At 32.5% G+C, this 72,089-nt stretch overlaps 1 protein-coding gene across 1 annotated transcript; it reads left to right on the forward strand.

Annotated features, from left to right (window-relative positions):
- Window positions 1–6,298: 6,298 nt before the first annotated feature.
- On the forward strand, window positions 6,299–48,575 carry LOC108904735 (doublesex- and mab-3-related transcription factor A2-like). Its single transcript, XM_018707392.1, has 4 exons — window positions 6,299–6,480; window positions 9,516–9,793; window positions 43,798–44,212; window positions 48,269–48,575. The coding sequence occupies exons 1-4, from the start codon at window positions 6,299–6,301 to the stop codon at window positions 48,573–48,575; spliced, it is 1,182 nt and encodes a 393-aa protein (XP_018562908.1).
- The last annotated feature ends 23,514 nt before the right edge of the window (window positions 48,576–72,089 follow it).

The following is a 72,089-nucleotide window of genomic DNA, read 5'->3' on the forward strand; positions in this document are numbered from 1 at the left end:
TTTTTATTAAAAATTGAAAAATATACCTATCTATTTCTATGAAAAGATAGTTCATATTTTTTAGAGTAGATAGAAAAAAAAATATAAATTTCAATCACTTTTCTGCTTGTTATGATTTTTTAAATTTCTGAAATCATCCCTTAACTTCTAATCTCCCTAACTCTGTTAATTGTAATAGTACAAGAAAAATTCAATAGACCATTTCTATGTAGAATTTTATGCTCTATAACTTTTATAGGATTTTTTTTCTAGCTCTTACCCCTTTTGAGTAATCATGAAAAACCCCTTTATTTTATCTCTGTTCGCCCCTGGCCGAAGGTTGAAAAAAAATTACTGTCACTTATTATTATTCTATATCTTAAACTAACTTATATCAAAAATTGAGGCAAGTTGAACAATATTGCGATTTAAAGGCCCATTTAATTGGACTACTTTCTTCTTGTCTTACAACGAATCAGATCTAACGTTTGGTTGTGGATTAAACTCATTAAGGACCAGTATTTTTGAGTGTCAGTTGGTTAACTAAATGAATGATTAGACTATGAGTAATATGTGTGAAATTAATCACAGTCTAAACATCTGATTAGTTAACTAAGTCTTAACCGCCACTCAAAGTACTGTCTCTGACATGTAGGTCAGTAGTCCATTCCGACAGAAAACAAACACGAATTAATCAATCCCCGAGACTTACCTGTACACCATGCACACAGCACCGATGCCCTCTTATCACCACCACCATCAAACCGGGGGTAAAGAACCCCTTAAGCCTGCGTGGGAGCTGCGGTCTCCTAGGCGATGCTACATACCCCCCCAGCCTCTACGAGTTATGTAACATTATTGTGATACAAGTGGCCCGATATTTAATCTTCCAAATCTAGATATCGGAGGCAAGGTTGCCATTGTTCGTAGGAGGGTTGTCTCTCGCCGGCAGGTATTTAGCGACAGTTCCCAAAGTGAGGTTGAATGGAGATGTCGGGCTGATAAGGTTATGTTTGCGTTTGTTGGTTTTGGATGCTCATCAGAGAGGACACCTGTTGAAACGGGACTGCTTGTTACAATTCGTGTGTTTGTTTGTTCTCTCCAGGGCAGGGTTCGGTTTGTTATGATTTCTTTGCTGTCATAGAAGTACCTACAGCCACAGGTTAAAACATGGTGAAGAAAAGCTCGGATCATTAATAAAATAATTTATTAATTAAGCACTAAATTATTTTGAAAAAAATTAACTATTTGCTGAAATTTTTTGATTTTTTGTTTGTGACGTAATCAATTTTTATTTAATTAGGTATTTCTACCACACTGAAAAAAAAAAGATATTTCAAATAAACAACCCCTCACGCCAAAAGGTAAATAAATAAAATAAGAATAACTATCACATTTGATTTTTAGATTTTCAGTCGTTATAATTAAAAGTTTTGGAAACAAAAATAGAATGTTTTCGAAATATTAACTTGCATTGCAATACACCGAAAATGTGAACAATTATCTGTTTTTCTTAGTGTGTCATATTTCTGGTTAAGCAAAACTATAGCTATAACATATATAAGCTATAACATAAGCTATAACATTATATATAAGCTATATAAGCTATAACATTAAATATAAGCTATATAAGCTAAGCTATATAAGCTATAAGCTATATAGGCTATATAAGCTATATAAACTATAAGCTATATAAGCTATATAAGCTATATAAGCTAAGCTATATAAGCTATAACATTAAATCAACCCCTTGACCAATCCTTGTGGCTTAAAAGTTTATTTACTTTAAATTTATTTATTTTTTTTTTCAGCATGAGCACTCGTTGCTTGGATGATTAAATAAAAAAAATATATAAAATGTCACAAATAAATAATTGCAGGCAAAATACAGTCAATATAGCAACATTTCTACTATGTAACAAGTATCTGTGTTTATGTCGTATTTTAAATCTAGACTTTAATAAACATTCGTATAATTATTTTTTCTTGCAAACAAAAAAAAATCATGTTAAATGGAATAAACTTTACACAGTTAACAATACAGTTTTGTTGTTGAAATTGACATTATATATTTTTTAATGCCACTAAACAGGAGGTTTCGATGAGAGTATTATGTGGTATAGCTACAACATAATTCAAGAAGATCGATCAACTAGAACTAGAATCATCTTTTTCATGATTATTTTTCTAAAAGATTTTGATCATATTATAATTTAAAATTAGATAAATACATACTTACCCCAAACAGATTTTACTAGAAGCGTACCAACCGACAATCGAGACACCCATGAGAAACTTGAATAATACATTTTAACATGACAGAACATGCTACTTTAAGACAATTTATTATTTTCATCTAGGTATTGAGAATAAATACATTTTGTGTATTTACAAAAGTGTACAAGTTTGTGAATCACCCTATATACATGGTGGTCCCGAGGTAATGGGCCAAAATTCATGGGTAAATTCCCCAAGCAAATATATTGCGATTTAGCCGAACTTACCTTAGTCCAAAAGTTGATAGTTAAAGAGATACAGGATGTTAAATGTAAAATATTATTATTAATTTTTTTCATTTATTCCGTAACAAATGCAAATATCCAAATAAAATTTTGGGGTTTGGGATTCTTTAGGTAGATGAATTGAATCATAGAGGGCGCTAGCTGCAATAGATAATATTTATTCAATCACTTCTTACAAATGACAAATGAAGAAACATATAAGTCAGATAACACATGACAAGTACACTAGAAGGACAAAATAAATGTAGAGAAGGTGTGGTTTATAATTATTTATCAAATTATGAACAGAGCGTAATAGCAATTTTATTTGGTATATAAACTAAAATAAATTAAATATTTCTTTAACTATCAACTTTTGGACTAAGGTAAGTTCAGCTAAATCGCAATATTTTTACTTCGGGAATCTACCTATAAATTTTGGTTCATTAGCTCGGGACCACCCTGTATATTTCAAAACATCCCTTAAAGGGCTTATTTTTATTTATTTATTTATTTATTTATTTACTATATCCAACAGGCCTAATTACAGAATAAGGATAGCAAACTATAATATTAAAAAGAGAAAACAAAATCCAGCTAAAAAACACAAAAACAAACAAATATATAACAAGAGAAATGGCTATAAATTGCAAACATTGTTAATACATATAATAAAGTCATATAAATAAAATAAAACGAGGTCAAATCTACTTATATAAACTTAAAGAAGGTACATTATATAAACTCTTTATCTGAGTTATAGATGAACAAAATATATCTAACCGTGATTTATTTTTGGAAATAAGAGTGTCAAAATTTAAAAAAGAGCGTGCATCATTAGAATCAGTAGAATATGCAGAAAACAAATCGGATATAAATTATAAATTTCTCTAAACGTATCCTATTTACAGTTGATCTATACCAAAAGAATAAAAGCTTTTTTAAAAAGTCGAGAAATAAATGCGCTTAAAATTAAATTCCCTTTTCAAAAATAACAAAAACACCGTTTTTACAGTGGGTAATTTTTTAGGAAAATGTGAACAGCATACCTTATAACTACGCCACTGGCTTGTTTCAGTACCTTTTTGTTTCACTTTCAATACCATTTTATTCATGTATTGTGCACACAAAATTTCATTTCAATATCCAGTTGTTCAGGACATATTTAGAAATACAAAATTTCTTTTTCAATACGAACTATTCTTAAATTTGGAAAGGGAAGCTGATCCTTTTTTTTGACACGTTATATTGTTACATCCTCCATGTAGGTATACCTTCATTTTGAAACCACTTATCTGTTTCAAAAAATCCTTACTTATGTCTGTGTTAAATTAAATTGAGAGATTAGTATGTTGAATCCAGATTTATTTGCCCATTATAAGATATTTCTTTTTATAATTTATCTACATGTTTATCTTCAAAGACATGATCAAACACTTTCCTTTTAACGTTTAGTTAAATTAAATTTAAACCTTCATAAGTTATTTCTGATTAAATATTTGTTTAACATAAAATATAATCTCATGAAAAATTGCATTAAATAAAAAATATCATGTCCTTGCATACATCCAGTCAAATATTAAGAAGGTATCTATCAATTTGGTAATTAAATTGTTAATATGTATGATTTAAAAAGAGAATATCGAATTACTGGTATTTTTGGAAATATTTGCATATTAAGGGTAAATGTTGTTTCAATTTACTTCTATTTTCTAACTTAGGTTTAAAAATAGTGAATATAACACTAAACATACTCTATTACTGGATAATTATTACCTACATGCCACAGCATAGTAAAAAATTAGGGTTGCCAACAATATCGATTTAAGCTGAAGACATCGGCCTTCCGATTTCAAATAAAATTATTCCTCTTCAGTAAAAATTATAGTCATGGACAAAAAGTGTGTATAATTTCGTTTCACGACAAAAATATAAGAATGGACGTTTTTGAATTATTATGCTCAGATTGACAATTAAAAATATACCTATGGCTATTAAAAACTTCAGAATAAAAATCATTAATAATAAGTGCACAGTGATCAAATTTAGATAATAGGAATATATTTTCCAACTTTTCCAAGTAGTAGTAATTTTGAATTCAAGTTCTAAATACATGTTTATGTTATAATGAAAATACGATTATTTATAGGTAGAGTTTTATGTATGAAAGTATATTATATGATGTTACTAATTTGTTTCATAGTTCTCGTTTTTTTTCTTTATTTATTAGGTACTTCACCACCTGTGAAAAATAATAATCGCAAAAGAGACCGTAATTGCTTGAATTATTACTTCAAAAATAATTTAATACCTATTATGACACTTATATTCATAATTTCCAATACACAGTACGATATATTACTACCTATCCTAGCGGTGCGCAACATGAACTCATTTTTGTAAAGCTTTGGTGTTTAATATTGGAAGACAAAAAATTGCGAACGAGACGAAGAGGAACGAAGAAAGCGAGAGAAGTCCAACTCCTGAAACTAAGCTGCTCCTGTATACCTGGTGTCCCTAAATTAATGCAACAAAATTTGGTCACAGATTGTTAAAACAAATTTAGGGAACCCATATAGTTAAAGCTCTCTGAAATTCGCCGGATCACATTTTGCTATTTTTCTCGAAAACATTTTCGAAAAAAGGTACTACGGGACAAAAAAGATTCTAAATTCAATAGCTTTCTAGCGATTTTTAAGAAATTCAAATATGCGACCTAATTTTTTTTTACTGCAAAGACAAGGGGGCCCACGAAAAAGCGTTCCCCACCAAAAAGCGGGGCAGATTCCACATGTCATAAAACCCCTGTGTAGCAAATTTAGTGATTCTCGTACAACAGGGTTCTGAGATATACAAACAACAATATATTCTTAGGAGGGGCCACTCGGCAAAAATAAAAAATACGGGTCCCCGAAATTTGTCTTAAGAATCTGCGACTAAATTTTGTTGCATTAATTTCGGGACACCCGGTATAAAAAACTGTGGTATGTTCATACATCTCTTAATAATCAGAAACTAGAGCTACACATCAAATTTGAATGAAATCACTTCATCTGTTCATCGCAAATTATCTTTAACACCCTACATCTCGAAATGACGACATGTTTATTGAACTTTCATTGCTAATTTATAATATAAAATTCTCCTTTAAGTTTGGCCAAGTATTTAAGTTACACCCTGTATTTCAACCTCTCGACTTTGCTTCGCGCGAAATTATTTGAAATAATTTCCTCAGGTAAGTATCGACTCGTTAGCAGCCCTACAAAGATAGATAATTACCAAATTGATCCAACAAAGCGTCCATAAAAAAAACGTTAAATAAGATGACTCCCTTGAAAGCCCGATTTAAAAAAACGGCCCAACAATAGCAAATCCGGCAATACACATCCACAACGAAATAATATAGTATCGCACTCAAAGACCAAACAATGGCACATCGAGAGAAACTAGAGCGTTTGTAGGACCCTCTCCTTCGGCCTACCCATTATAATACCCGTAATATATTTACTATTGAATTCTAGTTTGTATTCCTATTCTGCACCCCATTATAACAGGCGGCACATAATACACTAAATATCCATATGCGGGGTGGTGGGCGGACGTGCCCGTGACGTCACCGACGGGGGGCGGGGCCGGGCGAACGCCGCTCCCCGATTGGCCCATGTATCTCTCTGGCCCAGCCAACTGTTGGGGTACAGTAACTACCACCGGATACGGTATCGCGAGACAGTAACTGTCAACCTCGCGCCGCCGGACGTGCTGTACGGATTTTGACGTGTCGGTGCCTGTTTGCCCCTGTGAGAGATGCACTAGTCGCGATGAGTCTACCCGGTAGTGGCGTGGACATGTCGGCGCTGATGTCGCAGCACCCCGTGTTGGGCGCCATCCCTCCGGCCTTCTTCCTCAGGGCGTCGGAAAGGTACCAGCGGACGCCGAAGTGTGCGAGATGCCGCAACCACGGCGTGGTGTCGGCCCTGAAAGGACACAAGAGATACTGCAGGTAAGGCCCAAAATTTTCTCTAAATTTCCTTCGGCTTCTAGAGATCATAAATACACAGTAGCGTTGACTTAAGAAACTATTTTATTAGTCCAGGTCTCAGTCTCATCCTGATGATGCTAACTTGAACGCTGAAACGTGCGTCATATATTACTTTGATGTAGCTATACTGCAAATGCCCAACATAACTTAAATTCGTACTTATATTCTAAGAGAAGACAGTTCTATTAAATAATATTAAATTTTGATGATTAGCTGATTTATTGTTTAATTCCATAACACGTCAAAATTATTGTAGAGTGCCACAAGAACATTTCGTAAGCCTGTTATGATTTTAAATGACCGATATCACTAAAATCTCTGGTGTACCACAAGAAAGGTACCTCGGCCCTCTATAGTTTTGCGTTGCTCATTAACGTATGTAATGTATTCCTATTTTTTCACCAAAAACATAAAATTTTTATTTAAACTAATTCTTCAATATAACTCTTGATAACAATTGTAGAGTGCTACAAGGATATATTCTGAGCCTCAGAGTTATCGGCTCTGATAAACCACAAGAGGTACTGCAAGTAACATCCACATTTTTTCTGTAGATATCCATTGTCTTTGTATTGAGTTTTCACCTATCAAATTACAAAGAATTCTTCTACAGAACACTAGGACTACTATTGCCTTGTGGGATATTTTAACTCCAGGTTTAATCACATCTTAAATCATAACTGAACTTCTACGTTGAAATGTGGATGTAACTTTATTCCGCAATTATAAGTTACTCGTATTCCAAGTGAAAACAAAGTTTCATACAGAAATGTGAAATTTTAGTAATACTCTGACTTATTCTCAAATTTCATGTCTCTCAAACAATGAATTGTAAAGCGCCATAAGGACATTTTCTATCATACTATTGTTTTAAACTAATTATTCCACAATGAAATCTGGAGTGCCACAAGGAAAGCGCCTAAGCCCCTTAGTGTTTTTCATTGCCCATTAATGAACCCACTAATGTTTCTTGATACGGCAATGCGCTAAAAATTAGTTATTTCAAACTAATATTCCAAATGAAGATATTTTACTTAAAAAAAATGTGATATTTTAACTATAAATTAATTCTGTAACTCAAGAAAATAATAATCGAGTGCTACATACAAATTTTATTGTGTTTTAGTCCAGTCTGGTGTAGTTTTAAAGAAGTGATTCTACTAGGAATTCCAGAATGACACAATGACGGTACCGAAGTCACTTATTGATTTCATTATACAGTAATAATCTCATTAAACGTCTTAAACTTGCTATTGCCATATATTTAGTACATATTACGTCAAAACCTGAAGAATTCTCTTAACATTGACTTGCGAGACTGATTACCAACCCAGATTTAATCGCATCTCGATGATGCTAATATGAACGTTGAAATACGCATAGTGCAATGTTTTAAGGAAGCAATACTGCAAAGGCTCAACTGAACGTTATTTTATACTTACATTCCAAACAGACACTTGTATTTAAAATTATGGTAAAAATTTATATATTTTTCTATTGCAACTCGTGAAAACATTTGGTGCCACATGGACGTTTTCCAAGCTCACTATGGTTTTAAATTAGTGATTCTACTAAGATCTCTGGAGTACCACAAGAAAGATACCTAAGCCCTTATTGCTTCGTGTTGTTCATTAATGATATCACCAAATATGTTTGTACACATTTAATCTTTTTCCTAGGTGCGTTTGAGATCCTTTTTATTGTAATTAATTTATTCATTATTGATCTCATTAAACATGTTATACATTCCTGACCATTGCAACAGTGCGTCTTCCATTCAATTTAAGTGGTCCAAGTTTAATCACATCTTAATGATGAACGTGAACGTAAATATCTTTTTTTAAGTAGACAAGTAGTACTTATTTCGTACTTATCATAAATAAATAGATATTTTGCATCAAAATGTAAAATTTTGGTAAACAAATACTTCAATATCAAACTCCTGACAATAATTGTAGGGTGTTAGAAAGTCTTATAGTGAGATGCGGTTTTAAAGTTTCCGTTAATAACACTGGGGTGCTGCAAGGATAGTGCCTAGTACCTTATTGTTTTATTCATACATTAATAATTTCACTGAACTTATGTAAACTTACTATTTTGATGAAGTATAATAGGTATGTCAAAAGCCAAACCTATTTTTATTTCGAAGTACTACTCCAAATGCAAATATACTCTACTTCAGGGAATGTGACATTTTGATGATAAATTACCTATAATTATAATAATAGAAAAGAATAATAGAAATAAAAGAATTATAATTCTCCTATTTAATAATTTATAAAAACAATTGTGGTGTGCTCCAAAAATATTTTTGAGTCTCGTAAGGTTTTAAATTAAATTATTCTAATAAGAACTATGGCGTGCCACAAGGAAGTTGCTCACGTCCATTATTACTTTCATCATGCATTTGACGATATCGTTAAACTTATACCAAAATATAACAATAGTTCAAGAACTATTGTTCCAAATAAAGATATATTTTACCCAAAATGTGATATTTTGATAATAAACTACTTATATAGTGCCACAAGAATATTTTGAGATTGATAGAGTTTTAAAGGAATGATTCTACTAAGAATACAATGAATACTAAGGTGCAATGAGGAGAGTGCCTAACCCCTCTTGTTGAACGTATCATACATTTTTAAGCTCTGTTACAAGAACTTTAACAGTCTATCGTTAGAAAAGTTTAAATTAAACACACATATTTTAGATGGGTACTAATAACATTTTAATAAAGTATAACAAAAACTTGAAGAAATAATTATTAGAATTGCAAATATACGGTAATGAACAAAACACATAAACGCAATGCCTCAAGGAGCTTACCTGAACCCCCTATTATTTTAATAAAGTTTAAATGATCTGACCAACATCTGCAAAATGAAATGCAAAAATAAAACAAACTTTAATCAAATTTTCTTCAAAATCTACTACATCATCAAAATTAAATACCATGGTATTGTCAGCAACTGAAAAAAAATTGATTTTTTCAGGTGGCGCGACTGCAACTGCGCCAAATGCACTCTGATAGCGGAACGGCAGCGCGTGATGGCCGCACAGGTGGCCCTGCGACGACAGCAGGCGCAGGAAGAAAACGAGGCCCGTGAACTGGGCATCTTGTTTCCAGCCCCAGGACCACAGCCCGTGGCCGACTCCGCCGTCCCTCAGCCCCCAGTTTCCACGGCCGCCTCCGAGATGGGCATCGCGCCGCTCATGCAACGGACGGCGTTCACAACTTCAGCGTCGGACTCCTCTGAGACCTCTAGTCCAAGTAAGTTGTCATTTTTTATATTTGGTATTGCCACACTCCAAATTTTGCTCCAAAGTTGTGTTTTATTAAATATAACGAGCGTTCAAATAAAAACGTGGTCGAAGTTGGCTCTGACACATTGGACGTAGGGAGTAGCTTATAGCGACCAACTTAACCTCATTTCTCAACGAGCTGTATAGCAGCTGTCAGTTTCAATAACGTTAATGACTATATAACTTTATTTTATAGAATAATCGTGATAACAATAACAAACAATTAAAGGAGCAGCGGAAAGTGTCCCCCTCCTTGTTCCAAGCACTTTTCACACCTGTTAGTTCCTCAAAGAATTAAAGACATTTTCTAAGATGCACGGGGTATTGTTAATTTCACGAATCTTGTCTATAAGTCGAGCCTGCAGATGGTTTAAATCAGGAATAGGCAGTTCAGAAATAGTGTTTTTAAGGTAAGACCACAAAAAGAAATCACACGGCGTAATATCACAGACCTCGGTGAAAATTCATGTTCAGCATTGAGACTTATTAGTCGATTTTGGAAAACTTCCCTCAACATATTCATCGTCTCGCCTGCCGTATGTGCCCTTGCGCCATCTTGTTGAAAGTAAAAGTTTGTAATTTCGTTTTCTTCCAGCTGGTTAACAAAAGGAGCGATAATTTCTTCTCTATACCTTTGCGCAGAAAGCGTACCATTAAAAAAAATAGGTCCATAAATCCTCCTTCGATTGAAAGCACACCAAACTCCAATTTTTTGAGCGTGTAGAGGGCCCTCGACAAAAAAGTTATCTGGTTTTTCAGAAGACCACATTCTCATATTCTGTGAGTTTACGTAACCACTTAAATGAAACCAGGCTTCATCAGAAAAAAAGGTGATATTATGAAGTTCACCGTAGTTGTTTAAAAACCATTCACAAAATACAGCCCGTCGCGGAAAATCAACTTCATGAAGTTCTTGCTGACAAGTTAAATGATAGGAGAACAAACGCAAATGTTTTTTTAACACTGTGTGGCAGGTACCGACTGATACTCCCACTATTTGTGATAAAACACGTACAGAAGTTTCTATTATTTGTTGGACATTTTCTTTTAATTCTTCAGTCCGCTTTTTAGGTCGGCCGCTTCCTTCTTTTCTTGTTACACTGCCCGTTTCACGCAAAACATTAACACAACGCTGAACTGCACTTTGAAAAATTTTGTACTCAACAACGCCGGGAAATTGATTTTGAAATTCTATGAAACATTCCTCAATAGAATATTTCCATATTCCATCAATCTTACGTCCATTTCTAAAGTAGGACTCTATGATAAACACTTTTTGTTCTTGAGAAAACACCATTTTAAACGCTTTTTAAAACGAAAATATTCAAATTGATAGCGCTTTGACAGATGACGTTTAAGTTCATTTGCTATACGCTACGCCCTACGTCCAAATTTTCAGAACCAACTTGACCACGTTTTTATTTGAACGCTCGTTATTAAGTGCCCCTATGCAAAATTGCGACTGCTGTCAATTGAAACAAATCAATTAGATGTTTGGAAAGAAAATGCGGAATGTCAAATATCGCTAAGACAAAGACTCTGGGAAACAATACATTCAAATCGAAGCTGGTTACAATGAATCAGAAGCTTATATTCTTCAATACAGGATTTTGCAAAAACCTGTTTAGTAAACCTTTGAATATAATAAAACTTCAATAAAAACGTAATCCTCAAAGTGCCTCTTCTATTTATAATATTAATAGAAATGATTTCCCGAATGTGGATTCTTGGTTATAATCAAGTCTCCTATGCATATAAGTACTCAGGAGCTTCATGAGATTTTCTTGTGTTGAAATTTTTTGACATATAGAAAATTATAAGCTACTGAACAGTCTACAGTCATTGAATTAGCTGATTTACAGGTCAATAACTTCAGTGGGTTCTTGTTGACTTTGCTGTTAATTCCTTCTAACCATTTCATATTTAATTTATTCAGTTTTACTTTTCCTCTAACTTAATCAAAGAGGAAATTATAGCAGTCTTTCCTTTGCATCTTAAAGAAAGCCTTTAAAGACTGCACACTTTTTAAACTAAAAAGGATGAAGATGCAGAACTTTTGTTAAAATCCGCTGCATTGTGCTTTTTTGAAATTGTTTAATAGCAGTGACCGACGGCGCACTGAGGATACGAGAATTTCCGTCATACTATCACTCACTGTAGCTGAACAGTCAGTACGAGACCGGCCTGTTTTTTATTGTCTGCAACCGAACCTGTTTGTTCAAATTTAATTCCACTTAATTTGCGCACAGTCTCAGCTACACACTCTTCGTTCTTGTAATGAATTTTGAGAATCTTCTCGCTCTACATTCTATATATACAGACCAAAAAATATAACCACAGTAACATTTTGAATGGATTTTCCGACCCTGAGCAACAAGCTAGAGTCTACCGTAGAGTTTTTGGGACAGTATTATATCGTCATAGTCTTATTTAAGTACATTTTAGCCTAATTCTATTGTCTCCACTTCAGTCTAAACCCCTGGAAACAAATTGTTGACTGGACTGAAACAATTAAATTGTGGAATTGGAGATAATCAAAAGCCTTGAGGATTTCCTCTGTTGATATTTTTTTTAACCTTATTTTGATTCTAGCTGTGTTATCTCTTTTAAATAGCATTTAACCCAATTGTTGGAAGGAAACCGAAAACCCGTCTCATGTTAAAGAATAAGTTCAATATAGTTTCTTTGTTATTTAACATATGTACAGGACACTATCGAGATTCGTACGAGTTGAGTAGTTTACTCGAATACTATTTTGACTTAGCGTCAGAATTCCATATTTCTCCAAAAATGAGCTCAATCTTGCATTAAAGTAATTCAAACATAAAAGACATTGCAATGCTACCGGCCTACAGTTTTCAATATTTTTTGTGTTTCTTCTATTTTTTAATATTGGAATGGCCTTATAGACAAGATTCTGATCAGGATTCAAGAATCAGTGTAAATACCCTGTAAAAGACTTATAATTTAAATTCGATAAATTAACTCCCATATAAAAATGTGTACTTGTCATTTTGACAGCGATAAAAAGGTGCGTAACTTTTTATCACTGATAAACTCCTGTTCCTCTAAATTAAACTATACTTAGTAGGGGCACGTCAGTTTAAAATGTTTCCTGTCATTACAATTATTAAGTATTGGTGAAAGTATAAGTATAAAATATACATAATATGAGTCGTTTTGGAAAACGACTGAACAAATTGGGAAAAACAGAAAAATCAATTCCACGATCCATAAAAAACACTAAATCGTCGATATGGAGACAATTTATGGAGCTTTGACAAATTCGAAATTACGGACTGTCAGAAATAACTCCATTAGAAAATATAGCGGATATGTTAAAGGATTGGACATATAATAGGAAAAGAAAACTGGGGAAGATTACAAAGAATATGCAGTTAAAATAAACTGGAATTCAACTGCAAAGATGATTCAAGAAATATATTTCATTGAATATAACATTAAATTTGATTCTTTTGCCGATACAACTTTTAAAGAAGCTCGTGATGCAAGAAACAGTAAGAGAAAGGAATTACAAGCTATTTCAGGGAACAGAAAGGTATGTTCTGCAGTAATCGACAAGGAAACTCTACTAAGAATGGTAAAATTGTGGAATATAAATGAACCAGAGGGATTACAAGAAGGATCTTTCATATAGCTTCTGATGAATTGGCTTGGAGGGGAGGAAAGGCTACAAACTGTAAAATTAAACATTTTAAAAGTGAAAAGAAATCAAGATGGAACCCCAACAGGAAGAATCGAATATATTCCAATATTTTCAAAGACGGCACAAAACGGATCGAAAAAATTGACAAACAGCAATTAGATAATAAAAAATAAGAACAATAAAAGTATTTGTCTCGTTACAATGTTAAAATTACTCTTGGAAAAGAGAAACGAAAACATAACATCCCATCGACTCCAAATCCCTTTTGGACAAACACAAATTCTAAAGGTTGGTAAAAAAATGTTCCACTAGGAATAATGCATGGACAAAAGGATCAACGGCTAAAATTAGACTGGACATCACAAATAATAAAATTACCAACCATTCAAACCGTGCCAGAATAGTTTCTCACTTCCAAAGCAGTGATAAGTGACCAACAACTGATAAAGATAACTGGACATTCATCGTCGTCGTCCATTAAACCTTACCTTCAAATTGACGCTGAATATCACGAAACTCTTATTAGTACCTTACGAACCTCGGATAGAAGCCAAAAGGAATATTCAACACGTACGGAAACTATAGACAAGAAAATATAGAAATCAGTTCACCAAACCAAACAATTTATAATAACTGTGTATTTAATAAATGTTCCTTCAAATAATTTGAATAAATAAATATAACGGTTATTTTTCGTTCACATAGAATAAATAAAGATATATTTATTTTTTTTGTTTATTCACATATTTAATCGTTAATTTTTCTTGCCAAAAACAACGCGAGCTTTTCATTTCATGGATAAATTTCTTCTTAACTCAAAATTTTGCTCGAAAAAATGGCAGACAAAATCGTTCGACCTTCGGTCTCGCGTTCTTTTCATGTCAGTTTTCCTCGTAAAATTACTGATTAGCAAAATTATTTAGTTATAAAGAGAAATTTATCCGATAAAAAAGCTCTTATTATTTTACTGCTGATAAAACTTGTGACAATTCTGTTTTTACTGATAACATAATCGTTCCAGGTATATCGTCGATTCCCGCAGACTTTTTGCTACATACTTTGGTCATTTACTTTTTCTACCTCGTATGGACCTGTTAGAATCCACGAACCTTAAGAACTGACTCATTTCGAATTAATTAACCAACAAATCAATTCTTTTTTTTCCTGCATACACCGTGAGCCCATTAACTCTATCCATCTGACCGTGCCCTAATGCGACCGGCCGGAATAACAATAACCGCCACCGCGAGTTCGAGGAGTTCACCAGAGTTTCGCCCCATTGTGGTCCACGCGCCCCGCTCCGACTTATCGGCGGGCCACAATGGGAAACGCGCCCGAGTATCGCGCCACCACGAGCTCTAAATCTCTTTAATTGAGCGGCCCTCGTTCACTTCTTCCGCTAATGGCTCTCCAAAACGATACACGAGTCATTAGCGAGTGCTTCGGGGGGATAGGGAAGTCGACTTGGCGGGGTGTTAATCGATATCTGAACTGCTGTCGGGAAAGGGGACCGTTACAATAATCGCGGGAGGATTGTTTCAGCTCAGGTGGAAGTACCTTGGTAGCGAATAAGGGTAACTGTTGATTGGAGCGTAGGAGCCGTATGGGGAATAGTGAAAACGAAAGATCTGAGGCAGGTTTGCGTAAGTAGCTGTCGTTTATTCCATGGGTTAACTTTTTTACCTATTGATAACACAGCCACACAAAAATAAGAAAAGTCCAAACCCAAGAGAGCCACATATCATTTAGTCAAAATTCATGACTTCACGACAAATTTCAGAGAAATTTTTGGGTGAAACTGGTCCAAAAGTGGGTCAAAACCGAGGGGCGGACAACTCGGTGTATATCCGTGGTGGCTTGTGACATTGTGAATAGGTGAGGCCCATGGCTTTTTTACTATAGTCTCTTTAGAAATGAGAGAGTAATAAAAGCTCATTATGTATGCAAATCGTAAATAAATGTAGTACTGGTGCTTATATTCAATATTTTTATATTATGCATTTTCGGTATAGATGAGGTGTACTTTTAAAAAAACTTTGTGCGATCGGACTGTACTCAATTGTAGCAGGTAGCTAAAATTTAATCCCCGACAATCCGTCTTTGTCTATGCCGCTTCAATTTCTCGGTCCATTTCTCTTATAAGTAAACAATATAAAAACAGCATTTCAAAACATGAGGCTACTTTAAGCATCATAACCGGGTTAAGAGGGTTTTTAGTAATTCAAATAAAATTATTCAATATTATTATCAAAATATTTATTTAAATTTAATGAATAGACTTTTATTCCACACAAAAATATATGTATTTTGAAAATTCAAATTATGGTGAGTAAATGTAGTGTTGTATAAATGTACAATAAAGAAAATAAAAAAGTAGGTATATTAAAATTCATCCTCTGAATATTCTGATGAATTATCTTCGTCTCCTAGATTGATAACGATAGGTTCCACAGTAACGTCAATTAAATTATCGAGTTCCCACATTTTCTCCTCTTCTTTTTGTACATGATGTATACATCTTTGCCAGTTATCTGCAGTTACTCGTTCCAAGGAATTTTTTAACAAAATTTTCACGTCACTTAATTTAAACGTCGTATTATTTCGCGCTACATCTCCTTTTACCTGCGCCCAGACTAATTCGATTGGGTTAAGTTCACAGTGATAAGGTGGTAACCGTAGTACCGTTATTTGGCGATTTGTTGCCATTTCATCGATAACATATTTTTTCTGATCTTTATTAAGATTGACAAGTGTCAAAAGTTCCTTTTTCACCATATTTGTTTCAAAAGAAATGTTTTTTCCGGATAACCATTGAATTATATCGGCTTTCCTCCAAGCAGTCGTAGGCGTCCGCTCGGTCTGCCGTGAATGGTAACTGGCATTATCCATGACAATTACAGACCCCGGAGGAATAAGATCCAACATCTGTGTAAAATACTCTTCGAAAACATCTGCGTTCATGTCTTCGTGATAGTCACCTGTATTTTTAGATTCAAATAAAAGTAAACCGCCATCTACAAAACCACTGGCACTACCTATATGTGTCACTATTAATCTTCGCCCTTTACCTGAAGGTGCCTTGAACCCTGTTGAAAGTCCATCCAAAAATGCTTGTCGAAAACTTTTTACATTTTTATCTTGCCATACTTTTGTTACAGTATATCCCTCGTTGACCCAAGTTTCGTCTAGATAATAAATATTCCTCCCTTCGTCACGGAATTTTCTAATTGATCTTAAGTAGGATCTTCGCCAACAAATAATTTCATCTTTATCGATAAGAACTGACTTCCTGTTCTGCTTTTCCCAGCAAAAATTCAACTCTCGTAAGACGGCCCATAATTTGCTTCTACTGATTTTTGGCAAATCGTTGTCCTCTGAAAGTTCACTTAAAATTTTGTTTAGCGTTGGTATTTCTTTTTTAAAATAAAATGAGTGTACTTTAGTCACTAAACACAAGTCGAATTTTACTCTACTGCACTAGCACGTCTTCGTATATTCAGCTCTAAGACTGGATTGATCTGTCATAATACACTGGCTCCTGCCCTATGATGTATCCAGTAAAATATACTAATGTATACCCATTACCTGTTAGCATTAGTGTTACCCGATAATTACCTGAAACGAAATATTAGCACGCCCATGGCCGGTTCTTATCTCGGGGTTTTATTACTCTCTTTCATTTCCAAACAGACTATAGGTGGGCAAGAAAGAAAAAAAGTCGCAGGCAAAAAAAGGTCAAACGACTATATGCATCTGGAATTTTTGGTTACATTTACAGTATTATAGAAAGACTGATGTTCACGAGCAGGGTTTTTATTCAGATTTTGTAAAAATAATACCCAACCATTTGGATATTTTATTAATCCGTCTTCAAATAATAATTAGGAATAAATTTTTACGTCATTTTTTATTATGGAGATCTTCGCCAATAGCCCTACTACGACCGTAAATTAAAAAATTATATTTTTCATAATAATATCAGAACTATAAAGATTGTATTTACAATAAAATTAAGTAACAGAAAAAAGTGATATATTTACCTAATAATTAACAAATTTGTTCATACTTAGTTTATAAATATTAAAAAATATCTATTTACATATAAAACAACGCCGCCAGCTTTTCGTTTGCCTCCACTTTTAACAAAATATTTTAAAAACATAGTGAATGTTTTTATAAAACAGGTTTGTTCGTCCGTCTTTTAAATTTGCTAATTTACTTATAACTTCATAAAATTGAGGATCGGCACTAAGACTTTGCAATAGTTCTTTTTCTATCGTCATCACTGATACACTGTTTAACCACTCTTGTGTCATCGTATTTCTAAGTCTTAATGCGCTTAAGACACAAAAAGTTTCTTTCTACCGAGACAATTTGCTGCAGGAATTGTTAAAACTGGGCAAAACAATTTGTATGTTTCCGAAAATACCATTTTAAATTCCTTGTATAATATTTTTATCGTTTTTTGAACTTCTCAATAACGAAATTGTTCGTCTCTGTACAAAATATTTAGTTCGTTTTTCAACCTATCTATTTCAAAAACGTTTGAATACATTTCTAATAAACATTCGAACGATTTTTCGGGAAATTTATTCGCATATTCAGGAAATTTTGAGGAATCTATTAAAGCAAAAAAATTTAAATCATGTAAATTCCCAAAACGAGTAGGTACTTATGTATGGTGAAATACATTCCGAAAATATTTCTAATTCGTCGCAACTTCTGCCCCTTTTACTTGGTAGTCCAATCATATTTTTTGCATAATTAAAAATATTGTTAAATATTTCTTCGTTTCTTAATTCAGAAATTCTTTGACTAGTGATTTTAATTTGTTTGGAGCAGTAGCTTACATCATTACGCCTTGAAAAAGGTGTTTCAAGAGATAAAACAGCATTGTGAGATAGTTTCATCATTAGCTCCCTATGTAGGTATCTGATAATATAATAAGTATCTATTAAATTTAGTCTTACTTTGCTTTGTTGTAAGGGAGTTGTTTTTTTATTTACTTTAAATTCTACCTACCTGCCTTGTCCTTATCCTTAAAGCCTTTGTACTATCCCTCACACTGACATCAAACAATATCCGCGTACTATGCGACGCGTTCATTAACCGCGAACTGCAACACTGAAACTATAAGCAGCTTTGAGACGGCCTCAGTTCCCTCCTAAATCACGTTATTTTAACCGCCTCGCATAGAAGGGGAATTGTAGCATATTGTAGGCACGTGTGACGCGACTACAAGCAAAGAAATTCTGGCCTCACTGTGGTGGGGACTAGTGGGGAGTAACAATATCCAATGCCGCGACAGTGGAAACAGGGAGCGGTGAGATATCCCATATTCACACAATTATTTTATACTGTTATTTTTATTTTTGATGAATGTAATAGGTAATTGGAAATTAGCCGCCACTGGTGTATATATTGGGCTTAATTCACTTTGTCTTGAAAAATCATTTTAAACCAATCTGCAAATCTATAAATCTCGTTAACTCACCCTAAATCAGAATAAATCAATTTAAATAATTTTATATCACTATTAAATCAGGTTAAATCGCGTTAAATCACAAATTTGTTTTGGTTAGTTTACAAATTTGCCGATTGATGTTTCAAATTCCATTTTTACAGCAGATGAGTAGAAAAGAAATGTTTTTGTAGTATAATATTTGTGTTAATGAGAGAAAAAAAAAACATATGTTAATTGAAAATGATATCTGCAAACTTATTTGCAACAGTTTGCTTGTGTTTAAAATAAGGTAATATTCCATGTACATAGCGCTCATAAAATTGCAAACCTAAAAATTATACACGGTTCCCCATATTACTATCCTCTTTGGTATTCGAATAAAATCCTTCCATGTCGAGTGAAAAAGCTTTTTATTCCACTAATACATAGCCAACTCTGTGGGATTTATTTCATTTCTAAAAATCTCGTCTTCTAAATGCCCTTATTCAACTTGAATGCAACTTTCAATTCTTAATGCAACAGAAGCAAATCACTATACTGTAAAAAAAATCGGTGTGAGTGAGAGCAATAAAGGTACAGAGTGAATCCACTGAATGAAATTATTGAGTACATTTTCACTTTTTGATAATTTTACTCATTTGTGACAGTATTTGAACTAAAACTGAGTACTTTCACTCAAATATGGCAATATATTCGTCCGATTAGTTCAACAATTTTTTTAATCGAGACCTAAAATATCGCCCCTAAAACAGATCTGTGTAGAAACCACTGTGGCGGCTTAGTAGTTAATGACTTTAATACAATGATACTTAAATTGAAATTTAAAGAGAATATAAACCAAGTCTGAGTAGAATATTACTCAGTAATAGTTAAATTTATATCATATTAGAGAAAAAGTCTACTCTAAATTGGTTTTATATTCTCAGAATAGAGTCAAAAGTCACTCAATTGATAGTTACCAGTAAAACTCACTCATTTCTGATGCAATAGTTTTACTCAGTTGTACTCATACTAATAGAGTGAAAACTTTACTCAATAGGGTGTGGACAGAAATTGAGTAAAATTGAGTGAAATTTGAGTGAAATATTTTTACAGTGTACTGATACCATTAATGACGTCTTACTTGGTACTTTAATTTTGTTTCAGTAAAATATTCAATATGTGTTGCTCAAATCGATATAACTTTCTCACAAAGAAAATTAAAGGAACACCCGTGATATATTGACTTACTGTTGAATTTAAGTAAAAATCGAAAAATGAAAATGAGATTGAAATACTAAAAATCCTTGAAAAATCTGCGATCAACAGGGCCACATTATTGATTTTCCTTAATTTCAAATATGTTTTGAAATAGAATACAGAAACCTGTTGATAATTTACCATCGTTGCATCATTTCTTTTGCGAATTTCCACTTTCTCTCCTGTAGCGACCACGTCTGACCTTTACTAATAACCGTACAAGTGGAAAAATCCCAACGCGAAACTTCTAAGTCGACCCGCGAAAGTTAAGACAATTAAAAGGCGATAAAACGGATATAATTCAATATCGAATCGTTAAAGTTAGAAGTTAATCCTAGTCGGCCATTGTTGGGATTTACGAGGGAAGCGTCGTTATTATCTCTCATTAAAAAGTTTCAGACGATATTAAAACGTATTGCTACTGACAACCCCAAATTTACAGCCCGGCTACGCTTCATTGTCCCGGAAACTTCCCTTAAAATGTGTCGCAGTCACCGAAATGACGATTTCTATAAATGGTTTATTCTTATTTCCCCTTATTTTCGTTTTAAAAGTTAATTTTCTTTCATTAGTTTGCGTTTATCGGTTAAAAATGAACACAGAATCAAAACACACTAGTGACACTAAATGTGACGTTTATTGGCCGTCAGGATCTAGATCTAGAAGGCATTTCGATCGACGTCCTTAGATCTAAAAAATTACGCATTTATCATTATTGTTTATTACATTTACCACTTTTATCCTATTACAATAGTTTAAGTAAAAAAAATGCTTCTTCTTCTTCCTTTTGAAGTACCTATTCCTAGATCTGATAACAATCACAGTCACGAATTGTGTAAAAATTCAATCATTACATTATGATTATCTATAAGATTGTCAACCTGCTGCAAATTGTCAACAAATTGTAGATTTTCTAAAATATTCAGAAAATGGTACAAAAGTTTGATATAATTTTTATATTTGGAAAGATCTATTCTATATGTCTATTTGTAGAAGGAAATGTGCTATTTGTAAAACTTCAATGGTATTACCTGTAGGTCCTGGAAAAAAGTCCTTGAGAGCGCTATTTACAAACAAGTGTTTTACATATTAGTGCACATCAAATTATTTACTGAAATTTGTTTCCAAAACGCGTACAATTTAAATATTTTGTTTGGTAAATATAAATATATTTGTGCTATGCTATAAAATGTGTTGGGTTGTTTTGTGATGGTGTTAAAAATGGAGATTCAGCTGTTGCTATTGAATGAAAATGGTACTTATTAATATCATACTTAATATATTTAAATAAAGATAAATGTGTGAATGCTTTTACAACTGCTGTATATTACTCAAATAGAAACTGCTAAAATATTTTTGTATTCAATTTCAAGTACTTGCTCTTAAATTTAATGACAAGGTGTAAATTGTTTTATATACCCTTGACAAAACATAAAATATGCTTGTATAATAGATGTTCCATGCTGCGATGTTCAAATTTTAGGAGTATAAATCAGAGTTTATTATAACAATAAAAGATCCAAAAGTGGTAGATCGTTGTCTCGAAGATACAGGCCTATGAATTATTTAAACCAAATGAAAACATAGTCAAACAAATTTATCTGGGACAACAAACCTGAATATTAATTTTATTTTATTATTTTCAAGTATTCCAAAGATGGTCTGTTATTGAGGTAAACATGTAGGTAAACATATTAAGGTAAACATTAAATGTAGACATATAAACATCGACCAACAAAATTTTTGTATTTTTCTGGTCTGAGAATCTTGTTTAAAATGAATTTATTTTCCAGATAATTTAGAAAAAATCCTAATTTTTTTTGGACAATAACAGAATTGCAATGTGCTTGTATATAATTTTTGTTGTTGATGTAAACTTTCCTTAGACATATTTCCGCAGATGGAGTTAAAATAATACAAATGGATGAAAACGCAATAATTTATTGACTCATTGTTAACTAAATTCCAAAGAAATAAATAAAAAACACTTCATAACCTAATGACGTAAACAAAAATTTCTTTATAATTTTATCATTGGACACTAGATGGCGTCTAGAATACTGGAATTATCCAAAACTGCAAAAGCAATAGGTTGCCTACAAACTGTGACCTTGTGTCGATCAATGACACTGTAAAAAAAATCTCTGTAAGTGAAATGGGAGTGAATCCATTGCGTGAAATTATTGAGTACATTTTCACTCAATTTTGAGCATTTTGAACATTTTACTCATTTCTGATAATATTTTAACTAAAACTGAGTACTTTCACTCAAATATAGGTACCCGTTAAACATTTGCAGCTAAATCTGAGTCATGGTTGTCGTGCATTGTCTTTGTTTATCCCCATAGTCCCCATTAGGTCATCTCGTGGCGTGGTGTATGGCGTGTAGTGCTGGAAAAGTGTCCGTTAATCCAGTTATTTTGGGAAAATTATGTTTAAATGCAGTAGTTTGATTACAATAATTAAGAACAATAATATATTGAGTCTCGATTAATAAACGGATAGTTAAATTGTTACCTACACTTACTTACTTATATGTAACGTACAATTTAGGTTATGTTAATCTATTCGTCGGATCAGTTGACCAATGCCTTTAATCGATACCTAAAATATTGTCCCTAAAACAGATCTGTGTAGAAACCACTGTGTAGTTTATGACTTTAATACAATAATAATTAAATTAAAATGTAAAGAGAATATAAACCAAGTCTGAATAAAAAATTACTCAATTATAGATAAATTTAGAGAAAAAGTCAACTCTTAATTGGTTTTACATACTCAGAATAGATTCAAAAGTCACTCGCTTCGTAGTTAGCAGAAACGCGAATTTGAATAAAATTCACTCACTTATGTTGCAATAGTTTCACTCATAAAATACTAAGTGAATCCATTGACCGTAATTATTGAGTACATTTTCAGTATATTGACTATTGAATATTGGGCATTTTGATAATTTTACACATTTTTGATAATATAATAATAGTTTCACTCATAAAATTTTAGTTGTAGTCATAATAATAGAGGAAATTTTCACCCAATCGGGTGTGGAAAGAAATTGATACATTATTGAATGAAATTGAGTAAAAATAAGTCCAATTTTTCTTACTATATAGCAGTAAAAAAACTGAATAACTCTTAAGACACAGGTACACAGAGGAAATCCAAAAATAGTTACATATCAAAACGGATTTATTAGCAAACAATAACAATGACGTCGATGCTATTCCATTTATAATACCAATGACGTCACTCATCAGTTATTGGCGAAAGTGTATCAGTCATTTGTATGCAACCTCCTAATTTAGCGATCTTTGGAATCACCAATAAAATTTCATCAAGCATTTGTAGAAACAAAATTTTTACACAGATCTCCATAATTGTCTACTTCATCGCTTTGTCTTTAGTCACGAGCTTGTAGACCAGGTTGTAGACAGTAAAAGACTTTTGACAGCTGTCAAAGATATCAATGTGAGGACATCTTCATTGACCGATTGTTATAGATCAGATTCAAAATTGTGTCTACACTTATCTAGATAAGTCAATTAGGCTGTTAATATTCAAGAGATGGCTGAGTTTGACCCGTCACGAATTTTGCTACTAATTTTAATCCTGTTACCGCTTCCTCGGATTTCCGAAATGAAATAAAAGCTTGATTTCTCCTGCTGTTGTAGCGACTGTAATTAATTGCCTGCTTTTGAGGCCGAGTCAATGAGAATCTAACATTATCCAAATGTATACTTCGACTAAGTAGCTTTAAAAATACCTCGCGTGTTTGTCTAACTGACTTTACCAGCCAATCAATTATGCAGGCTAATGAGAGACAAGGGAAACATTTGTCTATATGCATAATAGAATCAATTAACCTCTGTTTGTCCACGGGGCTCTTCAAAGAAAAAAAATCTCCTTCAGGTTGTGAAACTGTTACGCGCCGAGAAGTAACATTTATTGTTTGCACAGATAATGGTTGGGCAAACACGGAGCCACTCTTGGTTTTGAGCAAATCGTCGTTCGAAATGTACCTAAGATAATGGAAGAGATGTTCGACAAGTATTTAATGTACGTATGATAATATTTGGAGTTATAACGTGTATTTTTCGAAGGTCTATTATTTCTATAGCTTTTCTGGTGAGACTAGACTCCAAAAATTCATTAAATAATTGGAAATGTTGCCTATATGCATAAAAATCATTAAAAACTCTTACACTGTAAAAAAATCGGTATAAGTGAAAGAAATAAAGGTACGGAGTGTACCCATTGAGTGAAATTATTGAATACATTTTCACTCAATATTGAGCATTTTGATAATTTTACTCATTTGTCATATTTGAACTAAAACTGAGTATTTTCACTCAAATATAGGTGCCCGTAAAATAAATTCTGCAGATAAACTCTTATTTCGTGCTCCCCACCCCATTCTATGGTTGTCGTGCGTTGTCTTTGTATATTGGCATCGTCCCCATTTAGTCATCTCCTGGAGTGGTGTATGGCGTGTAGTGCTGGACAAGTGTCTGTTAATCCGGTTACCTTAAATTATTATACAAACAAAAGTTTTTCAAATACATTCGTGGTCAGAAATTATAAATTTGTGTTTTTAAAGACATCAAAATGCACAAAGCTGTTAGCTGTTGTTGAAACTCATAATGCAGTTGCAGACGCAAATTTAGAATATATGTTAAATGAATTAGGAGTATAAAAAACGATTTTATCAGTGAAATTGTGATAAGCTACAAAAAAAATTGACTAATCATCAAGTCTGTTAGTTTCAGTGAATACTTTGAAGTATCAAAACAGAGATAGATTAGTTGATAGTTGATGTGAGTGAATCCAATGAGTGAAATTATTGAGCACACTTTCACTTAATATTGACTGTCAATTTTGCTCTTATAACGAGCGTTCAAATAAAAACGTGGTCGAAGTTGGCTCTGACACATTGGACGTAGGGAGTAGCTTATAGCGACCAACTTAACCTCATTTCTCAACGAGCTGTATANAATCATCAAGTCTGTTAGTTTCAGTGAATACTTTGAAGTATCAAAACAGAGATAGATTAGTTGATAGTTGATGTGAGTGAATCCAATGAGTGAAATTATTGAGCACACTTTCACTTAATATTGACTGTCAATTTTGCTCTTATATAATAATAAATATTTTAATTAAAACCAATTAATTTCACTGAAATATAATTGCCAGTTAAATTAATTACTCTAAATAAACTGTGGATTCAATATTTAGTTAATTAAAAACCAAGACTGAGCAAAAATTGCTCAATAATAGTTAAATTTAAATTATGTTGGAGAAAGAGTCAACTCTTAATCGTTCTTACATGCTTAGAAAGCCTAGGATAGAGGGTAAAAAATCACTCATTGGATAGTTAGGAGAAACTCAGATTTGAGTAAAATCATTCACTTTTGCTGCAATAGTTTTACTCACAAAATTTCAGTTACACTCATACTGTTTGAGTGGAAATTTCACTCAATCGGGTGTAGACAGAAATTGATATACCATTGAGTGAAATTCGAGTGGAATTTCACTCAATTTTATCATATCAAAACTTAACATTTGATTACGAAAATTTGCACAATCGAATAAACCGTTTGAAGATACATAGATAAAAAAAAGTTTATTCCACTGACGCGGTTTTTAAAAATCAAGCCGTTCGTGCTTTTAAAGAATAACTTTTTACATTTGATGTATCTGACTATAACCATATCTGTCTTTTGAAACTGTTTTAATAAAATTTACAAGACTGAAATTTTTCATATACAAATAGATACAGCAAAATTAATAATATAATTTTTGCAACACTATTGGGATCCAAATCATCTATATTTATACTCAAAAAAATATACTTGCCTGCCCATCTTTGAAGAGGGCAAAATATGTTTTTCACGAGAATCAAGGCTAATTACGATTGTCACTAAAAAACGAAATACTATATATAAAATCTTTGTTTTCATCACATCATTCGTCTCTAGTGCTTACCCAAACGTCAACCTATTACGCCGAAATGAGATTTTGAAGTGTTTAAAACTTTTTTGTGTGAATCATCCGTTGTATCGCAATTTCGGCAGGTAAGGATATCGGATACTTGTCGTCTGCGACTGGAGGTAATCATTTGAAAATAGATACTTTTGTTTGCTCTCGGGTGCGTATACCCCCAGAGGGAATACACAGATGAAAACCCAAAGAATTTCAATATACGAGTGTAAACACTTCGTCTTTTTATTAGAAAGAAGGTAACTTTACACGGGAGAACAGGATATTGTGTACTGTATTGTGTTTTTCATTAGATTTATCAGGTTATTTCTCTCCATGGCGTCAACTAAATTAAAAACTTAAACATACTTCACATGGTGCCAGAGAATGAAAATCAACATGAAAGTTCATTAATACCTCTTATATGTATATGAGTTTATTTACAAGGTGACTTACAAGTTATCCAAAAAAAAAGGAAAAGAAATATGGAAAGTATAGGGTTATTTAGATAGGTACATAACATTCTGTCTTTCTCTCCCATATTTTTGTTGCTCTCATATTTAGATAAAAATTGTATGAGTCAAAGTGTGGTAAATTTTCTAGCGGTTTTAAAACTGTACTTAGAAAAACAATCGACTATTACATTTCGAATATATTTATTAAATCTGAGATTTCTTTAAATAGAACACAATGATACACTGTAACAAAATCGGTCTTAGTGAAAGCTGAGTTGAATGAAAATATTGAGTACATTTTCACTCAATATTGGTAATTTTGATCATTTTATACATTTTTGATAATATTTGACCAAAATCTGATAGTTCACTCATAAAATTTTAGTTGTACCTACTCATACCAATAGAGCAAAATTTCACTTAATCGGGTGGACAGAAATTTATACATTATTGAGTGAAACTGAGAGAAAATAGGTCCAATTATTCTTACAGTGTATAAGGGTTGATATATTTATTTCTAACAATTAGGAAAATATGGCTTGTATCTTCTATATGCAACATGCATTTCTAATCACTCTGCTTTGAAAGCACAAGAAAATTTTGTCCATATAATCTCTAAACACAAAAGTGAAAAGGATAAATAAAAAGAGTCAAATTTTATGTGAATAACCTTGTACAAAAAGTATACGTAGAGTATACTATAAAGTATACGTTTTATCACAGCTATTTTAATTTAGCGCATTTCAGTTATTGCTTTTATTATTGTTTATTATACACTGTAAAAGAAAAATTCACTGAAATTCGCTCAAATTTACTCAATAATGTATCAATTTCTGCCCACACCCAATTGGAGTGAAATTTTCACTCTATTTGTATGAGTAGGTACAACTGAGTGAAACTATTGCATCGGAAATAAGTGAGTTTTACTCCCATCCGAGTTACTGCTAACTATCAATTGACTTTTTGACTCTATTATGAGTATATAAAACTAATTTAGAGTTGACTTTTTCTCTAATATGATTTATATTGAACTATTATTGAGTAATTTTCTACTCAGACTTGTTTTTTAATTAACTAAATATTGAGTGCAAAAATAAATCACTTATAAATTAGGATATAGTGTCGAAATTGTTCTGCAAATGATGAACTTTCAAATTAGGAGAGATATTGTAAAAATAATGTATCAAATCTATATTTTTTATAGTACATATTAACCCTTGAAGTTAAGAGATGAAAATCGGTATTTTGTAATAACTTTTTTTATAATTTATTAAATTCGTATAATTTTTTGTTAAAAGACATGTTATTTCAAATTAGGTCTACTAATGTGTATAATTTACTTAATAAATGCTTCCATATTATTAACGTTTGGAGTGGTTTTGCACCACTTTATATTTTCTTGAAATTTTAATTTAAATATCATTGTCATAAACTACTAAACAGTCATGGTGGTTTGAACACAGATTTGTTTTAGAGACAATAATTTAGGTCTCGATTGGTTCACTGATCGGATAAATAAATTGCTATAGCCTATATTGTGTATTGTGTTTAATTATTGTAATTAAATCACTGCATTGAAATACAGTTTTCACTAGAATAACCAGATAAACCGATACTTGTCCAACTCCAAAGCACACCTTACGCCATACTGCCATCCACCACGCCACGGTCACTAAATAACCTAATGGGACGATGGGAACAGACAAAGACAATGCATCTCTATATGAAAAAGGGTAGGATCGCTCAGTAATGAGGACATTTACTCTGATTTAGGTACAAGTGCACCAAATACGAGTGTACGTGAAGAATTTATTTAAGGATCACCTATATTTGAGTGAAAGTACTGAGTTTTAGTTTAAATATAATCACAAATGAGTAAAATGATCAAAATGTCCAATATTGAGTGAAAATGTACTCAATAATTTCACTCAATTCATTCACTCCGAACTTTTATTGCTTTCACTCACACCGATTTTTTTACAGTGTAAATGCAACGGTTTGTCATTGTTCATTGCAAACGAATCATGATTATTGATGACGCTGAGATTTAGGGATTTTTAGTTGACAGTGCCAATTGTACGAAGTTAGTTGCCTAAACTCAGTGGTCACGTGGCTTGTAATCATTTATAAAGGCTCTATAATTTTAAATATCGTTTAATGAGAAAATGAAAATAATAAAGCTTGCGAATTTTCAGTATATCACGTTGGCTACCAAGGGAATATTTGAATTTCAACCTCAGAGACCAAGAATACATTTTTAAATGAATGTAACTAAAATTGAAGTTTTTATTGATATGTATATGTATAAAATATTAATATGGGGTTCCTTTGATCCGGCTCACATATGTGACACTGGTCTATAATGGAAACAATTGCTAAATGGACCAGTGGCTCATATATGAGACCTAAAAAAGTGTAACAATTTTGAGTGAAGTATTTGTTTTCAGCACTTTTAGAGGTAAACAAAGTAAAAAAAACTAAACAATATATATATATAAATCCAGTGGTTGGTTGTATAGGGTGACACTTAAGTTGGAAGAACAAGAAAAAAACACCAAAATTTCAAGGAAGGGTTTTAATAACAGTAAAAACAAAACAGACAAACAAAATAACGACAAAACGGGCTCGAACAACTTTATTAATTAATTTATTGAAACGCGACAGAGTACCGAGATTCAGGGAATGCGCGATCCATAGCAAAATTTGGAATGACTTTATCCATTATTAAATTAACCCGAGACTCTAAAACTAAGTAGACTGCTCAATGTGAAACCCAAGGAAGAACTCCCCGTTTTTTCGGAGATCTCTCCTGAATTCGACACCTCGCTTCGACACGCCCATTTCTTTGGTCCAGACGTTTATATTCTTATCTTACTGGCGGGAACCCTGAATATCGGAACGCTTTGGCATAACTATGCCATGTTAATAGTTAACTAATGGACTGAATTTACATTTATGTAAATAATTCTGTGACTAACTGGACTTATAAGTAACCCTAGCCTTCCTCTAGTGACTCCGTGTAGGAATACGGGACGGATTAGTCAATCTCATTTAATCTATTCTTATAGCTTGGAAAATCCGCCTAAAAACCAGCTATTTGATCTATTATTATTTTTCTAACAACTTCTAACAACTTATTCTTGGAATTCCTACGTTCTTTGGAATGCCTTTCGCGCGTTATTAAAAATATCGATTTTTCTCTTTATACTAGATGCTTAACACATGGCCCCGACAGTCTAAGTGAGCTAAATTTGTCCGAAGGATGGCCTTATGGTGATACTACTTGAGAGCCCTTAACTTTCGATAATTAGTGTTGACTGAAATATTTAACTGTTTGAGTTGGCCCACCCATTCCGGGAACTTACAAATAAATTACCACGCGTCCCGGCTTTTGTTACAAATTATTTCATATATTTAAGTAGAAATAACTAGTTTTTTATGGATGTAAGATTCGAAATTTTGTTGGAGTTTCGTTCCAAATGTATCGATTTAATAAGTTCATAGATCGAGAATGATTTTCAAATAAAATTTGTACCAGAATCATCCAAATATTTAGGATATTCCTTGGAATGGAAGAGAAAGAATTATTATATTCAAATTGAAGAACAGTGTGAAATATCAGGGATTTTGTCACGCCGTGTGTCTTTTTTAAATCAGAATATCATGAAACCTTCCCGAAACATGTTTTTCGATACCGTAAGATTGTTGAGTGAAAAGCTCTCGAGAAAGACCGGACCTAATTACGAAAACAACGAGAACGGAGAATGAATTACTTACGCGCTGCCTGAAACGAAACGTTTTCAGTTTCAGCCCTCCCTTTTCAGGCCGGTGGGACTGAAAACAGTTTTCTAAATTAGCGGATTGACCGCACCACTCGAAACGGTTTGTTTTCATGGAAATTTCGCATCGCGGCCTCTCGTAAACGTTGCATTGAATTGGACGGGATAAAGGGAACGAAGTTAATTTTTCCATCGGGCCACTCGCCGTTTTGTTTTCAGTTTCAGAGTGGCCGGCGACCAATGGCCGGCGCGGTTCATTTCAGTGTTGGGAAGTTGCGTTAATTGTGAGCGGAAGCCAGTTTTTACGAGGGGATGGCAACAATTTGATCCCGATATTTAGTAGAGATTTTAGATCTAGATTTAGATTTAGACACCAAATTGTTCGTACAAACACCCCCTACAAGTTTTATAACAGACATGTTCTCGATAAGTATTAAGGAAAAAGAGAAAAACCCGAAAAGCCAGATCGAATCTTTGAATTTTTATCAATTTTGTTCGATATCTCAACAACTAACAATAATAGGTGCAAAGTTTATATGACCTAAATTGTAGGTCGTCGAAAGAGGAACAAAAAACAATAAAACAACAATTCTGTATCTCGACGGGGAACCGAGTTATAGCAAAAACAAAAATTCACCCCTTTTTCCAAGATGGCGGAAAATGCACATAGGAAATCTTAGTCAGGTTCTTTAAGCACCCCCCACAACATATAAAAAATTTGGCTTTCCCGGTTCACTTTCTTTTCTTCGACTTATTTTTGGACAGAATGACTGGAGTATATGCTTTCCACACAAATCAAGTTCGTAAAAATGAATTATTTCGAGTGCATCAGAAATTCATAAGAATTCGTAAGAATAAGATAATTTTTTACGATTCTAGTTGGGATGGGATTCTAGTTCTAGTCTTTTCTACACTGATTTTTATAAAATTGCGAAGTTTATTTATTTATTAAGGAATATGTTCATACAAATTACCTTCTTATTTTGATCAATACTATCACATTTCCTTATGGTACAATCTTTTTTTGGTACCCTATATTTGAGCTAAAAAATAATTTGAAAAATCCTCATCTTTTAATTGGAGTGTTAGATTTATTCATACTATTTATATTATATGTCGGCCTTAGTCTCTGGCAGTTCTTGATCACTTCTATTCAATCAACTTGTCTAAACATTGCTCTACCCTCGTACATACTCAGACCGCCTTTATCATTTAGGGGAGAACTGTTATACACTGAAAATTCAAAATAAATCCCCAATCGAGAGCACTTCTGGGTAAAGCCTATGTTTGTTATTAAGTATTTACTCGAAGAAATATCCACTGATTAAAATTTTAATGCGCCTTTATCCTTTTTTTAAGGAAAATAAAATCTACTTTAACTTTTATATTGTATAGAGTAACTAAATGCAGATGCATAAAAAATATTGTTGTACATTGTCATGCATACATCTCTGAAAGTAATCCATAAGTATGAAATCGGATTGATTTACCAACAACCTTTGAAAATTTTCTTATTTATAAAGGAATGTAAGAAACATTTTAAGAGATAAACAGTTCTGAAAATGAACAAAGCAGTTTGAAAATTTTCACAGGCTTGAGCATTTACCAAAAAAGAAATTTAGGTATTTAATTATTTACCTGAGCCAGCCAACAGTACAATAACAATTATAGGATACAAATAGTCAGATTTAGTTATTTAAATACATTTTTTTTTAGTTACAGCACTGCATTTTGCTGCATTCAAATGACGATTATTGAAAACTGACCAGAAATTCATGTTATTTAAAGATTTCTACAATTTAAATCAATCAGAAATAGTACAGACTGCACAGTAATCTTTAATACCTCAGGCATAAAGCAAAAAGAAACCTTTTAAATCTTCCATTGCATATAATAATGGCCCACGAATGGAACCTTGAAGTTCTCCAAAAGTTATATTTATTTCTTTTGAAGCAAATAAATCAACTATGTTCAACATTTACGTAAAATACCATACATTTTTATAAAATGATGGAAAATTTGGGGTATAGTGGAACAAAAATTTTTTTCTAGAAATTTTGGGTGCTGCTTTTCCCCCGGGCCCCCATAATTATTATCGAGGATTTCATATTATCATCCAAAGTAGCTTCAAAAATTATAGATCCAGCCAAAAAATTTTCAAAATTTATTGAAAAATACAAAAGTTACAGCAAAAAAACCATTTTTAATTCTCAACTTCAAGAGCTAATAACTCTACAGGGTGAGCCCGGAGGAAAAAATTTTATATGAACTTGCGACTCCTTTTTCTCATTATCTATCCATATCCGAGAGATTGCCCACCATTTCCGGGACACCCTGTATACAAGTTTTTATTATTTTTTACCTTTAGCAGAAAACTTTTTTAGGGACGCTCTTGAAACTCATTAAATTTTATTGCTAGGCGTTTTTATACATGTTCAACTGACTTCGGAAAGACTATACTAGTTTCAAGGACGATTTTTCCCTCATTAAGCATATACGTCTAGTATCCAAACCGTTTTTCGTATATTAGCCGGGAATGCGCCTGGTATACGTAACCACTTGAAATCCAAATACGCAAAAATGATACAGAATCCCTATGGTTACGCCCCCAACTTCGGGGATAGACGTCATAAATTCTGATACCCTTTCCAGGACTCGGCTTGCTATTGTTTGAACGGTTGAACCGAACACGCTGGCGGCATTGTCTTACACAATATGTCAGGATATATAGGCTGCTGCTACAGACATGTTAACTGTTCGGCATTATCGCCAACATACTGATAGAACTTAACGTTTCAATGGTGGCTGACAGTCGTGCAGCGGTGGACCGCATCGAAGGACGCCGTCGGATTGATGGATCCAGGACTAGCGTACAAACGTCCTTAGTCGTAATTCAATCGTGATTGAAGGACCACAATGCATAAACAAGGTTCTGTTAATCAACCCCTCATCCTCGTAAGGGAGGGCGAGACGCAAAGTGCAATAATATCGATGGAAAGCTGGATATCATAAAGTTAGAAGCTATTTATCTTAGTATTATTCAAATAATTGTGAAAACACTGAAATTAACACAATAGGTCTATAATTACAGATGCTGTGTCATTGTTAAACACTGGACAAACTTGAAATTTTCCCAGTTTTTGTACAAATTCGTGCCACAAGAATAAGGTGATACATGATATAGACTAATTAAAAATTATTCTATACAATATTTAATAACTATAGTTTTAATTTTCTACTAGCGAGTGTGTGATTAATATTTAATTATAACTATTTATGTTTTTATCTTCGTTCAATATTAATCAGCAGACAAACTGGCTCACGTCATAGAACATTACACAAGCAATGCTAGATTTATTGTTTAAAAAAAATTAATAAAATCATGTTTAATTTAAAATTGTTGAATCAATAGTGGTTTTATAATAATTACTATTGACGTGGAGCTATGATTCATGTTATAGTCTGTTTAGAAATGAAAGAGAGTAATAAAAGCTTATTATGTATGCAAATCGTAAATAAATGTAGTACTGGTGCTTATATTCAATATTTTTATATTATGTATTATCGGTACAGGATGAGGTGTACTTTTAAAAAAACTTTGTGCGATCGGACTGTACTAAATTGTAGCAGGTAGCTAAAATTTAATCCCCGACAATCCGTCTTTGTCTATGCCGCTTCAATTTCTCGGTCTATTTTTCTTATAAGTAAACAATTTAAAAACAGCATTTCAAAACATGAGGCTACTTTAAGCATCATAACCGGGTTAAGAGGATTTTTAGTAATTCAAATAAAATTATTCAATATTATTATCAAAATATTTATTTAAATTTAATTAATAGACTTTTATTCCACACAAAAATATATGTATTTTGAAAATTCAAATTATGGTGAGTAAATGTAGTGTTGTATAAATGTACAATAAAGAAAATAAAAAAGTAGGTATATTAAAATTCATCCTCTGAATATTCTGATGAATTATCTTCGTCTCCTAGATTGATAACGATAGGTTCCACAGTAACGTCAATTAAATTATCGAGTTCCCACATTTTCTCCTCTTCTTTTTGTACATGATGTATACATCTTTGCCAGTTATCTACAGTTACTCGTTTCAAGGAATTTTTTAACAAAATTTTCACGTCACTTAATTTAAACGTCGTATTATTTCGCGCTACATCTCCTTTTATCTGCGCCCAGACTAATTCGATTGGGTTAAGTTCACAGTAATAAGGTGGTAGTACCGTTATTTGGCGATATGTTGCCATTTCATCGATAACATATTTTTTCTGATCTTTATTAAGATTGACAAGTGTCAAAGTTCCTTTTTCACCATATTTGTTTCAAAAGAAATGTTATTTCCGGATAACCATTGAATTATATCGGCTTTCCTAAAAGCAGTCGTAGACGTCCGCTCGGTTTGCCGTGAATGGTATTATCCGTGACAATTACAGACCCCGGAGGAATAAGATCCAACATCTGTGTAAAATACTCTTCGAAAACATCTGCGTTCATGTCTTCGTGATAGTCACCTGTATTTTTAGATTCAAATAAAAGTAAACCGCCATCTACAAAACCACTGGCACTACCTATATGTGTCACTATTAATCTTCGCCCTTTACCTGAAGGTGCCTTGAACCCTGTTGAAAGTCCATCCAAAAATGCTTGTCGAAAACTTTTTACATTTTTATCTTGCCATACTTTTGTTACAGTATATCCCTCGTTGCCCAAGTTTCGTCTAGATAATAAATATTCCTCCCTTCGTCACGGAATTTTCTAATTGATCTTAAGTAGGATCTTCGCCAACAAGTAATTTCATCTTTAATCGATAAGAACTGACTTCCTGTTCTGCTTTTCCCAGCAAAAATTCAACTCTCGTAAGACGGCCCATAATTTGCTTCTACTGATTTTTGGCAAATCGTTGTCCTCTGAAAGTTCACTTAAAACTTTGTTTAGCGTTGGTATTTCTCTTTTAAAATAAAATGAGTGTACTTTTCTGCGAATGACATTTTTGAAGAAATCATCTATAACGACTTGTGACCTCCCTGTAGATGATTTTGGAGGATTTACAGTATCTTGTTCATTTTTTGTTTCCTTTAAAAGTCTGTCGATTTTCCAATCCCTGTCATTTTTGTTAACATTAGTGTTACCCGATAATTACCTGAAACGAAATATTACCACGCCCATGGCCGGTTCTTATCTCGGGGTTTTATTACTCTCTTTCATTTCCAAACAGACTATAATTTGAATATTTGGACATAGGCATAAATAGTAGTTATATTGTTATATGTATTAGGATTGAAAGTGTTACTTTTTATTGGTTGTATACTGGTTTAATTTTAATAAATAAGAAGTTTTTAAAAAATGCCAAACAAATTTGTCAATATCGATCGCATATGCATTGAAATGTCACGGATTTCGAACAATATCCCTAAAATAAGTGCATGTCAACAATACATAGGTATTTTTTATATAGTACAATATGAATACCTCTACCAAAAAAAAGGGCTAACATAATGCAATCGTACAATTGATTATAGATCTATTTTAGAATTTTATATAGATATCTGTAAAAATTGCGCAGTAAAAATACTTTTCGTAACGTATACGAGATCTGTTTAGAAAATACCCGAACTTTTTGAATTAACGCTAATGGAGATATTTAGTGATATCCGCTTGGCAGCATTGCGGTGCGCATAACATCCTGTGCAACCACATGTTCTTGGATTGTTGATATATCATTTAGTTTTCGTGATATTGTTATTTAAGTGCAAGGAGTTAGTCACGATTTTTGAAATGTGCGATTTGATGGAACAACGATGCAGCGTACATTTTGTGTGAAACTGAGGAAAATTTCCGCGGAAACGTTTCAACTTTTAAAACAAGCTTTTCACAAGCTGAATGGTTTTCACTACAGAGTGACATGGAAAAAAGTGCAACGCATAGCACCACATGATAGAAGACCTCAAAACAATAAAAAGTTGCTATACACTTTTATCTTGGAAAAGATTTTGGAAAATATTGATTTTTTTTATTACTTAAGCGGAGGGGATATACTGACAATTGGTTCATAATATCTTCTACAGGTTGCCAACCAGTAGCGGAGTTAGAGGGTTCACTATGCTTAAATCAAATTAATAAATTAATACGGCCCTGTAAAAATTTTGTAGAGAAATTTTGCAAAATATGATACAAAAATTAGAGGAACTTTTAATAGGAATTTTATTACTTATCGCAAAATGTTAAAATATTAATTTTTACAGGACCGTATTAATTAAAAAATTTGATTTAACCATAGTGAACCCTCTAACTCCGACACTGGTTGGCAACCTGTAGAGAATATTATGTACTAATTGTCGCTACATTCCTTGCACTTAATCGGAAGTAATAAAACAAATCCATATTTCCCAAAATTTCTTTAACACTCTGTATCTCGAAAACAAAAGAAATTTAGACATAACTGTACAGGAACTTTTTATACGTTTTGAGGTCCTCTATCATGTGATGCTATGCATTGCACTTTTTTCGATGTCATAACAAAAAAAAATCGCGTGGATGCTTGTCGGCAGCACCTTGAACAATCCAATGACGATGAAACATTCATTCAAGGGAGACGAAAGATGGGTTTATAGCTACGACAATGAGACAAAAGTTCAACCCTCACAATGGATTGGCAAAGGATCTCCAAGAAAGCACGTCAATCTCGATCTAATGTGATAACCACTGTTTTTTTCGACTTTAATGGAAATGTGCATGTTGCATTCTTGCCCCAAGGTGAAACAGTGAATCGTGAATGAAAAATCCGAAAAAGAGACTAGAGTTGCAATTTATTTATAGTTCATTTTTTCTGTTATTTTCTTTTTATTGCAGATAAATGTTAGTAGCAGCCTTTTTAGATCGTATGATGAGTTGCTTTCATTTATATCTTCCTGTTATGAGACACTTGTACAGTAAAATATGTGTCTCATATGGGTCCTGAGGGACTCTTGACTTATCGCGCGTTTCGTAAGCGGAGATACCATCATCGGCGAATGATTAAAACCGAAGTCAGTTTCGTGGAAAACTCGATCTGTTTTTCAGTTCCAACATAAAGTACAATACCGGAGGGACCCGGGGGGAATATTAGGTGCCCTGTCACGACGCTATCGGCGCTTCTTACAAAGACAACGACGAGGTCGCGACGGCTGTTGGCGAATGTTGCGTCTGACGTCTCATTTCGGCCGGCGTCGATGTCGATTCATTCAAATTAGAGTGTTTTTTCGTATCTCTTTGTGCTCCCGGATAATTGATTTCTTCGAGACGGGGCGCTGTTCGTGTACCTCGAAGAAGTAATTTCGTCGAGGTTTGAAGCAACCCTGATTTTTTTTTTACAGAAAGTGTTGTAAATTCCCTAATATATTGAGAAATTTGAATATAGAAATCTTAAAAAAATACTGTCTCGTTAAAATGTCCACGTCATTGAAATTTAAGAAAATGTGGGTGGGGAGGGAGGAGGGAAATATTATACACAGCACAAAAGGAACTGGTAATTTTTCAGTTAAAATTTGGTGTTACAAGTTAAAATACTTTCATGCCTTTTTACTATTAATATAAAAAATACAATGAAATATAATCGATCTTGTTGAGTTATTCAGAGAAAAATAAGTTTGACCTCCAAACGACCTGCAGAAACAACTCAAAAAAAAATTCTGATGCCAATTTCGGACGTAAAATTTAGTGCTCTATAAATTTCTGGCATAAAAATAGGATATTCCTTTAATATTTCCAAGTTAACCTTGACCTAACCTTGAAACTTAAAGTCAAGGTCAAATCAAGGTTATCAGTATATTAATCTCTTAATATCTGTCCATTTTTATATAAAACAGTTTTTGATAGTACTTTATTTTGAAAAGCTATCGGAGCTATTCGGGTCTTTTTAGTACACTCTGTATATAAGTTAAAATATTTATAATCTTTCCGATCTCAATTGAAGACGAAAGAGTTAGGCAGTATGTACCAGATTCGGTCGCTATGCAGCAACTCGGCATGGAAGCATTTGAATAACTTGTTCCCATATTTATTTAGCCATACCCATATACAGATCTGGTCGAACTAAACGTGGAGGTGATAGAAATATATAGGCCCAGTTGAAGAATACGCGCGGGCAAACGGTACACAAACATAGCCGCACTGGGCGACCGGCCATAAATTTCAGTTGTTTACAAATTGCCTAGCAGTGCAGTGCAGCAATGCGGAATTATTTTATTGTTAATTATGTTTATTTAATAACTTTTCTAACCTAAACTAGCAACCTTTCCTCATCCTTTCCTGGCAAGGATATGTTCATACTTTCCCGTTGGTTCTTGCCGAGCGGTAATATATTTTAATGAAAATGTAAATGTTTTTTGATATGTCATAACCCAAATTTAACATCAATGTAATAAAATAATTAAAATAGTATGTATGACCATATAATAGAAATTTTCTACACATTATATACAAATTATTATTATTTTTTAGGGACGTCTATGAAATTCATTAAATTTTATTGCTAGGCGTTTTTATACATGTTCAACTGACTTCGGAAAGACTTTACAAAAAGGTTATATTTAAGCCTAAGACAATATTTTTGAGGTAACAATATCTCGTTTCTAATTATCGAGTTTAAAATATTTAGGGACCAATTTACTTTAAGTAAAATACAACTACATTATACATAAAAACTGGGGTGGACACAAAGTAATATGCAGTTTGTTGACATTTTAATGAATAAACAAGAAAAATTATATCTAATATGGTTAATTTATGTTAACTTATAGAGGAAAATTCCAGCTAGTGAATTGGAATATTACCGGGAGACTGGAAAGTTACTAGATATTAACGAAATTTTAGATTGTTTGTAACCAATTAGCACTTTGTAAAAATACAACGAAAATAAACAGTTAATTATCAATTTCTATAGATAAATTTCCAGAAAAAACATACTTTTTTTAAGTAAATGAAATGAAAAATTTACAGAATATGGAAATTTTGCTTAATTCTTATACCATCGAAATTATTAGTAACATAAATTTGAAATAGAATTTCGCTTTAAAAACGAAGTAATTGAGGGATACTGAGTCTGCTCGTAACAAAATAACTTTCTGATTTGTTCAGTCATTGTTAATACAGTTTGTATAACAAATGTTTGTATATAGTTTGTATAACAAATCTTATACTAAAAAATTGTTTGGTGTTGCACTTTTTTAGAATTTCTAAACGTTTGTTTACAATAAGCTCCTATTCCTACGTACTCTCAATTTTTTGAACAGCCAGAAAGTTTCCGTGCTTGTGCGGCTAACCACAATTTATTCTGTTATTAAAAGTTGAGTCGTAAGTATTCTTTAATAAGTGATTTTTATGAGTTTCAAACTTGCCGGGCTTCGACTGATACTTCAATATTTTTCACGAATTGCTTCTGTAGACGATGAGGGCCATCATAGGGCTTCTTGGTTTTTTAATAACAGATTTAATTTCATTGTCCCAGTGGGTATATTCAATTAAAACCAATTACTTACGTAAAACGAATGAGAATAAATGAGAGAATAAAATGAGAATAAAGGCCAAGCAATACAGACTGACAATCTGAGTAAAATACAACATACAGAGGATAAGAAAATATCTAATATTTATCTGATCTAATTGAAAACTGTATAATAATGAGGTAATATATAAAGAATTCCGTTGTATAATTAATTTGACATTAATACTTCTTTAAATAACCTTGTATTTTACTTTCCCCTCACAGAGCCTAGGCCAAGAACAACAGGAGCAAGTTAAAGATTTCTAAGGCTAAACATTGTACGGCTGGTACCTACTGCGAACTAAAAATCCCTAAATCCTAGCTTGGCCAATATTTATGATTCGTTTAAAATGAACAATGACAAACGGTTACGTCTCCGCTCGAGATAATGCGATCGCTGATTGAAATGTAAAATAAAATGAAAATGTTCTTTCTTAAACTGCAAATTAGTAAATATTTCGTACATTTAATCTGTCTTCTTCGAAACGAATGGATTAGTTAAAGTATGTGTGATTCTTTGAGATCAATATTTATTTTGCTGTTTGAATTCTTTCAAAATTATTAAAGAAGCTCAGACGAGAACAAAATAATATTTTTCGACCAAGATGTGTATTTCAGAATATTTTATTTTGATTAACGTCTTCCGCGTCGCATTACCACGCTGTATAAAATCAATTTTTCGAGGAACTGGTTGTTATAATGTACGATGAACAGTTAAAGTCGTCCAATATTTGCTCAAGTTTAGTAAATATTAGAAGCCGGGGAATTCTTTGCGACTTATTAACGATAAATTAGAAACGAAAGAGAGCCAACCTTGTTTCATCTGAATAAATGCACTTGTTTGCCGAGAAAGGCTCCAATATTGATCCTGGTTCGGTGTTTGTGCCGTACGGCACCCGACTATTACCACTGTCGTCTTCCCCCGTTGACTAGCTAGATTTTTTCAAATTAGATGGTTAATATTTGTGTTTGTCCAGCGTTTAGTCGTCTGTGGTTTTAAAATAGCACGAAGGAGCTCTGTTTACTGTTAATGTTTGGCGGTTTTTGGATAAGTATTCATAGAAAGAAAAATATGTATATTTTAGTTTTGATAATTCTACCAACTGCCTTTCCTATATATCCTTTATAAAGACAAATGCAAATACTAACAAAATATTGATTACAGTAGTTATATTTATTCACATTTTTTAAATAAAATCTTTCCTTCAAAAGATTTGCGTAGAAATATGGGTTTCTACATTTTCTTAATTTGTATTTGTCTTCATTTGAGTAAAGATACATTTTTGATTTGTGTTAATACGCTTCTAACAACGTTAAACGTCAAACTTGTATGTTTTCAAAGCCTTCTCAGTCAGAAAACTCAAATATTGTTGATATTTTGAAAATTTTACATTTTCCGCAAATCTTCACATAAAATAGTAAGTAAAGTGTAGATTTTGGGATACATTTTTAGTCCTCTTTCCGTTTTTGAAATAAAATACAGGGTGTTCCATATAAAAAAACACAAGTTGTTGTCACATAACAAAAACTAAAAATATTATATTTATTTTTAAGCCATCATATATATCTCAAAAAGAGTGCCTGTTCAAAGGGTAACGAGAAAAGGGCACCAATCGGTTTGCTATTTTTTCGAAAAAAGAGTTTTGGGCGCGTAAGATTTGCTCTATCTATTCGCAGTAACCTTTAAAAACCTACCAATTTGAATCACCCGATACATGTACTGGGTGTTGTTTATATACTTTTTGAAATTAATTTTTTTAGTGTAGTGTGTTTTAGTGTAGTGTGTAGATAATATAAATAACCCCAAAAACTGTTGGAGATATAAAGAGTGACCGCAAAAATCGCTCGGTTTTTCACAATTCGCAGAGAACTAAAGAAAATAGATAAAAATATGTTTTTGGTCTTAAATTACTCGTCGTAAAAAATTAAGATGAGCATAGCTTTTAGTTTTTTGAAAATTTTCAAAAATCACCCTTATTTAGGGGTTGAAAAGACGAAATGAAGAATTGAATATTACCAATAAATATAAAAACTATTAGCATGTGAATTTTTCTATTGAATGATTCTTAATACAAAGAAAGATTTATTCTCATGGAAATAAGCATGTTGAATTAGAAATCATCCCCAAAAACAGAGAATATCAGAAATAATTGTAAAAATTCCAAAAAAAAAATTAAGATAATTCACATGCTAATAGTTTTTATATCAATTGGTAATATTCAAATTCTTCATTTTTGGCATTTTTTCAACACTTAAGACATATTATAAAAATATATTTTTATGTATTTTTTTTAATTCTCTGCGAATTGTGAAAAAACGGGCGAAAATCACAGGTTTTTTCGGGTCACTCTTTGCTTTAAAGCTTATTTAAAGTTTCCCAAGTCTGTACCTATCTCCTATAATCTATATAAGGTGCCAGACAAATTGAGATCAATTTGTAGATATTTTTAAGACTTTCAGAACTATTTAATTTAAAAAAGACAAGTGATTGATACAAAATAAGAGTTGTTGATACATTATGGAGCAAAATTGAGTGAAATTTTCTGAATTTTTTTTACAGTGTTTGGTAACGTTTCGAACTGAAAAACGCATCGTCAATATTACTTTTCTTTCTCAAAGACGTCAATGTTTACTTTTTAACATTTTTATATTCAAAAGCTTTCATAAATTCCCCATTTTTTGCTCAAATTCGTTTTTGCATGTTCCTACATTTCTCCCTGATAAACCCAACTGTCCATAAATTTTAAAACGTAATTCGATTAGTAATTAATTTTTGAAATGTTTTTCTTTTAAAATTTGCTTGGAAAGAAATTATATACGACGACAAAGTGTATTACCAATCCTTAAAATTAATTAATTCGTCTATAAAATATTTTTTTTCTAGTACACTTTTGTTGATATTTATTTGTTTCTATAATAATTTAAGTTTCTGAAATATAATTACTATCAAAAATGGATTTCCATTTGCTATTTAGCAGCATAAAAAAATGTAATTCGAGTACATTAACATTTCATATTTTGCACATTTATAAACACTTTTAAAAACTTTGTTAAAAAAAATAAAAACTGACATCTGTGAAGGAAAATAACATTGACGATGAGATTGAGGGAAAATGAACATCTACAAAGGAGAAGTTATTTCTTGGCAAATCCGAATAATTCCTGTCAAAACACAATTTTATGCCTGCAGTAAACAACGCATGCCATCGTTTTTACTATTATAACTGTATTTATCCTTACTACTGTCATCTCGACAAATTGGCACTTGTTCCTCACTTCAGATGCCGTTTTCCGCCCCCCTAAACCGAAAAATACCGCCGTCTACAGCCAACCGCTGTTATTATCCTCTCGAGAAGTGTCAATTAGATGACCGCTATCCTGTATATGACCCATAAACCGTCCCCTTTATTAAATGGATACTCATATTTATAACTCGACGCCCGCATTCCGCAGTTATTGCGGATTCCACCGCAAGTATCGTTTGCGACGGGTAATGAAGGGCGACGGCGGCGGCGGCGGCCCTTTTATAGCGGCCCTTGTTGCTAAATGTCTCCTCTAACCTCCCCCGAGCCGTTTGGGAAGCCTCGAGGGTATTTGGTCTTTATTAGCTGCGGAAAAGTTAGCCTAGATTTACTCGAGTGCGGATGCAACACGTATTTCATTATAAAGTAAATACACGCTTAAGAATTATTGAGGGAATTAAGTGTAAAAGTCAAAAACCGGGACAACAGGGTCGTTTCTTTGGGTGAAATTCGATGTAAAATATTACATGTAACATAAAAAAGTAACAATATATCGTAGAAAGAAAATATACACTCAAATGCGCAATTCTATACAAAATTTTCCCTTCGTTGCAGCTTCCAAAAGGCCTAGAATCAACGTGGAAGACTGCTCCCTGGAGGAGTCCGACTCCTCCGACCAAGAAGACATCAAAAGAAGCCGCCAGACCTCCCCCTTAATCCAACCACCCGCTCCCCTGGCGCCCACACCATCACCAGAACCCGTGACAAGTCCCGATCCAGACTTAGACGTAGAAGACGACGCCGAAGGGGAAGTTCCTGAGAACCTTTCGGTGAAAAGAGAGAAACAGCCCAGTCCGGATACTTCTCCACTTGCCCAACAAATTCAGAACTTCATGCCATACCACCAGCAGTTCTCACAGTTTCCCACGCAGTACCAGCCGCCGTACACTACCCAGCGGAGTCCCATTGACGTGCTCATGAGGGTGTTTCCGGGCAGGAGACGGTCGGACGTTGAGTCCATATTACAAAGGTAACTGGTCAGATTTGAGACTGTCCAAAAATAAATAGTATTTGTTTATTCCAACATCGTACTTTAGAGACATGTTCCTCAATAGAAATAAATATTATAGGTATTAATAGAACTTGTATAAGTACGTTTAAATTCTTTTTAAAAAGATGTGCCTGCAACCTTGTCATATTATTTTGTAGAATTTTAAAAATACTATTAGGCCAGGGTCGATAATTTTTGAAACCAAAAAAAAATTATATTAGGATGAAACCCATTGGAAAAGAAAGAGAATATAACAGAAATGAAAGGAAAAATAATTTACGGGCGATCTGAGGTCGAGAAGGGGTAGGGGGTAAGTTTTTAATGGTAAAAAACGGTTTCCCTTGATTTCCAGAAAAACTACAAGCTTATGGAAAAAAGTTAAAAGACAAAGTTGTAGGTAATAAAAAGATCTACAAATTTTGTATTTACACTTTTTTCACATAACCTCAAAATTTATGTGAAAAATTCAAATAACCAAGTTTTTGGTTTTTTATTTTTCTTTTACAAAAAAATTTTTTTTCACGAAATTTGGTGAAAACTTACCTATTTATGTCCCAAACACGCTGTAATATTTTTGATTTGAAATATTTATTTTTTCACCTTATTTTTACTTAATATCGAAAAAGCACCCTAATTTTCAATCGAAAATTCTCACGTCAAAATATCTGCTTTTTTAAAAATGTCGGTGGGCTTTTTCTTCGTTGAAATCTCTACTTTCTGATGGTGTAAAAAAATATACATTACTATGGTAAGTTTTCTCAGGAAATGCAAAGAAACGAAAGAAGATTCTACAACTTTCTCAAAATATTGTAGATGTCTTATTAAATATTAACTTTATTAACTTATTTGGTTGTTAATTATAATAGTATATTTCGACTTGTAATTTTTTTGTTTATCAATGTAACATGGAATCTTACGTTTTCGAGTAATTAAAGTGTAAATTTTAATAAATAGCTCAAAATTGTACATAATGATTAGAAAAAAATTTTCGGATTCTAGTTTGTTTCTTTGCATTTCCTGAGAAAACTTACCATAGTAATGTATATATTTTTTTACACCATCAGGAAGTAGAGATTTCAACGAAGAAAAAGCCCACCGACGTTTTTAAAAAAGCAGATATTTTGACGTGAGAATTTTGGATTGAAAATTAGGGTGCTTTTTCGATATTAAGTAAAAATAAGGTGAAAAAATAAATATTTCAAATAAAAAAAATTACAGCGTGTGTGGGACATAAATAGGTAAGTTTTCACCAAATTTCATGAAAAAAAAATTTGTTTGTAAAAGATAAAATAAAAAAACTAAAAACTTGGTTATTTGAATTTTTCACATAAATTTTGAGGTTATGTGAAAAAAGTGTAAATACAAAAGTTGTAGATCTTTTTATTACCTACAACTTTGCCATTTAACTTTCTTTCATAAGACTTGTAGTTTTTCCGGAAATCAAGATAAACCGTTTTTTACCCTTCCCCTTCCCGACCTCTGATCGCCCGTAAATTATTTTTCTTTTCATTTCTGTTATATTCTCTTCCTTTCCCAATGGGTTTCATACTACTACAATTTTTTTTTCACTCTTTACCATTTTTGAAGGCTTAAGCACTGGTCTATATACCACACACGTCAGGATTCCCCAAACACATACTATAAAATGAAAATCCTATCTGACCACATTATATAACAAAACAAATATCATCTAATAGCTTCGAGTACAGTACACTAATATTGTATAATTGTTGATTGTAATGTTGAAAAAATATGGTGGTCTTAAAATATGTTTTTATTCCTTCTTTGAAAAATACAGGGTATCCCATAGTTAGCCAGCAACCTTCATAACTAGATTCTAAATTCAAAAATAATAGAAATATGCATAGGCTCTAAAATAGTTCTACTCTGAGGAAGCTTTTTTATTCAGTATCTGCGAAATTTATACAAACAAGTAAATTAAATTATAAAGACTGTTTTATTCTCAACAAAATGGGATAATTCTAAAATTATAACTACTCCTACTTATTAGTGTTTTCCGAGTTTGATAGAAAAATTTAAACATTTTACTAATGTTTTAATACAGATTTCTTGTTGAACTTCTATAGACATACCGTTTTCGAGTAAAATGTCTTAATCTTAACATTTCGCCTACCCCACAAAAATGTAATAATGACCAAATCGTTTATTCAATTAGCAACAAACCTCATTGGCGATTTTACGTTCAAATATAAGAAAAAGTTTCAATAAATACAGATCCGAAGTTTTTTTTGCTCAAGGAGAACCTACAGCTTCTTCAGGAAGCATGTTTGGACATCTGCTTGATAGAATATTTTTCTTATTTATTTTTGAAGATAGAATTGACAGGCTAATTGGACACTCCATTTACTGACTCTTAGATTTTCAAAGGGATAATAGAACTTTAAATATCGATTTTACTCGAAAACGGTACGTCTTGGCGAAATTTATTTATTTACTTAAGCCTGTATGTCCAAACAATTGTCTAATCACAGGACATGAATAGTCAATAATTAAAATATAAAACATAGTTAAAATATATAAAAATTAAAATTCAGGAATATAAAAGTAAAAAAAAAAGAAATTGTACAATAATGACTAATAAGATCAGAATATATCGAATCTGAACTAAGCAAAAGGGAAAACTAGGTACATTTTGATAGTGTGAATTTAATAAAAAAGGTTATTCCAAGGTTTATAAATTGTGGAACTACAATAAGTATAAGGGCGTATAATTAAACTTTATACAACTCAGTATATAACAGAGTTGCATTTATTGGTGTATAAATACAGATTATCACTAATGCAACCTAGGTTGATTTTATTTAAGCTCCAAGCCATCAGCATTATAAGGTACTGCATGCGAGATAAGATATGATGTCATTTATAGAAATATTAATTAGTAAGGGTCCAAGTACAGCGCCCTGAGGAACTCCTGAGGTTGCTAGAACCAGAACAAAAGCTACAACTCTCCACCGACAAGCGTCTGTTAAATACGATTTTTTTTTAATGATCGATGAAAAACAAAGGAAAATAATAAATTTTGCATCAATATGCTATGGTTTAGTTTATCAAAAGCCTTAGAGCAATCTGCATAAATGATAACACCTGACTGTCGGTCTCAAATTTATTCACGTGATCTCATTGATGAACATCCAGACATAAACCCATGTTGATCAATGGAAATTTGCTATTTAATATGACTAAATAAAATATCATGAAGAACAATTTCAAATATTTTGTTGGAATTATTTTATAGCAATAATCCTATAAAAATTATCAATAACTTACCTACTTTTTTAATACAATGATAATCCTAGATTTTTTCCAGGTATTAGGAAATACTGCAAATGAAAGAGACAAATTACACAAGCAATGGATATTTAATTTTTTCTTTTGACATTGTGACAGGAACTCAGTAATAATTAATAAATAATAATATATTCACATTTAACAAAGTCAAACATAGGGACATTTTTCGTAAAAATTATAACATTTTCCTAATAAAATTTTAGAATTTCCTGACAATCTTGTTGAGCACAAAGTAGCTCTTTCAAATGTAAAGATATTAAATAAAAATCAAAAAACTGTACCTTTTTTCTTATTATTTTTAAACGTAGAATCTATTTCGCCACGGTAGCGCAGTCGGTCGAGAGTGCGGTGGCAAGCATTTCTCGGCTAGGCTTCCTACTCTGGTCCGGGTTCGATCCCCGGTGTCGGCACTGGCAATGTCGATGGATAATGGGTGTTTGTCCACGTTTTTTCAAGTGTAGCCCTCTTCCGCACAAGCCTTTGGCTTTTGGATTTGGGGGTTGTCTCATTTCTGTGGTGTGTTTTATGTTTATGTTTTATGTTTATTTATGTAATAATTATACATGCATATAATTTGTCAGGCTAATTATAGGAAACTCCCTATAAATACCTAAATGTTTTTATTAAACTAGTTTAAAAAATCGACAACTGTCCCAGTCTTATTACTTATTATAAACGACTAATTTTTATCACAGCAGACAAACTGAGTAAGATTTTTGTCCCCAGATGCAAGGGAGACGTCTTGCAGGCCATGGAGTTGATGGTAAGCGGCGGCAACCACGAAGAGGTCTCCGCCCCCTCTGCCTTCTCCCCTCTAGGTCCCCCACCAAACTTCCACCGCTACAGCCCCTCCAGGAGGTTCCTTTCGGCGCCATACGCGGGCACCGGATACCTTCCTACGGTCATCCGACCGCCTCCAGAGTACCTAAGTCTAGTAGGCCAGATGCACGACCTCTACAAGGCGGAGAACGCGACGTCGGCGTCGTCGCCGGGGTCCAATACGGGCTCCGACAAGACCAGCTACTCCGAATAGCCTCGGAAGGCGTTTGGAGAGGAGTGGCAGGGGTGCAGTTATCACTAGAGGGCCGAGGTAGGATCCTTGGGGTATTCTTTGTGGCGTAAAGCTGAAATCATTAATCGAACGCAGGAGGTTTGCGGTGCTGCAGGTTTTGGTCTTTCAATAAGTAAGAGATTGCGAATTATCTGTCCATGATCGGATGAGACTACTTATGTACAGGATCATTTATAATATCTGTAGAGTTTTCCCTGTTGAATAAAGTAGTTGCATTTGTATTTACATATTCCTTAAATTTACAGTAATATAAGGTTTGATGGGTCTACCCCCAATAGTTTGGAAGACAGTCCAAAAGAATGTGTTAGATAGAAAGAAAAAGTTTTTGCTTTTGATGAGTTAAATGCGCGGATAAAGTTGTGGTAATTATTTCTAAAACACTGTATGTTGCTGTAATCTTGAGGAACAATTTTAACACAACTGTAAAAAAATACAAGATTTAGTAACTTGTATTTTTTTCACAAATCACAAATTTGAGTACGCTATCTAGAACATTTACATTCCCAATTTTTTAACTTAAAAAGTTATTAATTGAGAAATATCTACAGACAAAACATAATAATAAATGATCCTATACCTACCACTAATAATAAAACCGTTGATCTCATATACTAACCTGATGGCAAGGTTTTGATGTTAGAACAATTACTTATGATTTCTCACTGTTTAGTAAATGTTGAGTGTACTATAAGTTTGAACCATAAAATATAGTTTTGTACTATTATTAAAGACCAAAACTACAGAGAAACCAAATGAATTCCATTGGAAAGCAAACAGTGGTAAATATTTTTTGGAATGAATTTTTAATTATGCACATTTCTTGCATATATCTCGAAGTGACTTCAAAACTCAATATCAATACTCAGAATTTTTAAAAATATTGTAAAATAATGGCCATAGACAGTATTTTGTTTTCGAGCAAATAGTCCATTTTATTAAATACATATTGTTGTTTTCTATATTCATGTCTATCTTGTTCTTAATCATTATCAAACAAAATTTCAATAAACTAATAATAATTCAGGGAGAATATATTTAGTGAAAACTAAAGGTATTTTGCTCGAGATACCTACGTTGAAGTTTTGAATAAAGTTTATTTTGTTTTATTTTGAGAATTAACAGACATGCACGAAGATTACATTAAAAAAAAAAGAGAATTTGAGAAATCAAAAATTTGCGATCACGCTTGGGAAGATAATTCCATGGGGTTCAGCCAAAATTTAGGGAAAGAAAATTAAAAGAGACCACGATCATTTTGTTGAACCACGAAAAATATGTTTCAAATTACTATGAAAATTAATTTCATGAAGACGATTCTTGCAAAAAGTCAAAAATAAAAAAATTGGGATGATGAAAAAATGGGATCTACCTATTGTAACTAACCCGATTTTTTTTTTAAATTCCAGATACCATTTCATATATCAAAACGCGCTTAATTTTCGAAGTTCTCTTCACTTAAAATATTTGTATTCCATTTTGAATCTCCTTGCATAGTGATGTGTATTTTGCAACCGCGTAAAGAGGGTGCCAAAAACATAGTTTTTAATTTTTTTCTGAAATACCAAAAAAGTGGCAGAATTGAAATTAATTGGACGTTTTCTGCCATCGAGAAGGTTTCAGTAAATAATTTGTTGATTTTCCCCTACGTTTGTATGGGGTAGAAAAAAACACCCAAAAAATAAAGTTCTATATTGTTTGATAAAACGAACTGATACTTAAATATTTGTCCACAGTTGTTCTTGACTATTAATAAAGTATTTGTAAACTAGAGAAATAAGATAGCCGCAAAAGAAAAATCCAGCGGACTTAAATCAGGGCTACGTGCAGGCCAAGGTATTTCGCTACCGCGTCCAACTTCTTTCAAGATATTCTTTTACTTCTCGGGTATCTGTCAATGCCTACTACTTTGGAAAAAATATTTTTTTTTAATTCCCGCCAAATCTCAAAAATTTAAAATGTCTGTATCTCGAAAACGGTTGAGTTTATCGATTTCTAACAAGTATACCTCTTTTATTTACAATTGAACAGAGTTCAATATTTTCTAGTTAAAAAATTCGAAATTGTAAAATACAAAAAGTTAGACATATTTTTACATTGATAGGGCAGTATAATTAGCGCCCCCTAGACGTGATCTCAACACTGTTGGCATATTCGTATTTGCCACTTCAAAAAACGTAAATCTACAAATTTTCAAAATAATCGGTTCATACGTACTTATAGCAAAATATATTTGACACCCTGTAGAACGAAAAGGAGCAAAAATTGATTAAGGAATGTTTGGCTCAATCGCTATATTTTGACGTTACAATCTTCCATTAAGGTGTGCACCATTATTACTTACTCACCATGTAGATTTCTAAGATATTTACAACAAAAGGTTTTTTCTAAATTTTGTCTTCGTTCTAAACTTTACCGCTTTATTATATCTTTATAAAACTGAACCTTCTAGTCCAGTCAAATTAGTCATAAAAATAGTGGTCAAATAACGAAAATTCCAACAGAGCTAAATTTTGGTGGAGACCTTGGGTATACCATTAGAAATAAAGTGTCAAAAATCCCCATCGACCCCATGTGTGCTAAAAAAGTTATTCGGGGTCAAAGGTCAAAATTTGGGGTATTTTGGATTTTTTTCGAAAACGGTGAGTTTTATCAAAAAAGTAGCCCTGACAAAAATTATAGATCTTAAAATTATCTACAAAAATAGTCAATATACTTATTTTTCTAAGAATCACCATTCCTGAGATATCGCGATTCTAAAAGTTGAAGGAGCCACGTTCTACATGATATGCACATATATGCCACGTATATACATACATAGTCAGGCACTTAATATAAGTAAAAATGTCTATTTGTGTCTCTTGTATGTATAAACTATACTATTCTGAGAATATACACTCAAAAGAAACTCAGTCCCTTAGTCAAAATGACGCAGATGTCCTTATAATTGAAATAGCACTAGAACAATTTAATGCAACAAATACTGTAGTTAGTGAAGATGTTAACTTATTAATACTACTCACTGCAAAGACTCCAATTGATAAAATTATATACTTTTTAAAACCTGGAAAGGCTCAACAGCGAACAGAATTATATTCTTTAAAAAGTTTATCTGCTTATCCAAAATGTCAAAACCGTAACTTATTTTTACATACGATAACCGGTTGCGATACTACATCAGCAATGTTCAGAAGGGGTACATCAGTATTAAAATTATTTGAAAAAAAAGATTTGATTGACTGCGCTAAAGTATTTACAGAAATTGATTCTTCACCTCAAACAATAATCACAAAAGGAATTCGCTTTCTCCTTGCTGTTTACCGAGCTTCAAAAAAATTGATTGTATAGATAAATATAGATATTTAACTTTTGTAAAAAATACACGAAACAAGAAACAAGTACAACTATCTTGTCTTCCTCCAACATCGGCTTCTGCTAATCAACACTTGTATCGAGTATAATATCAAGTTCAGACATGGCTAGGCAATCAACTGAACCCAGAAGACTGGGGTTGGAAATTAACAGATAATACTTTGGAACTGATTCAAACTTTACTCCCACCTGCTCCGGAAAAACTCCTAAACACTATTTTTTGCAATTGCAAAAAAGGTTGTAGTGCTAAATGTGGCTGTAGAAGACTAGGGTTACTGTGTTCTCCAGCGTGTACTAATTGCCAAAGCCAGTCTTGCTCAAATGTCCAATTGAATACAACAGACGAAGATTCATGTGATTTTGATGAAGAGACAGCTGATTCATCTTCATTTGAACAATTTATGAACATTCAGAAAGAAGAAGAGGAAGAAGAAAAAGAAGAAATCGAAGAGGACATGGCTGTTGAAGTCGACTTTGAAAAGTATGAATCTGATTAAAATATCAAAAGAAATCACAACTACAGTTAAAGTCAATAACCAATATCAATATCAATAATCATACACTTAAAAGAGTATTGCCCCTGAAAATTCCGTCATAACAGTTCTTGGAGTAGGCCTACCGGGGAAACCACGTTAAAAAAAAAACGCGCCAAAGTACACTATCTCACAGGTGGTGTGGAAATGTGTGCATATCATGTAGAACGTGACTCCTTCAACTATTGGAATCGCGCTATGGTGATTCTTAGAAAAAAAAGTATAAGGACCATTTTTCTAGATAATTTTAAGATCTATAATTTGTCTGGACTACTTTTTTGATAAAACTTACCGCTTTCGAAAAAATCCAAAAAACCTCAAATTTTGACCATTGATCCCGAATAACTTTTTTGGCACACATGGGATCGATGGGGACTTTTGACACTTTATTTCTAATGGTGTACCCAAGGTCTCCACCAACATTTAGCTCTATCGGAATTTTCGTTATTTGAAATGTCTATTTTGACCGGACTATCTGAGACAAAAGGTTGTAGAGCAAAGTGCACTTATTTTTCAAAAAGGAATCCGTTCCTATAATTTCAATATTTTAAGTGGAATCTTCTGTACAGTTCTCCTCCTCTGCCTCTTCCTCTGCCTACGTCGCTTTGCTGTGTTCTTAAAATTGTTCTATTGTTCGCACTCTTCTACGTCAGACCCCACCAAGACAAAAACTGTCGCAGTTCAATCTTAACACGGTGCAATAAAATTTATTAAAACACAGCAGACAATCAAGGGAGGTCTCTATTGGAGTTTCCGGCCGAACAATCGCATCAAAATTTAATTATAAAATACATATGAATCGAGTCCCAGACCCCTGCGTGCGGCGGCGGGGGTTGCTCGACCCCGTCGCCGGTATTGAATACATGAAGCCAGTTATTAGGCCTCTATTGTCGGCCTGTAACTACCAGATCGCATAAATTATATTGTAAACAGTGGCGTGTGTCGAGTTTTATTGTCCGCTCCGGCGATTTTCCCCTCGTTTGCGAGATTATTAATAGAGAGATTGATTGTCTGCTAATGCGAGAGTCTGAATTACGGTTTCGGTCGCCGTCGGGAGGGTCAGCCGCTTTAGTTAATCGTCATTATTAAATAATAGATGGGTCCACCGCTTAACGAGAGACGCGCGCTCGGGTTGGTTTAAAATTACCTCTATATTCGATTTTTGACATGTATTTATAATTAGCTTCTTGTGACATTGTCAAAATGTTTTAATTCTGAATTGTCGACGTTTCGTTGCTGTGTTGTGACATTTTCAGGGCATTCACAATCAAACTTATACCTATTGCAGTTAACTTCGATTTATACCATTATAGCTTAAGAAAGTAAGGAAAAAATGAGCGAACTTTTTTACACTGAGATTTTTTGTAAAAGTGTAAGTTTTGAGGTCAGAAAACATGTGTCACACACGCAATTAAAGAGCCCTGCCAACTTTTCCCAAGAAAGGAATACGCCACCGGCGGTTTTTAATTTTTTTTTTATTTCTGGAAAGTATATCAAAACTAAATAGTAAAATAACATTAGCAAATAGGTCGAGTAATTAATTAAGTAACGAGTCCTACAAGAATTGCCCAAAACGAAGTCCTTCCCCATCGACACACTTTTTAGGCCAGGAAAAAGAGCTGGGAAATTACCAATTCGCGACTTTTTGTTTCGGCAAGCTGAATTTATCACTATAGATGCTAAATATTATGTACAATAACATATAAAAATGGGGGAAGATTGTTTACAGGATGGTTAATTGTATAATTTTTCCGTAAATTCGTTACGTTTTTCGCTTATAACTTTTTTCCGTTCATTTCCACGAGAAAACAGTAAAGTACTTTTTTTTCCGTCTTCAAAAGACCTACAAAACTAGCCCTCGAGCGTCAAAAAATACTGATTAGATCAAAGGTTATAAACAGAAGAAGTTTATTTATGACTTTTGAATTAAACATTTATAAACTGCGTTATTATTACCAGAACGTTTTGGCATCACATCCTCTCATTCTTTATCACTGTCTAATAACTCACACGAAATCTGAAATCGGTAAATTGAATAGTTTACAAGTTATGGCCTTATAAATAAATTAACTAATTATTAGTCTGGACGATCCCGAGCACTAATTTTTTTCGTGGTAGATTTCATAATAATTCATTGAAATCTTATCATTTTTTTTTTTAATTTCAAATTTGCAACCTGGATTTTTTTTTATTTTTTAGCCATAGTTGCCACCCTTTACGAGGAAAAAAACAAAAATTAGTTTTCGCGGCTCCTAAATGTTTTGACGGAGCAATAATGAAGAACTGAATATTCTTTACTGTTTATGAAATAATACATGATTTATTGCAACGTTTTAACCCTTAAAAACCACCCTTATTGCAGAAAATAAAGTAAAAAAATTTTTTCACATCTCCATAGCATTTATAATGAATGAAAGATAATATTACTGATGATCCATTGCAACGTTTCAACCCTTAAAAACAACCCTTAATGAGGAATTGAAGAATGTTTACTGCTTCAAAACACAACGATACATTACTAAATTCAACGTTAGTGAAAGGAAAAATAAAAATTATTTGTGCGTTATACAATTATAATTTAATATCGAAAATTTACAAACCATCGAAAGAACTATCATCACTGTCGACTTCCTCTGTTTGGACATGTGCGTGTGTGTGCTTAAGAGTGTATTACGCCTCGGAAACTATCGGAAATTAAGCCATTTACACGATTCGACAATTTTGACTAAATAGTACAATTCGTTTTTTCACGATAACTTTTTTTAATTTTTAATATTTTTCATCGCTCCAAAAAGCAATTTGCAGGGAATTGCAGGAGCTACAAATCAACCTTTATAGTTGAAGGGTCTTGAACTCTTCGTTTTCGAGATTTTTAGGTTTTAAGGGCTCAAAGAAGGTGGTCCTTACACGCAAATGCAAACTAAAAAACGTAATATCTTAGTTAATTTTTGATTTACAGAAAAATTAAAAGAGAACAAAAATTTTATAAAAAAGACCTTTAATTTTGAACTCTTGCATTTTTCACGTATCTTGTTTAGTTTTTGAGTTATTTCGACAAAATGGAAATTTTTTTAAAAATTTTTTCATTATTTCAAACTTTTTTTTAAATTTAGTTATTCTAAACCGGTCAAACTTGCAGAGCCTATTATCAGTAAGTAAATAAAGTCAACTGTACATGGATTACGCTTAGTTTCTATTTTTATGGTTCAGCCATAGATTTTATTGTTGATTTTTTCTCCGAAAAAATGATATGACCATTTTATTTTCATCATAACTCCGCGAGTTTTTGAGCTACGATATTTTTTCAAAAAGCATTTTAAAGGTCTTTCCACTTTAAAAAAGGTTATATTCATTTTCTTCGAGAAATTAGTTCCTTCGCCATTATTTTACGGTAAAAGGTTCGATTTTACTTTCCGAAAAATAAACAATCACATTTAGAGAGTGATAACTCGGTTATTATTATATCTACGGTTTCAAAAGCTTTATTTTTGCTTTATATGGGTTTTTCGATAAAACGCAACGTTTTCGAGTTATTTATCAAAAATTGTTGAAAAAAACATACACTTTTTAGATGAAAAATCAACATTTTCAATCACAAATAACTAATAACTAAATAATTTTTATCCCTCTATTGATATTTGCGATTAAAATTGGTGCCTTCATTGCCACCCTCGAGAAGGGGTGGCATTCACCCCCAGGGTGAAAGCACACATCGGCACTATGTAACTTTTGTTTCTTGAGCAATTTTCTACTTACTGTTGAAGTTTCACGTCAATTGGTATATGTGTCAAGAACTCGGACCTAAAAACCGTCATACTGAGCTAATAGTAGAATCCCATAATTTTTACCGGTTCTACATTTTCCCGATAATTTTCAAAATAAAATTGAAATAATCTGAAAAGCAAATAAGTACATTTTAAATTATTCCTTCATGTTATAAGGGTTAAAAACTAGCATTTGATTATCGAATTAAATTATTTTACGTAAAATCTAAATTAGAAATACAATAAATTTCTTCGAATTATTTGATTTCGATTTACGCACTGTCTATGGTCCCAATTCATATTTTTAAAAATACCTAAGAGTATTGCCGTTAACAAATTAAAGTAAAACATTTTTTTTAAATACAGTGGTTTAAAAAAAACGACGAGTCTCAAGGCCCTAGCAAAATATTTGTATATTTCACTTAATAGATACCCATGTAAATATTTTGATCTGGATGTTTGTATCCATATGCTTTAATTTTTAAAAATAAGGGAGAATTTTTATCAGAAGTTAGGTGAATATGTGGCAATTTGTAAATAACTGTGTATAGTTTTGTTCTAACGATACAGAGTAGAAGTGTAGCTAGAATTAATAGCGTATATTTGTGTATTATAACTATAAATTGATAGATATTGTTAATGTATAACATTGGAAGAATGTAGACATGTATACGACTTAAATAAATTTGAAATTATGTAAATAAACGTGGTTTTATTTCACAGAAAACACCTTACGAGGCTTATTTATACGAGTACATAAATGTAAATATAAGTAACATGTAAACAAGATCAAAATAAATATCTATCTACTATTTTATAGGGGTTTTTAACAAATCTAAAAAACGATGTGAGATATTTTCTAATGTTTATCAACAACATATCGACGTTTAATCACCTACACATTTTTTAAAAACTATTTTCAAATACACAAAAACAGTTACTAAGGTCATTAAAACAAGTCCCATACCGGCTACCATCCAAACCAACCGCATTTCCAAAACGTTTCGCTGTGGAGGATTTCTATTTCTGTGGTTTCTGTGTAGTTACATAAACTTCACATTTCGATTTAATAACACCGGGCATAACCAAATAATTTATCAACAAGATTAACAATATAACCATAATTATGACGTTGATTATTATTAGAATGATGAGCACCTTTTGCTTGGTGGAATCATCTATGTAGTCATCATCTTCTTGTTCCATCAAATTCTGGGGCCGATATTTTACTTTGGAAGCTGACCAAACACTATCAACTTACAGGTCTTATGTCGCTTTGACGTTTCTGTCGCATTACACAAGCCGTGTTGATGGTAAAAAAATATTGTTAAATGACCTACGATTTAGAATACGCTGAAGTATGTTTCATAACTACAGATAGCAAAATCTGTAAAATGGGTTCTAGCCCAGTAAATGAAATTTGTAATACATGTAAATCAAAAGGTAATTCGTTTCAGATTAAAACTTGATTAATCGTTAGTTTAGGCAAAAAGAAATAATATTTCCCAAAAAGTATCGGTTTAAAACAACAAGATCACTGTTTAAACAATGATTATAATGTAAAAATTACCAAAAATGGAGTTTTTTAGCTGTATTAAAAAGCAATCTCCAACAGGAGTCTTTGCTTTTGTTTATACTTATAGGTTTACAAAAAACGCTTCATTTAAGACCTGCTAAATTAAAATCTATTAACAATTTGTTTAAATAATTGCAAGAAACCTGCGAAATTTGAATTAGCTATAAATAGAAGAAAAGACCATAAATCGTCTCTAAACTGCAATAAAAGTTGTATTTTGTTACCCTTAAGAAACCCTGAAAATTTGGTAAATAAAAATATTTATTTCTTTACGAGTTTTTGCATTTATTTATCAGAAACAGCATTTTTCCAATTGCAAATCGCGGTTGTTAGCGTTACACTCTTAAAAATTGGGGTAAAAATCCAATAAATTTGTGAATTTACACTACAGTATGACATAATAAGTAAAGTAAAATTAAATATTCTTCGTAATAATAAAAATATTTATATTTTACTAAGAAAGTTATGTGTTTTTACTTTATAATCTCAATTTCGGTAAATTTACACCGTGCTATTACCACAGTTAAAAAATTTTACATTAAAAATTTATATTTACAGAAGATTTAATGTAGAAACAACAGCGCGTCTAGACTAGCAATGATGCAATTGGTCAGACAGACCACGCTGTGTAGTTGTAGTAGTGAGTTGTGCGTATATTGTGCGTTATACTTGTAATTAGTGATTTTTCTTAAAAAAGATAAAGGTAAGATATTTAAACTAATTTACAATTTTAATAAATATGTGTGGAAGTAGTTTTACTTTGTCATAACATTATTATTAGGTATAAATATTAATAATATTATGAGAAATAACCACTCTGCCTCGACCAGCATTGAATTACTTCCACAATATTTTACTCACATATATTTCATTATTATTTTTTTCTTCATTCTAAGGGTATTAAGCTAATTCTAATCAATTCATATAGTATGAAATAGTTCTTTGATAATAACTGATAATAAGCTGGATGCTGGATATGGTAAAGAAATAATTCCACAGACAAGGATGGAATCAGAAGCTATCTAAAATAACAATAATCTACGCAAATACACATGCCTGATATAATGAAATTATTAAATAACTTTCCTAATTACAAAATTTACTCTTAAACATTAGTACATAATTGTAGGATTATAGTGTAATACCTTTACAATAAAATAAATAGTTTATTTTGTAGTTTAGACTAGGAGTTATGAAACTATGTTTTATTCGTGTTTATTTTATACGAAAAAAGTTCTTTTCCTCGAAAAGATATGGATTACTGTAGGCAACTCTTAATTAAAAAAGCAATGTCTTAATTGTTAACAATTAACGATTTTATTGACTTGATAATGTGTACCAAAAAGTGGCTAGTTAAAATTTAACAATATTAAGAATTCTTAACCATTGATTTGATACTCATATACAGGGTCATTCATTGAGAATGGGCAATCTCTAAACTGGACCAACAACAAAGTTGGAATTTTAATTTCAAATTTCTCAATAATTTTGAAATTTTCAGCAGAATCAACTCGAAAATTGGTGATTTTATGTTTTTTGGCACGAGAATTACGAATTTGATGCTGAATTTGCCGCTATCTGTACAGGTATTACTCTCTGTTACTTCAGTAAATCAGAACACATTTTGGTGTGTAGTAACTCCTGTTTAGAGATTGCCCATTCTTAATGATATACTTATTCTTAATATTTAAACTAACTTAATAACTTTTTTAAGAGGTCCAATTCTAATATGTTTGGGTTAGCTCGGCTGACTTGGAGGTTACATTACATTATATTTTTTGCTTTTTGATTAAATTTAATTTCGGATAACAGATAGTCAAAGTTGTCCACAATAAACATTATTTTAACAAAAACTTTCAGAACTACTTTACTTAAACTTTACTTTACTTTACTTAAATCCAGCGCTACGGAGTTAAATAGCATATCCTACTGGAATTTAATAAATTTATACCTATTAACGAAGTTTAAATTTGAAGTTAACAATAAGTACTTTATTATTTAATATTTATGTACAATAGCATTGCTGTTAGTGACATTTTATGTGAAATGTGTGTATTAAAACTTATTAACTGTTAATTAATAACAAAAGTTTAGCCAGCGCACAGCTCACTTTTGAATTTTTCTGCACAAAATTACATTGATGGGAATTGATTTAAGTTAGTTTGACACCTTTACGAAAAAGAAAAAAAAAGGTATGTATTATAATTTTGTAGTATGAAACTTAAATGTTACATTATTCTAAATTATATCTACGTAAAATTTTCAACTTACACCATATGCATTATTTAGTGAAAATACACTGCATTTCTACATGTAGGTGTAAAAATATCTCTAAGGCCCGGTACTTTGAGTCTCGGTTAAGGTTTGATTAACTAATCAAGCGATTAGACTGTGATTTATAAAATAAATCAGTATATGTAAAGTCTAATCAGTCCGATGAGTTAATCCAGCTTTAACCGAGACTCAAAGTACCGGGCCTAAATAATACAATTTTACTGTGTGAACTTAAAAAACACAAAATAGTTTCACACCATTGTAAAAATAGTGTGTACAACAAAAATTTTACATATTAAAATTACAATTTTAAGTTGTAGTATAAGAATGTACAATTTTGCATGACAACATTAATATTTTATAATGTAAAATTACAATTTTACAGAGTAAAATTACAATTTTACTAAGTAATATTACAGTTTTACAAGGTAAAATTAAATTAGTACTTATTAAAATTGTAACATTATATATGTAAAATCACACAGTAATATATGTATGGATCTAGTTAAAATTACGATGTGAATTTACTTTTTTGTAAATTTATATAAGCTCAGTAATATTCAGGCACGAATCATAGGTAACAGAATTGCCAATGATTCGTGCCGTAATTTTACGTTTTTTAAGATTTACATTTTTTGCAGTGTATAATAAAGGGCATTATGAGGGTTCATTTGTTTCATCTTGACTTATATTTTCAAGATATGCAATTGGAAACTATAATTTCATAGGCTAACCTTCTCAAAACGGCGTATAAACAAATAGTGTAATTCATAACTTGTTTATTTATAAACATTAAGACTTGAAATTTCGGGAATAAATCAGTCAACCCTTAAACTTCATAAGAACGGATAAAGATATCGAAAGAAAAATGCATTTTATAGTAATTTTTAACCCTTTAAAAAACGTCCTCGAGTACATTTTTACACCTGGAATGTGGTGGGGGAAATAAGACAGAAACGTTCAAAAGTGGAAATCGAGACTTCAAAAATTAACTGCCCGAAAATTTTGCGATATCTCCGGTAATTGTGGACCAATTTTAACGTTTTTTGTTTTAATATGGGGTAGCGCATGAAAATAATAACAACTGCACTGGGTCCAACAACTGGTCCATTTTGCAATAATTAATTATTAATTTGTTATAAACTATTAATTTTGTAAAAAAATGATGCAGTACATTACTTCTTAATAATCTGTGAACTGTATTTTTTTGGAAATGATTTTCAGCTGAAATAACTCGAAGGCTTGTACTAAGTTCTGCCCCAACCAATTCAAGAATGTGTTCTTCTTGATCGACGTTTAGCCTATGTGGGCGTCCGACTAGTTTTTTCGCGTTGCTCAACGAGTCTTATAGTTTTTGTATCGGGGTGCAGAAGATTCGCGAATATTTCCTCATATGTCCTTACCGTAACAAAGGCATTATCATCACAAGCACTCAAAATTTTCAACATATCAACATAATCTCGATTAAAGTAGAATCTTTCCATATTTAACATACAAAAATCAAGGGAAGATTTATTACACCTGTCATGGTGACAGAATATCTGATTGCCACAGCATACTAGATCACTTCGTTTTAATACAACTAATCTGTATTATTTTATTCAAATTAAAAAATCTTCAAAAGCCATAAGAAATAAGTAGTAATATATGAGTGTACTAATAATTGGTGTATTGTAAATGAAGTAGTTTTTATTCACGGTGCTATTATGGAGATAATAGAGCAACGAACAATGCCAAGAGTCAGTCCCCTGATTAAAAATCCTACAAGCACAGACCTCAGTTTTGAAACAAGAAAATCTCTTGATTTTCGATTTGCTTTTGTCCCTTAATCATATCCCAGAAGGACGGGCGTCACTTCTGGGACACCCTGTATATTCAAAGGTATTCAAACTTCTCTCATATTATGACTACATATAGTCAATGTCTGCAGATTACTTTTCCTCAAAATCTATAGCCAGCATCTGCATTTGAAGAGTCTTTTACTTCGTCTCTCGCTCCTTGCTGTCGACTCGGCTAGCCTCCCTCTCCCAATTCCATCGGGCATAATCGTCCACAGCCGCACTCGAACCAAAAGCGCACAATTCAGATTCAAAAAGAATATTTCCATAAACTACTTATGTAACTGAGTTTTACGTAATACAATTTACCATACAATTAAATGAGCGATGGATTAGGTTATTTATGAGACTCCAACTACACGAAATGAATTTATTTTGATATAGAGATATTTAGTGAATAAAACGGAATCGTTACAGTTAGTAGGTCGCTCTCCGTAGGTATCAATTTTTTGTGTCAATAAGTACTGTTCAACAGTGACAATTAAGGTATAACACAATTCTATAGGCTTTATACAGGGTGTCCCGGAAATGGTGGGCAATCTCTCGGATATGGATAGATAATGAGAAAATAATGTCAATGTAAAGTTCATATAAAATTTTTTCCTCTGGGCTCACCCTGTAGAGTTATTAGCTCTTGAAGTTGAGAATTAGAAATGGTTTTTTGCTGTAACTTTTGTATTTTTCAATAAATTTTGAAAATTTTTTAGCTGGATCTATAATTTTTGAAGCTGCTTTGGATGATAATATGAAATCCTCGATAATAATTATGGGGGCCCGGGGGCAAAGCACCCCCCACCAAAACTTCTAGAAAAAAAATTTTTCTTCCACTATACCCCAAATTTTCCATCATTTTATAAAAATTTATGGTATTTTACGTAAAAAATGTATACTTGTTGAATATCCATAAAATAGATATTTTTTGAGATAAAACATTACCTAGATTTCCCTGTGCATCAATTACCACAACTGTTAGAAGATGTTGATCTTGAAATCAGAAATGCACTGATATTCATGCACGATGGGGCGCCGCCTCACTTTAGTGCTGCAGTAAGGGACCATTTAAATGAGGTATATCCTAATCGCTGGATAGATCGCGGTGGACCTATTCATTGGCCTGCCCGAACTCCAGATATGAACTCACTTGACTTTTTCTTTGGGGGCACTTGAAAAATCTTGTTTATTCCACACCTGTAACCACTAGAGAAGAATTAGAAGAAATGATTTTTTATTGTGCAAATAAAATACGACAAAATCATGAAATGTTATGGAGAGTGCAACAGTCTTCTGTTAAACGAGCTCGTATTTGTATAAGAGAAGGTGGAACTAATATTGAGAATTTATTATGAATTATATTAGTTACAAAATTTTGATTGTCATGCACTTTTCGTTTAGTTAGTTTAGTTATTAATTATTTGTCCTTTATTCTGATATGTAAAAGCCAACTACGATTAAACCTGTGTTTCTGTTAAATAAAATGTCTCAAATTAAATGGTACTCTTTAAACGGGTTTATCTCATAAAATATCTATTTTATGGATATTCAACAAGTATACATTTTTTACGTAAAATACCATAAATTTTTATAAAATGATGGAAAATTTGGGGTATAGTGGAAGAAAAATTTTTTTTCTAGAAGTTTTGGTGGGGGGTGCTTTGCCCCCGGGCCCCCATAATTATTATCGAGGATTTCATATTATCATCCAAAGCAGCTTCAAAAATTATAGATCCAGCCAAAAAATTTTCAAAATTTATTGAAAAATACAAAAGTTACATCAAAAAAAACATTTTTAATTCTCAACTTCAAGAGCTAATAACTCTACAGGGTGAGCCCGGAGGAAAAAATTGTATATGAACTTGTGACATTATTTTCTCATTATCTATCCATATCCGAGAGATTGCCCACCATTTCCGGGACACCCTGTATAGCCCATACTTGTTGTTCATTTATGAAAATATAAGACGAAAAAAAAAGTAGTAAATAAAACATGGTTTGTTTTGGAATAAAGTATCATAAATTTAAGGACTGATCAAGAGACGAGGTTAGGAGTGCTATATGCAGAAGTGAACAGGTTTTTCGTACTGAACCTTTTTTGTTTTTGGCACTGCGAGTATAGTAGTAGTCTATTATCACTGTCTTTCTGGGAGTATTTTAATTTGAAAGCTACTTGGACTTCAATTCCTTGGAGACTTCTTAGAGTACCTGGATTGGAAGCTACTTGTATCCTGTGGGATCTTCACCGTAGATTCAACAATTTGTGGGTGGTTGGGCAATAACTAGTGATGAGGTCTAGGCCGGAAGCAATGTGTTCGCTGAGTTTTGAAAGTTTTAACAGTGTGTTGAATTGTGAAATGTTTGATTTATTGAAAATTTTCTATTAACAATAAAGGAGCTTAAGGTATAGTATTTGAATGCACATGTAACAAAAGCCGGGACACTTAGTAATTTATTTGTTAGTTCTCGGAACGGATGGGCAAAAAAGTAGGATATTTCAGTCAACACAAGTCAACACAAATTATCGAAAGTTAAGGGCTCTCAAGTAGGTTAGCGTCGTCCTTCGGAGAAATTTAGCAACATTTTTTGAACAAGTTCACTTAGAATCGGGGCCATGTGACAGTCATCTGTCGCGTCCGGGAGGCGCCAGCCTATGATGGGACAGAATAAAGAGAAAAATGGATATTTTTAAATAACGCGCGAAATGCATTCCAAAGAACGTAGGGATTCCAAGAAGTTGTTAGAATGTTGTGAGGAAAAGAAAGTAATAAGTAAAATAGCTGTTTTTTTGGCGGATTTTCCAAGCTATAAAGATATATTAAATGAAATCGACTAATCCGTCCCGTATCGCTACACGGAATCACTAGAGTAAGGCAATTTTCAAAACATCGGCGAAAGATATAATTGATTTAAAAAAAAATAAATTTGACGCCAAATATGTTAAAAAGAAAAGACGATAGTCTGTTCGTCCACAGCAAAAAAATTCTTGCTTTCAATATTTTCTGAATTTAAAGCAAATTTTTCCGAAACATCCACATTTCCACATTTTTTTTTTAAGGTGAAACTTCTACACCACACACTATATTTTTTCTACGATGTGTATATATCATTTTTTTATAATTTTATTGATAATATAAGTAGTAATAATAATCCTAACCGTACGTTCAATTAACAATTTGCCTCATTTATCCCACTTCTGACGCATAAAGCACAGCCCAGACTCGACGCGGTACAATAGAGAGAGTTTCTAATTAAAATGTACCCAATATTGAGTTCGCATCCGACTTGTGATTACTTGTATATTAAGCAGGAACAGAAGCTGGGAAATTGGCTGTTTACCGCTTTGCCGGTCCCTGATACATCCTTGCATGCGATGAAAACCCAGACGGCGAACGTATTAATTCAATTCAGTTCAAGGATTACAAGCGTTCCTAATAGAATTCGCTACGCGAATATGCATATTCCAAGGAATTACCGCGACGTAGTTGGATGTTACTGGAAAATAGGATTCGGCTAGGCAGAAGTGGAGCGACAAAGTCAAAAACCTTGAAACCAAAAAACGTTAGCGTCTAATATTTTTCTTTAACTTCACTTTGAAGGCTAATTCAACTAGGAAACAACTACTGTGCGGGACAAAGCTCGTTCAACATTTAATGAAAAAAGAAAAAACAACTTTCAATGAAACTATCTATATTCTAGCATTACCTTTTCGACAAAGATAAGAGCAAATTTCAAGGAGCAAATTTTAAAAATATATAGTTAAAACAGAATTTCTGAGTAATTTGGACAGATTTATGTTTTATAGGTACTATACAGGGTGTCTCATAATTAGCTGCCAACCCTGAACAGGCCGATTCTATGATCAAAACTAAGTAAAAAAGTTCATATAAACATGGGTCCGGAAATGCTTCCTAAGGGCACAGGGACCCATTGAAGAGGAAGGAATGGAAATCATTTTTTTGCAATATCTCTCAATCGCGTTGTGATAAATGAATGAAATTTGGTATACACAGCTAAATTTTGATGAGCAATTTGATGGACTAATCCATTTATTTCCACAAGGTCCATTGGGGTGGGTACGGGGGGGCCCTTGGTACTTTGCGTGTGTAACTTTTTCATCTTTGACTATTTAACAAATTGGACAGCAAATTCCGTTTTCCCAAACTGTTTTACGTTAAAAAGGTACTCTCTCTCTGATTTACATCCACAATGTCTCTTGATTGCTAATAAATCAATTCCGGTATTAGCCAGTAACGTTGCCGATATTCTTCGGAATGAATAGCCTTGTATATGTTTCAGGATGTTCTAATTTAAAAAACTGTGCAATCTTACTAGGAATCATAGAAAGTATATTCTTGCCGACTGGTTGGTTGTAACATCTACCTGCTTGCTAGCGCATAAAAAAGCCTGAAATTTCAGTTTTAATTTCCAATCTAATCTTTATATATTTCTTGAGAATTTCTAGGCGAGAAACAGAACCCAGACGAGAAGCAATTGTTAGAAATAAAAGGTTGTGCGATCGATCAAATGCACAAAACTGCGATCACAACCGATAGATACCAACTTAGCCTTCCCAAACCACCCCTTCTTCTTGCAGCGTTATCAACTTGAGCGGGCCATCTCCGCATAGACGAGCAGGACCTGCAAATGACAGACATTGTACGCGATAGGGTGTCCCCCGACCAGTACGTTATCGGGGCACACTTAAAAATGAATTACAATTACCGCGAGTGCCCTCCACAGCGACATGACTGTTTGTTACAACAGTTCCCGCTGTATGGCACTACAGAAATTAATTACAACTAGAGCATTGTGTCCGTAGGATGCGACTGTGTGACCTGGGGCGATACTGTTCGGTCTGCTAAGGGCAATCGTCGCTGGAGTGTGCCTAAATAAATGAGAAAACGGAATTGAGTTCGAAAGGTAGGAGAAATATACTCTGTCGTGCCCTTTGCTGCTTTCCCCGATAGGTTGAAACGAATTTGTATTTGTAAGAGCATCCAGTTACTTTTAACTGTGTTATCCTTACGTGTAGATTTATATTTAGGACTTATAAAATTGGAAAATGTAGACTCTAATATTAAAAAGACTGTTGCACTATCTAATTCGAAAACGTTCTCCTTAATTACGCGATGCCTGTGTAGCGTTTTGTTGCAGTTTGTCGTAAATTGACAACGTGTAAGCAATTCATTGTAACTCTAGTTTGAATATTTTTATTTCACTCCAGTTGTTAATTAAGTCAAATCTCAAATATCACTTTTTAATTTAATTTATTTAAAATGACTGGCTAATAGTGTTCATAGAAATGTTTTCTATCAATCGTTCTATATATTGATTAAAATAAATTTTTCTCATTTGTATTTGACATTATTGCTTAAATATACCTACAATTGGCTACAGATAATAAAAAAACGATCTAGCCCTTGTTGCTTCTAAATTATGTCAGCAGGCAAATCAATCTGATTTACAAAATTAGTTGCTCTATCTTATTGGAGCAACGAAAATGAAAATTAAGAACAACGACTAATTTTTCATTATATTGTTCAACTTCATTTGAATTCTTTTATCAAAGATTCGAAAAATCGCTGAAAATATTAAAGATTTACGTAAAATAGCACATAATATATTATTATTTTGTAAGCAATGGTATATACATTAGTCGACAGGTTAAGACAAGTCAAGACAACTCAATACAAGTCAAGACAAGTCAAAAGATATAAATATACGGGTCAAATTTTCAAGGAAAATCGTGTAAAAGCAAAGAGTACAAGCAACGAAATGTAAAAAAATCAGCATTAGCCTACTTGGAGAAAATTTAAAAGACTTCAAAACTAATGACATTAATGAAAAAAATATCGATCAATAATCAAGTTTAGAATAAAATCACATATAAACAAGAGGATTTAGCCAATTAGTAGTATGAGATCATGACTAATAATTTCCAGAGAATGTCAAATAAGAACAGAGAAACGAAATAGCAAGCAATACAAAAAAAATTAGGGAAGAAGAGTTAATTTTAAGAATGTATTTACATTATATTAAGTTATCTAATGCTGTAAAAATATCGGTGTGAATGAAAGCATTGAGTGAAATGATTGAGTATATTTTCACTCAATATCGAGCATTTTGATAATTTTATTTATAATCATTTTGTGATAATATTTGAACTAAAACCGAGTATTTTTACTCAAATAATATTGCTGCCCGTTAAATAAATTATCCAGATAAACTCGTATTTGGTAGGTACACTTGTACATAAATCGGAGTGAATGTCCTCATCATTGAGTGACGCCACCCCATCTATGGTTGTCGTGCGTTGTCTTTGTTTGTTCCCATCGTCCCCATGGCATTTGCACAGTTGATATAAAAAAAGGTTATTCAATCAAGAAAACTGAAATTCACTTATTTCACTAAAAAAATGTTATGCCGTTAAGAAAACAGACGTTTTGATTTGCTAGCTGCAAAGAATAAATTCTTAGCGATGCCTTTTTCGGTTTGCGCGGAATAGGTAGATTTAGAAGAGTTTAGAATTTCAGTATATGGCTGTTTGGTTTTATAATATTGTGGGGTATGTAGCTCTTGGCGTTTATTTTTATGGTTGGTTCTTTGTTGCTTTATATGTACTAAATATATTTTTTTAACCAATTATTTTAAGGACGGAAACTGTTGCACCCCTAGTTGCCTATTTTATACCGAAAAGTAGTAGAAAACGAAGACAGTAAAGCAAAAATTAGTTGGGATATACAAATAAGTTCATCAGTTCACTTCACTTGAAAAAAATAGTTGTAGGTACTTTAATACCTCCAATATAAACAGAAATTCTGTGGAACAGTGTAGTTTAATAAATATGTAAATAAACGAAAGTAATAAAGAAATAAAGAGAATAGGTACAGTAAAACAGGAAAAAATTTAAAAAATCATAAAATAAAATTATTTCTTTTTATTAATTTGTGCTTCTATAATATATTGTGGATCCATAGGTACATCTTTTTCCCTGTGGAATATGTTTGTATATTATTTCAGGTAATATACAATTTTTATAAAATTGTTCCAAATTTGTTGCCATTGGTTTTCCCTTAATTCTTTACTTTCTTAATTTGTTCTACATAGAGCGGGATGTTTTCATCACTATAGGTATTTTACGAAATAACATATAGACTTCTTCCGGTTATATTTAACTGTCTGTATCTGAAAGTATGAAAAGAATTTTACCAGATAATATTTGGTATAAACAGATAATTATACATTTTACCTATTATGCTTTTGATTTACCAAATGATATATCTAGTCATATATAGGCTGCCACAATAGTGCGATAAAGTTTAGTATAACTGCCTGTAGTAGTGATACGAAAAAAGTTATTTGCTCAGATTCACATTTTATTATTATTTCGATTATTATTCATTATTTTCAGACCGAATTAAACATTCAGAAAATCTTGTTTTTTGGACTGAAGACTTTGCCCTATACAACTATAACTGAAAATAATTATAAATTTTGTCACACTATTGGAACAGCCTGTATGTGCATTGCAACAACAATATGTCATATTTTATATTACGACTAAGTAAGCGGAAAGTCCATTGTCGCATATGTAATTTTTATTTTCAAATAATCAAATACAATTGGTACCTACATATTTATTTTAATACCTATTATTTACTTGAATTTAGTACTAAATACAACTATGCCTAGCAAATTGTAATACTTATTCTGTTAATGTTTTTTCTTTCATTTAAAAAATAGTAAAGTCCACAAATAAAATATTTCGCAGCCACAACGCAATAATAAAAGAACAACAGCTCAAAGATCCACACAAGAAATAACTGCATTCGCACCTGCTCTAGTCCGAATCCATATAAGTACTAAAATGTAGAAGATAATATGAAATAAAACTTTTAGTTTGTTGCAAATGTTATAAATTTGTACAAGCACTTGCCATCCTCCTTTTATGTAAATATGTACATAATAATATCTAGAGGATAGAAAATAGAAATATTTTCAGAACAAAAAAACAGGCGACCGCAAATTGGAGGTTTTATTATTTTATTACCCTTCTCTTTTCGCGTGCAATTATGCGATAGCAAGAGAGTGGGATGGACGTATAGGCCGGACAACTCATCATCGTGCACGTCCCGTCATTTTCTCGTTTTTTTAGGTGTATTTTGCCGGAATTAGAATGAATGAAATAATCGTACTATTTTTACTATAAACGTATTTCCTATAGCGACATCTATATGAATATTGTAGTACTTTGTTAGATGAAACGGGACTTCAATTTCCGTTCTTAATTGAGACCTAAAATATTGTTTCTAAAACAGATCTGTCTTGAAATCACTGTGGAAGCTTAACAGTTTATGGCTAATACAATGATATTTAAATTAAAATTTAAAGAGAATATAAAGAATAGAAAAAAATACTCAATAATAATTAAATTTAGAGAAAAGGTCAACTCTTAATTGGTTTTACATACTCACAATTAAATCCAAAAATCATTAACTTGATAGTTTGCAGAAACTTGGATTTGAGTAAAATGCACTCACTTCTGTAGCAATGGTTTCACTCATAAAATTTTAGTTGTACTAGCTGTTGTATTAGTGTCACTAATATAGTGAATATTTCAATCAATCGGGTGTAGACTGAAATTGATACATTATTGAGTAAAATTGAGTGAAATTGAGAGAAATTGAGTGAAGCTTTTTTACAGTGTATGTTTTATAAAAGAAAAAGTTTCACTTTCCAAATTGTTCTTTAATCAAACAAACACTAATTGTATTTTGAAAATTAAAAAAAGCCGTTATGAAAAGAAAAATTTGTTAAAAAATAATACAATTCTTCTTTTAGTACCTATCCTTTTAAGAAAAAAAAAAAAAACAAAACGACATATGACTATTTCGGTAAGAGGCAATTCATTCGAAACGTACAACGAGCGAATAAAATTCACTGCTTAATAGGAAACTCGCATAACAGTTCTCGAGATATCACAAATCACAGTATTTAAAGACGCGGTCGATCCAATTCGTACCGTTTACTTGAAGAGCACCAGTCCGTCCCCATCGAGAAAACATTTTTACACAAGGCAACCTTTAACTGTTGAAAAAGACAACTTTTCCGAGTCGCTCCGTACGCCCCGTCTCCATAGGGTCGACAATGGGGCCTTTGAGAGTGCCCTGGCCAGGATGGGCTCTGTGTGGACACTGGAGGGCCCTCGAGCGGCCAAAGGAGGATCCGCATTATTGTGAATGGGCCGCATCCTGAAACCTATACAAGAGTATCTCGTTATCCCGACCTCATATTGTACACCGATATATATTTTTCAATGCTCGCCCCGTGACCCTTCACGTTATACAAACCGCTTAAAAATAAATCTCTTCGGGTGGGCAGATTTTTCTCCGCGGATGATTTTTCATGAATATAATATTTTGTCACATCGGGGCCGCAAACCGGATGCGGGGAAGGTTTATTATATTTCTGCGATCATATCAAGCGCAAAATTGTCATATGGCACCCCAACATTTAATAGGATAAGAAATGTTTCGTTTTTAGAAGCAATTCTATTATAATAAAGTCGGAAACCTCCACCTGAATTCTCAAACTTGAATTCAAAAGATCGATGAAAATATTAAAATTGGTGTAAGAGAACAAATAGCTTATTATTATTATTTAGTGAGTTATTGTTTCTCAGCTTGTTACATTGTTTATCCTTTAAATGTATTGTTAAAGTTGGTTAGTAAATAACTAAAACATTGAATTTCTATTTTTGTTTTCTACTTCCCTTGAGAATGTGCATATGAAAGGATATTAATTTTTTGCTCTAAAACGAAGCAAGATATTAAAAAAAGTAAAATGATAAGAAAGTTGTATTTTTAATCGCATAATTAGAAACAACATATGACACCTAAGAAAAAGCAGTGACGTCTCATATGTTTACTTATTAAAATCAACAGGAGTTAGTCCCCGGACACCGCAGGAATAGGTAAAATAAATCAAATTACGTCAGAAGACGTCTACCGTTTTTATAAATAAACATATCAAATTTCAAAAAAATCGGAATTAGGGTTTTCCAGATATTAGTAAAAACCTTTTCTCTAAATTTCAACACTGTATCTCCGAAACGAAACATTTTCGGA

The sequence above is a fragment of the Anoplophora glabripennis genome, unplaced genomic scaffold (assembly GCF_000390285.2).
Source record: "Anoplophora glabripennis isolate ALB-LARVAE unplaced genomic scaffold, Agla_2.0 scaffold195, whole genome shotgun sequence".
Classification (NCBI taxonomy): Eukaryota; Metazoa; Arthropoda; class Insecta; order Coleoptera; family Cerambycidae; genus Anoplophora; species Anoplophora glabripennis.

Excerpts from the sequence above, each read along its gene's own strand:
- LOC108904735 (XM_018707392.1), top strand. The coding sequence starts at position 6,299 with ATGAGTCTACCCGGTAGTGGCGTGGACATGTCGGCGCTGATGTCGCAG. Across the intron at positions 9,794-43,797 it reads CTCTGAGACCTCTAGTCCAA|CTTCCAAAAGGCCTAGAATC; the intron begins GTAAGTTGTCAT and ends CCTTCGTTGCAG. Across the intron at positions 44,213-48,268 it reads GTTGAGTCCATATTACAAAG|ATGCAAGGGAGACGTCTTGC; the intron begins GTAACTGGTCAG and ends TTTTGTCCCCAG.